Raw genomic sequence first — 72,089 nt, 5'->3', positions numbered from 1 at the left:
AGAAATAATTTTAAAAAAGTGTAAAGATCAAAACTCTTAAGACAGCCATTGGGACCTTTGAATGATGAGACTATGTCATAATAATACAAACATAACAGACTAACGTCGGGCCAATTGCTCTCTAACGACGGGCTGGCTTCGTCAGTAGCTAGCCACGTTTGAGCGAGGCTAGCTTTACCGAAATTGAAGGGGCGTGAAGTGAGCGCAGCGGTGGATGCACGGGGGAGGGGGATTGTGGGAAGGGATTTTATGGGTCAAACTCAAAGCACCACCCTTCACACCATAAGTATAAGCCTCCAAAACAATTTCTTTGAAGCGCATACTTGGAGACTAGTGAGCTGAAAGACTCGAAGAGAACTTAATGCCCGCTGGGCGCTACCTGTTTATCATGTTTCTGAGGACGAAAAGTCAAATGGTTCAGACGAAAAATCGGTCAAGCGAAAAATTGAATAAAAAAGACCAACAGAACTAATATTATTGCTATATTGCTATAAACTTTGTTTGAGAGCAATTTAAAAGTGCAACAGATGGAGGCAAAAACTCAAAAATTCACTAAACATTTACGAGAACACAGCGTCGTAGCATTAAAAATCATGAGCTATTCCCTGAAAACAAAGTATATTTTCATTTCGGCTCATTTGGACGGCCATAGGATTTGTTATTATTGGATCCCAAATCTGAAGATGACTTGTCTATGATTGACACGCAAGAAAAACTATAATTTTGAAAATATTTAAAAACAGCGCTCCAATAGAATGAATCTTTTTGATCGCAAAACTGCCCGATGAGATAAAAAATGGGCTCTTACATTGCAGCTCGTCTATATGGAACATTTAATTGTCCCATATATATCATTTTGAAACAACAATTTGATACGATAAAATCTTAAATTGAACAAAAATGGCACTAAAAGTGAGCAAAATCACGTCAAATATCAAATGTTCACAAATATTTAAAACCTAGATAACTCCTCAAAAAACGGTTAAAAAATCGTTTGAATGTCAAATTTTACGCTTTAAGGGCTTTCTAATGATAAAACGAACAACTCTCTACAAAGAATAGATCGGTCGGCCACAATTCACTGAAGAAAAAAACAGTTGAGCATATAGTTCCTCCCCGACTAAGGGGTCGGCACAAAAATACTCACTTACAAAATACAAAACTACAAAATTCCAAAACCAATTCCCAGGGCGGAACTCATAGGAATCTATAACTCTATAATGGCCCTGCCATTGCTTTTCGGGAACACAACGAAGATAGTTTCTTCAGGGCTATCTGGTGGAATTCACACTTATACATTTTTACCATTTTCTTTTGTGAGATGAACGCCATAATTGAAGCAGGATGTAGCAAAACCAAAATCACAGCCTTTCTTTTCCCAATGCATGCCGTTCCACTTGGACATGGGATCATCTTTGGCTGGAAAATCAGAGCCATGCTTGGATAACATCTTTGCAAGCCGATGACAGCTGAAATGAATTGACGCCACTGTTTAGTTTATTTTGCCGATAGGAGCTAACTTTCTCGATGGTGCTATCAAATATTTCCCCTTGACTCATTTGCGCTCGCAAAATTGTGATACAAAACAATCACTTGTAAGAGTTAAAACCTAGTGGAAAAAATCAAGTTAAATCTTAGCTTTTTTGGTAAATTGTCGAGACAATTAAACTATTTGGTCAAACGTCATACCTATGTCCATATTTGCGTTCTTCGCAGTTTTCCTTAAGCAAGCCGAATGCCGTTTTGTAATCATCCTTCACTGAACTGTAGAAAGTACCCAGACCATCACAGGCAAACGCATCTTTCTCATACAGACAATTGTACTGGTACTCCATGAAGAGGATCTCAAGGGACGCCTTCACATCCTCTTCTGTGTTGTAGATACCGGGTGGCATTGCATCAGTCAAGAGAGACAAAACAAATTAATCAACGTTGATCATTACAACTGGAAAATTTTTTAACTTTTACAACACACCGGGGCTACTAAACTTATATGGTTAGGATCCCCATCTTTTTTAAAAAGCGTAGTTGTTAATAATTAAGTTGAAAATGAGCGAAACGGCCAATTACTTGTTCAATAAAGCTCCAATATGAAAGAATATACAATTTTCACACAAAACTTTTGTTTAATTAGAACTTTTGGCATTAAAATAGACAACACAGATGGCTGACGATCCAATAGGGTTCGCATAATTAACCACAAGGAGTGCTGTCAATTCTACAGGGTCACAAAAATCATCAAAACTTTCAATCAAAACATTTCCTCAAAGCCTCAGCTATTTGTTATTATTGCTTCATTTTATATCAAATTCATCTAATACCACGTTCTTACTTGCGCTCTTTAAAATCGAAGGCAAGTATTTAGCAGACAAGAAGCAGCGTTTCATGCTTTGCGCAAGAAGCCAAAAATACAACAATTGCTCCAACGCTGGCTTCTTTACTTATAGGCACCGCCCAGACTATACCGATTTTGCCAAATCGTTTTCAGATCACCCATTAATCTCCACATACTTAGCTGAAACCAAACTGATGTTCAAAAAATTGGATTGGTCACGTTCCGTATTTTTTTAAAAAGAAATGCTGGATGAAAAAACGTTCCGTAGAAAATACCGATAAAGGAATCTTGAATAACTAAAGTAAAAAGGTTTTAGTGAGAAAAAGGAAATACTCACTAGAAATATTCACCTAATGATACAAAAAAAATCAAAGTACAGCAAATCTAATTAAAACAACAGCACATTTAAAGCCAGTGAGTTCTCTCATTAAATAATGACTAGGAAAACTAAAACATACCCGGCAGATTGCCGGAAAATAGCCGCCGTTGATTCCAATTAGCATGATTGAAATTGAAAGAATAGAAGATATCGAAAAAAAAAGATTTTTGTACAAAAACATTTTTTAACTCCGATTTATTTTGATGGCATTTCGTAGTTGAACAAACTTCTGTTTCTTAGAGAGAGGCTAGAGGGGCTACTATCAGTACCAATAAGCATAAGAGAATGTAACTAAGACTTATAGGAACGACGTTCAAATAGCGGAAATCTAAAATTGGGCTTTATGGGTTTATCCCGTTTCTATTTCTGACTTCAATTTTTTATTCTGACTCTGTTCATTTTGAAGTGCTTCGCTGAGCAACTGATGTTCAAATTCACTTTTAGCAGAATGAGAGAAGAGAAGCTAGCCTAAAGAAGTAAAAAAGATTTCACGAAAAATGCTGAAAAAGCGGCAAAATGGTAAAGCGAAAAGTTCGACGAAGTAAAAAAACATAGCAGGACAAGTCCTGACGTACAATTCAAAGAATTTTCATTGACTAAACAGAATAATTAGACCAAGAGTGGTCTATGAGTGAATTGAAAAAATCATTTTAAAAAAATCAGATAAAAAAAATAAAAAAACAGAAAATCAATGTCAAAATGCCGCATGCGAACAAAAAAAACCACTAGCCAGAAATGAAAATTTAATTCAAACAAAAAACTAGGCCCAGAATGAGCTGTGAATGGATTGGGAAAACCATTTAGAAAAAAATCCGATCCAAAAAATCGAAAAAACAGTAAAAATCAGAGTGAAATTGCCGCATGTGAACAAAAAACCACTACCGAGAAACCGAATTTTTGTTCAAACACCGTTTTCTCACTCTAATTTAAAATTAGAGCGAAAAAAATTCACGCCGCAAAACCACTCGCTTTTTCGCTCCATTTCCTGTTTCGGCGTGACCAAAATCACTACTCCAATTTGACTTCAAAAATCATGAAAATGTGTGAACAGATCTTAAAAAAAAGACAGCGCCCCAATACAATTCAAATTCTTTGAATTGTAAAAAAAATAGGAGCGCTATAATAGCCGGCTGAGAAGATGAGGGCGGCTATTAAACACTGAAGGAGAACAATTCCAGAAAAAAATGAACCTTCCATGAAAACAAATTCAAAAAATATCTTATTTCAGAGTGGCTATCGGTTTATAAAATTTTTTCTAAACCACTTCTTAAATGTCAAACAGATTTGGTAACATCCGCATCAATTTGCAAAAATCGACTGATTTCTATGCATTCCAAAGGGTTTAAAAAAATCGCCTCGCCAAACTTTCATTGTGATACAAGCATATCTGTTCAATGTGATGCATAATAATAAACCTATGAAGAACCACAAAAAATTGCAAGAACTATTCAATTTGCCGCATCCGTCAGGAAATAAACAAAAAAAACCATGACACACATTTTCAACAAAGAAATTAAAACGGATTAATTAGTGATAGACTTTTTTTTCAAAATTAAGCACGGAGATAATGAAAAAAAAATCTTTGAAACAGAAATAATGAAAAAAAAACCGTTTAAATAGCTTTATAACGGTCTTTCAAGAAAATTAGGATTTCATTTGTTTAAAAAGGCAACTTGTGCAAGTTTTCATCATCGTACCAAATCATCAGTCGGATTAAAGCAAAAGAAAAAATAGAGGAGAGAAGATATGAGACCCATAAACTATTCAAAAACAACAAAAAAAAACAACAATGGCCAAAGAAGCTGCATAATGTTGGCGTAACTACGTTTAAAATTAGGGGATAATGATAAAAACAGGTTTTGATTAAACTTTAAAAAATTATCTTTTACATTTTGGAAAAGTTCGAGTGCTCTGAATTTTGACAAAATGGTACACTTCAAGAAGCATATTTATAACATTCGATCAAACGACTACCAATTTCTAAAATTGTTCCTTAATGAGAATTAATTTTTGCATTTGAAAAATTCAACTCAAACAAAAATGCTGATAAGGCTAGTGCTCTTCTCCGATTGGTCAAAATAATATCTTGAGTGGCACTGAATAATAAATTAAAACTCCTTAATATTCAATTTTAAATGTACGGAGAATCAGTCAACAAAATAATTTGAGCAGAGTGAAAATCAGGCAATGCTTTTTCCTCTATTTTCTTGTATTTATGAAGACCGTGTACAGCCAAGATTTCAATTTTCATTTCAAAATATCAGTTTTGTGACTACCTAAATAAAAGAAACATATTTGTCGGAACAGTATGATGCAAAGGCGTGCTGAGCTCATAAATCACAGGTGCATATCTTGACAGAATATAAAATTCGGTCCACTATGCTTTTCATTGCGATTTCTTACAAATTGCCACGGATATATCAAAAAAGACCAAGTTACAAAATTTGCGCCATAGAAGGCAGTGCTCTGAAACTAAATTTTATAAAAAATCAAAAATCAATTGTGTACAGACAATTTTCAATTGACCAAAAAAACACTAAAATGACAAAGATTTCAGAGAAAAGAGATTACAGATTTATTAAACCTTTTAAACTTCTCATTTATGAAAGTAGTTCACCATGGCATAACTGATTTTTTAAGTAACTTTCAATGGTAATGCTGTAGAGGAGGTTATCATTAGATGTAATTATATCTCTTTGTTGCAAACAATCTAATACAGACCTGATTGGTTGAAGGAATGATTATCATAGTATAGATTCTGTTAACGGTGGCTTCATATTATAGAAACAAAAAAATAGCTCATATTCATATTCTTAAATTTTATGCAGATATCAACTACATAAGATAAAATCAGAAAAAAAGTTGGAGAAAGACATTGATAATGACAACTTTTTGAGAAAACACAAGCTCACATAGCTAATTCTGCGCAAAACAATTCAACGCATACATAACATAAATCTCGCAGTTGGTGAATTGATACAATACTTAAATCTCGCTATTTTACCGTCGAAAACCTAAACCTCCGATTTCTTTAGATGGATCATAGCAAAACTTCAATAGGTTAATACTTCATCCTACTTTAAGTATCATTACTTTACACGACCAATGCTTCTGAAAAATGAATTGCAGTTAAAATACGAAAACCATCAAAAATCAGACCTTTCAAGAATAGAAGAGATGTGAGAAAAAAAACGATTTAAAAACAACAAAAAAACTACAATGGCCAAAAAAACTGCAACAAGTTGACGTAACTACGGTTTAAATAAGCGGATAAAAAAACAGTTTTTGATGTGACTTTAAACATTATCTAGTAGAAAAATTCAATTGCTCTGAATTTTGAAATAATGGTAAACTTCAAGAGACATATTTATAACAGTCAGGCCAAACGACTACAAATTTTATAAAATTGTTCGTTAACGAAAAACATTTTTTTGCATTTGAAAATTTCAACTTAAACAAAAATGCTAATACGGCTAGTTTTCTTCTCCGATTGGTCAAAAATTATATCTTGAGTGGCACTGAATATGAATTCAATCCTCCAAACTACCCAATAGTTATTGTACGGAGAGTATCATTCGACACTTAAATTTGAGCAGAATGAAAATCAGGCAAGGGAACAAATGCGTTTTTCTCTATTTTCAGAGGAAAATTGTATCTATGAAGACTGTGTAGAGCCAAGATTTTAATTTCCATCTTAACTAAAATATCAGTATTGTGACTACATAAAAGAAACAATTTTGTCGGAACAGTATGATGCAAAGTCGTGCAGAGCTCATTAATAACAGGTGCATATCTTGACAGAATATAAAATTCGGTCCAGTATGCTTTTCATTGCGATCTCTTACAAATTGCCACAGAATACATCAAATAAGATCAAGTCACAAAATTTGCGCAATAGAAGGCAGTGCTGTAAAACTAAATTTTGTAAAAACTCAAAAATCAATTGTGTACAGACAATTTTCAATTGACCAAAACAACACTAAAATGACAAAGATTTCAAAGAAAAGAGATTACAGATTTATTAAACGTTTTTAAACTTCTCATTTATGAAAGTAGTTCAACATGGCATAACTGATTTTTTAAGTAACTTTCAATGGTAATGCTGTAGAGGAGGTTATCATTAGATGTAATTATATCTCTTTGTTGCAAACAATCTAATACAGACCTGATTGGTTGAAGGAATGATTATCATAGTATAGATTCTGTTAACGATGGCTTCATATTATAGAAACAAAAAAATAGCTCATATTCATATTCTTAAATTTTATGCAGATATCAACTACATAAGATAAAATCAGAAAAAAAGTTGGAGAAAGACATTGATAATGACAACTTTTTGAGAAAACACAAGCTCACATAGCTAATTCTGCGCAAAACAATTCAACGGATACATAACATAAATCTCGCAGTTGGTGAATTGATACAATACTTAAATCTCGCTATTTTACCGTCGAAAACCTAAACCTCCGATTTCTTTAGATGGATCATAGCAAAACTTCAATAGGTTAATACTTCATCCTACTTTAAGTATCATTACTTTACACGACCAATGCTTCTGAAAAATGAATTGCAGTTAAAATACGAAAACCATCAAAAATCAGACCTTTCAAGAATAGAAGAGATGTGAGAAAAAAAACGATTTAAAAACAACAAAAAAACTACAATGGCCAAAAAAACTGCAACAAGTTGACGTAACTACGGTTTAAATAAGCGGATAAAAATAAAACAGTTTTTCATGTAACTTTAAACATTATCTAGTAGAAAAATTCAATTGCTCTGAATTTTGAAATAATGGTAAACTTCAAGAGACATATTTATAACAGTCAGGCCAAACGACTACAAATTTTATAAAATTGTTCGTTAACGAAAAACATTTTTTTGCATTTGAAAATTTCAACTTAAACAAAAATGCTAATACGGCTAGTTTTCTTCTCCGATTGGTCAAAAATTATATCTTGAGTGGCACTGAATATGAATTCAATCCTCCAAACTACCCAATAGTTATTGTACGGAGAGTATCATTCGACACTTAAATTTGAGCAGAATGAAAATCAGGCAAGGGAACAAATGCGTTTTTCTCTATTTTCAGAGGAAAATTGTATCTATGAAGACTGTGTAGAGCCAAGATTTTAATTTCCATCTTAACTAAAATATCAGTATTGTGACTACATAAAAGAAACAATTTTGTCGGAACAGTATGATGCAAAGTCGTGCAGAGCTCATTAATAACAGGTGCATATCTTGACAGAATATAAAATTCGGTCCAGTATGCTTTTCATTGCGATCTCTTACAAATTGCCACAGAATACATCAAAAAAGATCAAGTCACAAAATTTGCGCAATAGAAGGCAGTGCTGTAAAACTAAATTTTGTAAAAACTCAAAAATCAATTGTGTACAGACAATTTTCAATTGACCAAAACAACACTAAAATGACAAAGATTTCAAAGAAAAGAGATTACAGATTTATTAAACGTTTTTAAACTTCTCATTTATGAAAGTAGTTCAACATGGCATAACTGATTTTTTAAGTAACTTTCAATGGTAATGCTGTAGAGGAGGTTATCATTAGATGTAATTAAATCTCTTTGTTGCAAACAATCTAATACAGACCTGATTGGTTGAAGGAATGATTATCATAGTATAGATTCTTTTAACGATGGCTTCATATTATAGAAAAAAATAGCTCATATTCATATTCTTAAATTACATGCAGATATCAACTACATAAGATAAAATCAGAAAAAAGTTGGAGAAAGACATTGATAATGAAAATTTTTTGAGAAAACACAAGCTCACAATGCTGATTCTGCGCAAAACAATTCAACGGATACATAACTTTAATCTCGCAGTTGGTGAATTGATACAATACTTAAATCTCGCTATTTTACCGTCGAAAACCTAAACCTCCGATTTCTTTAGATGGATCATAGCAAAACTTCAATAAGTTAATACTTCATCCTACTTGAAGTATCATTACTTTGCACAACCAATGCTTCTGAAAAATGAATTGAAGTTAAAATACGAAAATCATCAAAAATCACACCTTTCAAGAATAGAAGAGAGATATGAGAAAAAAAAAAACGATTTAAAAACAACAAAAAAAGTACAATGGCCAAAAAACTGCAACAAGTTGACTTAACTAAGGTTTAAATAAGGGGATAAAAAAACAGTTTTTGATGTGACCTTAAACATTATCTAGTAGAAAAATTCAATTGCTCTGAATTTTGAAATAATGGTAAACTTCAAGAGACATATTTATAACAGTGAGGTCAAACGACTACAAATTTTATAAAATTGTTCGTTAACGAAAACATTTTTTGCATTTGAAAATTTCAACTTAAACAAAAATGCTAATAAGGCTAATGTTCTTCTCCGATTGGTCAAAAATTATATCTTGAGTGGCACTGAACATGAATTCAATCCTCCAAACTACCCAATAGTTATTGTACGGAGAGTATCATTCGACACTTAAATTTGAGCAGAATGAAAATCAGGCAAGGGAACAAATGCGTGTTTCTCTATTTTCAGAGGAAAATTGTATCTATGAAGACTGTGTAGAGCCAAGATTTTAATTTCCATCTTAACTAAAATATCAGTATTGTGACTACATAAAAGAAACAATTTTGTCGGAACAGTATGATGCAAAGTCGTGCAGAGCTCATAAATAACAGGTTGATATCCTGACAGAAAAAAAAACTCGGTGCAATATGCTTTTCATTGCGATGTCTTACATATTGCCACAGATATATCAATAAAGATCAAGTTACAAAATTTGCGCCATAGAAGGCAGTGCTGTGAAACTAATTTTGTAAAATATCTAAAATCAATCGTGTAGAGACAATTTTCGAATGACCAAAAAATCCATAAAAATGAGATTTCACAGAAAAAAGATTACAGCATTATTAAACGTTCAAGCTTCTCATTTATAAAAGTAGTTTAACAGCACATAACTGATTTTTAAGCAAATTTCAATAGAAATGCTGTAGACGAGGTTATCAAAAGATGTAATTAAATCTCCTTTTGTTGCAAAAAATTAATAAAAAGACCTGATTGTTTACAGAAATTAATATAGTATAATATCTGTTGAAGATGCCTTATTATTAAAAAAAAACAAAAGAATTCAGCTAACACAATGTTCCTTTTTATTAAAAAAGTAGAAAAAGTTAAGATTACAGGCGTTTTTGACATTTCCACACTCAATTATGATATATTGAAATCTGAATGCAAATTCTTATCCACAAGTTAGATGCAGATAACAAACTACATATGTATAGGATCAAAAGAAGTTGAATGAGAAAGACATTGACAACAACAAGTCTTTGAAAAAACACGAGCTCACATTGCTGATTCTGCGCAAACCAATTCAGTGGATACTTCAATCTCGCAATTGGTGAATTGATACAAAACTTAAATCTCGCTATTTTCCCGTCGAAAACCTAAACCTACCATCTCTTTAGATGCATCAAAGCAAAACTTCAATAAGTTAATACTTCATCCTACCTTCAGTATCGCTTACTTTACACGATCAATGCTTCTGAAAAAGGAATTGAAGTTGAAAAACGAAAAATCATCAAAAATCACACCTTTATTTTCCATAAAATAGTTGAAGAAAAGCTGTAGCTTCATGTATTTGAAGGCCATTTGCAGAGGAAAAGATTGATTTTCCAAGTTACAGATAATAATAATAATAATAATAATAATAATAATAATAATAATAATAATAATAATAATAATAATAATAATAATAATAATAATAATAATGAATTTAACTAAACTTGGTTGCACCAAGCTTAGTACGTCCCTAACGGGGCTTGAATTTGGTTTCCCTCAAACACTGTCCATCCATATGGGTACAATTTGTAATTAAAATTCTTCTTAGCTAAATCAAATAGATATTCTTTGACTTCTTTTTTGAATTTGTGAGGACTTGAATATGGGTTATAGTTGGGAAAATCACGCGCCAGTGACATCGAATTGTTGAAGTTTGTAACTCGTTGGAAAAAATTTGATCGGCAACGCTGGCGATTACATTCTTTTGAGTATAAAAATATTTTCTCGTTTGATCGTGTTTTCGGATGTCCATTCCTTATTTGCCAAAATTGCTCTGCCTCAAGTGGAAGTTTTCTTGTCAAAATTCTGTTCAAAACTACGAGATCCAAAAAGACAAGTTGATATGTGATCGGAAGTAAATTTACTGATCGAAGACAATCATTGTATTCTTTATCAGTAAAATGACTGTTTGATTGTATCCATTTTAAACTTTTTCTCTGAAGCCTTTCCATTTGCCTGACGATAGTTTTACTGGCATACCAAACATTTGATCCATATAACAAGATTGATATAATGTAAGTTTTGACTAGGTTGCATTTACCTGACAATTTTGTTTCACTTGGAATTGATCTCTTTAGATAAGCAAGCTTCTGATTGGCTTTTCGTAGAACAAAACTTAAATGATAGTCCCATGACAAATTTTCGGAAAAATATATGCCCAGGTCTTTGAAGTGTATTTCCTGTGGGATGTTTCTATGGCTGGGAAGACGCAAAATTTGCTTGTTTTGATTTTTACGTAAGGAAAATTGCACGTTTTTAAATTTATCGAAATTGAAGTTTAACCGATTCTCCTTGCTCCACACAATAGCATTTTCAATATCTTTTTCCAGCTGCATTTTATTGTCTACAGTGCTGACGATTTTTGTGTCATCCGCGTATAAAAAGCACTCATTGACAATTATTTCGGGTAGGTCATTTATATAAACGGAAAAAAGAAACACAGTGAAAATTGACCCTTGAGGCCCACCGCTGGTGATCGGTCGAAAGTCCGATTTTCCGCAAGATATTACAACTCTCTGTTGTCGATCTGTTAAATATGACGCAAAAAACCTCAAGAAAGCACTATCAAATCCCATTCGACATAATTTTACAAGTATGATGTTATAATTGACGGTGTCAAAGGCTTTTGCTATGTCTAGATACACTGTCATTGGCATTTTGTTGGCTTCAAGTAACTCATACAACCTGTTGCAGTAGACAAGTAATTGAGTGATGGTTGAACGATTTTTCCTAAAACCATGTTGCTCTACGCAAAGCTTTTGTTGCAGAAAGATTGAGAACTGTTTATACACCATACGCTCAAATAGTAGTGACAAGGAGCTAAGCATGGCAATCGGTCGGTAGTTTTTGATATCTAATTTGCTACCACTTTTGAAATGGGGTCGTACATGCACTTTTTTCCACAAACTGGGAAACTCACATTTGCTAACACAGCAACTGAAGATAAACAAAAGTTGATTCGAAATGTACGGTAAAGCAGATTTCAGAAATTTTGGGCTGATTCCATCAGAAGAGTTAGTACCACTACGTATATTTTTGACTTCCTCGCTCATAGCCGCTTTGCTAAACTGAATGTCATCAAGAAATATTTCTGGACTTTGATTAAATGGAATAACAACTTCAGTATCGTCTTGAACAAAAACAGAAGCGAAATAATTGTTAAAACAATCTGCAATGCTCTTGTACCCAAAGACTTCTTTTTCCATGTACACCATTTTCTCTGGAAGAGCTGGTTGTTTTGTTATTTGTCTCATCAATTTATATGCATCGTTTGTTGACCAGACCTTGCTTTTTTCAACGAAATTTTTCTTGTCATTATTTAGAGAAATGGATAATTCTTCTCTAAGTCGTGAAATTTTCTCTGCGTTTTGTGTATTTTTTAAAGCTGTTCTGAGTTTATTTTCTAAATGGATACTGTTAGAGGACATGTAAAAAGGTGCATTCGTTCTTCTAGATGTTTTGAGTGGAATTGCAATAGAAGACGCTACTTCTAATTTATGGTAAAAGGAGTCGACAATATTATCAACTGAGTCAAATGAAGTCATTGGAAAATTAAAATTGATCGTAAATTCGTTCCAATTAGCTTTGCCAATATTTAAACGTTTCATTTTAGGCAAGGGTTCTTGCTCAGCATATTCAATCGAAATTTCAGCTAACAAATACTTGTGATCTGAGAACGATTTCTCCTCTAATATTTCGCTACACAAATTAGCATTGTTACTCAGAAAAATGTCCAGCGAGCTTGCATGAGATTGCAGTGATGACATATTTAGTTTTTTGAATTCGTTCAAAACTGCTTTTTCGTATGAACAATTACTACTTAAAGTGAGCCAATCTGTGTGAGTGAAGTTAATATCACCATTCAAAAAGAAAGTAAAGGATTCCATCGACCTTTGATATTCTTGGACATCTCTGACAATCTCTTGAATGGTTTTGCAGAACAAATTTGCACTGATTCTATATTTGCTGTCAGCTGGGGGATTATAAATGGTGATAATAACGATTGTAACCTCCTTGAAAATGTATAAGCAACAACAAATGAAATCTGAATTTGTTCGCAAAACCTCCATCTTGCATGATAAGGTGTTTCGGTGTGCTATTAAGACTCCCCCGTGAGGTCCAAGTTTTCTATCTGATCGCAACTGGACTGAATAAGATTGACTAATTAAGACTTCTTGGTTTTCAATAATTGGGTTTAACCAGGTTTCTGTGAGGCAAACAATATCGGGATTAATAGTTTTTAGGAGGATATCCAACATCACTCGTCTATCCATATTTAATAATGAACGACAATTCAATGATAGTACACGCAAAATTTTACTTGATTGTAGTCAACTGAAATCAGGAGAGTTCGTTAGTAGGCGACTATTTTCTTCTATAGATAAGTTAGTGTCAATCATTTTGTTCCTGAAAAACAGCCTAGCTGATCTAATTTTAATGTCTGAACGGTTGGTATTCATGTTTTGAGCAAGTTTAAATCGATACTCTAGAGCTTGTTTTTCTTTTTCCCACTCATTTTTCGATAAAAACGGTTTGATAAATACATTGTCGGCCTTCAATTTTGAATTTGACATCATCATGATTCTGCAATTCCAAGTGTTTGAAAATTTTACGACCAGCGGTCGCGGACGAGTTTGGGTTGAGCTAAATTTACCCAGACGAAAAATATCTTCAATATTTAATGTCTGGATTCCAACTTTTAGAGCAAGTTCTTCAACTGATTTTTTGTCATGACTGATTCTGTCCAATACGGTCACTAATGTATCGTTTGTTTTTTCTGGTACTCCGAAAGCTATGATTTTATTTTCTCGCTCTGATTGACTAGTTAGATCAGCATTCACTCTTAACTTCTCAGTAATCTTTTGAGGTTCATTCTCGTATCGTGAATTTTTAAGCGTCAATTTAATTTCTTCTATGTTGTTGAGCATTTCACTTTTAAATTCAGTAATCTCTTTTTGCAAGTCGTCTCTTATTCCAGCAACGCTCTGTTGGAAATTATGCAAACTTTCTGTTTCATTGTTTTGGTGATCTATGACCTTTGCTCTACAGGCCACGCAGGCCCAAAAAGCACCATTTATCTTGTCCAATGCCACGAAGTTTTCATGCGACAAATCTGTACATGCAACGTGAAACCATAAATTGCATTTAAAGCAGTTAATGCAGTAATTTTTGCAATTCAATTTGCAGGAGCCGCAAGGAAAATTTTCAGAGGCGTTGTTACTTGTTTTAGTGCCTTTCTGTTTTCCCATTTCTGACTGGTGCATAAAAAATAGGCGTGGGAGAATAGTTTTCGATTGTTTTCACAGGCAAACCGCCCCAGAAAACTTGGGGGGGGGACAGACTGAGCCTTCACAGGTAGACCACCCTGGAAAATTGAACACAGAATAGGTACGATCTCACCGGGGGACTGATATTGAGCACTTCGGCTAGCCTCCGTAGACCCAATTAAATAAACTGCACTCCACAAAAAAAACAGATTGTAGTTAAGTTGTGTAAGTTTTTCAATAAGAATGTTCAATTTTCAAGTTCTAGATTCCATTAACTCAGTAACTCAATTTCATAAGCACGTGCACTCAATTCCTTATTTAATATTCCAAAATTCAGGAATATTTGAGGAATAATTGTTAAACGAGAACTTTGTCATAAAAATAGCTCTCTCAGCTAATAATCATCGCTTCCATTAATGGAATGATTGAAATTTTAGATTTCCATAAAAGGAAGTAGAATAAACTCTTTTGGATTTTAAGTAGGATTAAAAACATCTCAGTTGCATCTGTTGCCTAATTGTCCGGATTGTTTTTTATAGTTCACATAATTCATACAACAGAACGCATTGATGTTCTTTTATTTGTCAAGAATCACTTCTCAGTGTATCACATTATATTCAACCAGAATTCAGCACATTTCTAGAGAAGCCTTTGAAGTAAATGTTAGTGATCTACAAATTCATTAGATTTACTTCGAGATTCATAAGGCTCTGTATTTTTAGAAGTCTGCTACAATCTAGAATATAATGGATCAATTGAGACATGCCTGTTGACAAATAAAAGAAAAGCAATGCGTTCTCTTGTATGTAAAATGTGATCGATAATATATATCCTTACAATTAGACAACAGATGCAAATGAGATCAATTTAAGCCCAATTAGGCTCCAAATAGTTTATTATTCTTCATTTTATGGGAATCTAGAAATTGTTCAATCATCATCCCATTAATGGAAGTGATGATTTAATATCTGCGCTATTTTTGCAAAAACTCATTTAGGCTAGACTCAAATTAAAGTTATCTCATCTGAAAATTGGAAAAAACGAATCTTGTCCTCGCAAAACAATTTACAGATATCTGCAGCTACATCGGCTTTTTCTCTACCTATTCTAAAGAAAAGAAAGGTATATTGTCACGCCCCTATTTCGTCCCTCATAGTTACGTGATTATTCTCCCTTAAATATCCATATATAAGTGCTTTAGTCTAGTTCATATTCATTTAGTTTCAAGGCCATATATAGCTAGTATTTCCATCTAGGCCTGTAACCCCTAATTTGTTTATGTTTATGAAAAACAACCGCAGATTGACAGTTTACTGATAAACATATCAAGTGCCTAAAAGCCTCAATATTTACTTTTTTGAGTTTCTCTAAGATAAATTCGCATAATTAGTAAATATCTTCATGAGAGATTATGTACTTGGTGAAGTAATTATTCTGATAAAGTAGGTGCTAATACGGAAATTGTATATGTACTTAACAAACATCAAGAGACGTACAAAAGCCGGAAATTGCCCAACTTGTAGATCAGTAAATATTTGCGAAGGACCAATACAACTGGAGGCACAGTCCTGCGGAACCTACGATCACCAGAACACCGGAGAACCAGCCTGAAAATCAGTTGTTTTACATATCTTAAAACTTGACAGAACTTGAGAAACTTCTTATTAATAGTTGTTGAATAATTCTCGTTGAAATAAATACAGATTGAACTGGAAATTCTCTTGAAAACTTCTAAGTTTGACAGACTTAGTTAGAGTAGAAATTGAGACTAACAAAACTCTAAAATACAAGGCAAACTAGTGGATATATCATGCATCCGAACCGCTCAGTAAAAGGCTGTTACTAGCTAATTTCATTCAAAAAATATCCGCTAAAAATCGCACTGTGAAACATCAAAATAAGCCCTTGAAAATGACAATAATTATTCCAAGTTATCTCTCAAATTTACCTCAATAACACTGAAGATTCATTCTTTTAAAAATCAGTGCGTAACATGGTGACAAGAGTTATTAACTGTTTTCCAGTTTAACGTACCGAAACCAGACAGACGTCTTCAATGTTGATTGGCTTTACTCAAAGATTCTAAACGAAACAATCGAAGCCGAAATTGAAGTCTTTAAACTACGCAATGAGACTGAAAAACTCCTCACCAGAGTCGAAGAGGAACCCCGAAACAGACAGAAAAGAGCCGCCCCGCTTGCTATAGCAGCCGCAGTCGCTGGAATTGGACTCTTCGGTCCAGGAATAGCAATGAGCAGCGGAGGATGCGGTGGAATCACAGGAATTTTCGGCTCATGCCAACGAACGTCTCAAAACGCTAAAAATATCGATCGATTAGCAAACAGTTTTAATAGCCTCAACAACTATGTCAAGGAAATCGGCGCACAAACAGATGAGAAATTCTTTCTAGTTGCTGACGAACTTGAAAAGGTTTATAAATGTCAAAACGAAATGCAAGAAAACCAAAACAGAAACTGGAAACTCGTTAAGGAACAATTCGCAATTGTAGACCACAATCTGAACGCAATAGCAATATGCATGGAAATTCAAGCAACACAACAACAATTGAACTTTAACTTTGACACAGCAGCATCATTACTTCTTACTCTTTATGCAGATATTAAAAGTTATCGAGCAGCCTTATATTCTTTCCGAATTAATGTTATAAATGCTATTCCTACTTTACTCGATAAACGTCTTCCAATCTCTTTAGTTCCGCGAAAATCTTTGATAAAGATCCTGGATGCAGTCCATGATAGCCAAAAGAACGCCCCAGATCGTCCAACTTTGGCAATACCCATGACTGACATACTTTCGTACTACGATGCGAAATTAGTACAGGAGATTTCGACAGTTGAAGACGGACTTTTACTGACATTAGCCATTCCCCTAGCCTCTAGCCAGACAGTGTTTGAAGTTTATCGTGCAAATGTAATCCCTATGCCCCAAAAGGACTCTGTAGACGCCTTTCAATGGGTGATAGAGGGAGAGTACTTAGCAATCTCAGAAGGACAGACGGAAACTACAGTACTGACGAGAGCTCAGTATGACAACTGTCTTGGATCGCCACGATACCGAATCTGTCACGAGACAATGGAAACCCACCTTGGATACTCCTCGTGCTTAGCAACCCTCAAGTTTCATCATGCCATTACAGCATTGAAAGTATGTGACACAGAGAAGGTTGTGTTACCCAACCCCGAAATTCAATGCCAGCAACCTCTTCCTTGTCCCTTAAAACACTTGATCGATTCAACACAGAAGACGAACTGGACAACCAAGCTCAACCCCGAGACGAGAGTATGCTTTAAATTCTTGAAAGTCTTATATAGTTCGACAAGTATTAATCTTTTAACTGATTAAGTATCCCTTCACTCATTAAGTTTCTATCACAAGTGCTTTAAATCATCACACCAGTGCTTCAATCCCAAAAATTAACCAGTGCTTTAAACCATTCATTCAACCAGTATCCTTCTCCTACCCATTCTCAAAAGTGTAGAGCCATTATTGTGAAATAACCATAATTATTTCCAGTGCTAATTCCCGTTATTCTCTTAACCTTAATTTTAACTTATGTTCCCACTATTTATTCAGCATTAGCGCATTTTCAACTCTCAAATGTTCCTTCAAATCCTTTAATCTTGTCTTAACCTTCTCCATTTTAATTCTCTTTATCTCAATTTGTCTTAACTTAAATTTTCTTCCTCTTAACTTCCTTAATAGTCTTTAACTTAAATGCTTTCGTTCAAAAACTCTTTTCTAAGAAAACATAAATTGGGTGGCTCCAACAAAAACATATGTTTACTCTTATACTCGTGCAGATTATATGTTTTATAGAAAAATTGTAAAACCCAGTTCTTTCCCTGAAATTTTCATGGAAAATTTTCAAAGTCCGGTAGTGTCACGCCCCTATTTCGTCCCTCATAGTTACGTGATTATTTTCCTTTAAATATCCATATATAAGTGCTTTAATCTAGTTCATATTCATTTAGTTTCAAGGCCATATATAGCTAGTATTTCCATCTAGGCCTGTAACCCCTAATTTGTTTATGTTTATGAAAAACAACCGCAGATTGACAGTTTACTGATGAACATATCAAGTGCCTAAAAGCCTCAATATTTACTTTTTTGAGTTTCTTGAAGATAAATTCGCATAATTAGTAAATAACTTTATGAGAGATTATGTACTTGGTGAAGTAATTATTCTGATAAAGTAGGTGCTAATACGGAACTTGTATATGTACTTAACAAACATCAAGAGACGCACAAAAGCCGGAAATTGCACAACTTGTAGATCAGTAAATATTTGCGAAGGACCAATACAACTCAAGGCACAGTCCTGCGGAACCTACGATCACCAGAACACCGGAGAACCAGCCTGACAATCAGTTGCTTTACATATCTTAAAACTTGACAGAACTTGAGAAACTTCTTATTAATAGTTGTTGAATAATTCTCGTTGAAATAAATAAAGATTGAACTGGAAATTCTCTTGAAAACTTCTAAGTGTGACAGACTTTGTTAGAGTAGAAATTGAGACTAACAAAACTCTAAAATACAAGGCCTTACTAGCTAATTTCATTAAAAATATATCCGCTAAAAATCGCACTGTGAAACATCAAAATAAGCCCTTGAAAATGACAATAATTATTCCAAGTTATCTCTCAAATTTACCTCAATAACACTGAAAATTCATTCTTTCAAAAATCAGTGCGTAACATATATTTGAAAGATTTTTGTTTGTTTCTTTAACTTCAAATATTTAATCAGAAGCAATGATCGTGTAAAACAACAGGATGCTGAAATTAGTATAGTATTTATTTATTGAAATCTTGCTTGGATACATCTAAAATAATGGAATCTTTGAATTTTCGACGGCAATAATTGTTTTTTCACAGATTGAGCAATTTTTGTGAGCTCGTTTGTTCCTCAAAGACTTGTTTTCGAAGCCTTCCTCCAGATAATTTTATCATAAGTTGATATCTGTATGTAATTTTAGAATCAAAATGTCACCGAATAAGATTTCCGTATAACGGAATTGATTTTGAAAACGTTAAAAAAGCTGATGATATTAACTATTTTTTCTTATCGATATCAGATATTCTAGTAGCCTACGTTTCTGTTTTGATTATAATAGAGCATCTATAAGAGAATTTATACTATGATATTAAAGTCTAAAACTAACAGATCAGGTAACCGTATTAAGCTTTTTTCCAGCAAACCAAAGGAAAAAAGCAAATCTGGAAATAAATGTGTATCATAAGACGCATTCGTGTTGAAAATTTCCTAGAAACCAGTTATGCGTTGTTGAGAACAAAAATACAGCGACCTGAATCTTATCTACTTATTTTTATTCTTCGTAGCTGAAAAGAAAAAAAGGTCAGCCAGAGCTAGTTCAATATATCAACCTCTGAATCATGAGCTCAGCGCGCTGCCTTTGCATCATCGTGTTCATACAAATTTACTTCTTTTTGATGTCACAAAACTGATATTTGAGTTGAGTTGGAATTGGAACCATCGATATCGATGAGCACTTAGTTGATGAATAATCTATCCCTCTGTAAACATAGTTACATGCAATTTGTTATCAGAAGTGTGCTTTTCTTCCTCGATTGATTGACCATTTTGGATATTGATAGACAAAAAAACATCTTTTTCCCTGTTTCATTCGAATGAACTGAAGATTTGAAATTGGGAATATCTCAGTCAAATGCTGTGGAATTAGCAATTGAAAAACCATCACACTGAATAGATATACTTGAATCACAAAAAAATTTTGGTGAAGCATTTTTTTTACATTTTAGAATGTAAAGAAATTAGTCTTGAAATTACGTGCCCTTGCAAATTGACGCAGATGGTACCAATTCTGTTTGACTAATTCTATTACGAAGTGGATTAAACAAAAAAATTATAAATCGATAGCCAATCATGGTAATATTGGATTTGTGTTCTGTTGTTTTCAGAAGATTTACTGTAAATTATTTTTTGTATAATTGGAAATTTTATGTAAAAATTGTTGAGTTATTTTTTTAGCTGGTATAGTCATTCAGCCATGAGATGCAAATTCTTGGTTAATTTCGTAATAACGCAGAAGTATTAACAGATTTGACACAGCTGTTTTAGTACAGATCAGCCAAACAGATAAGATTCCAATCTCCAATTTATTGAACGAATGATGTTTTTGAACAAGTAGTTTTTGAAATCTTGGTTTTTTCCATACAACTTATTAATTAAATTTCTTGCAAGTTCACAGCTACTTGTGCAGGAAGGAGCTAATTTTTTCGGCAATTTGCGAAGTTTTTTTGCTGATATTTAGAGTTCTTTATTAGTCGAATAGAATAGATAGCAATTGCCATCCAATGTTCTTAACCAGGGTATCTCAACCATTCTTCTGAGTCTTATTTAATTCAGTATAATTTTCCCTTCTTATTAACTATTATTTGCACCTTCCGTTTGATACAAATTTGCTTTACTAAAAAAGAATGAAGATGGTAAATACCTAAAAATATCATAATTAGTCAGAATTCAACAAAACCGATATCAAACACAACTGTCATATCTTCATTAGTTTCTGAGACCTGAGGGTGATCGATTTTGATTGCTATTTGGCTAACAATACCTATATGTTTAGCTAAAATTATAGTATTTTTGGCGAAAAGAGCCGATTTCTAATTCGAAACTTTCTTTTAATTTTCGGTCAATTTTTTCACTTTCTGTTGTCTGAAACAAAATTTTGTCCAGTCTTTTTGTCCAATCACGTATCATTATTAACAATATTCTCAAAGAAGTAATTTTTTAAAAAAACTAGATTCTGGCGCGCAATGAGTATTCTTCCTAATATCTAACTATTTCGGTTTGTTACTAGCGCAAATTGAATTTTAACTAAATTTAGAAGTTTAAGTGGGTAACAATTGGATTCATTAGAGCGTTTATTAAATTGTAGTAGGTTGTGTAACTTGAGATAATTTCGCTGAAATTTCCGTGAAAAATATGAAAATAGCAAAAATATTTCGGAGGAAGTCTAATAAAGTCGATACTAATTTTTCCCTAAAATCCAAAATTCTTCATTAGTTACTCAAACCTTTTGTCGAGTTTATTAAGCACTCGGCTAAAAGCACCTTGGCACTTTTTCATACAATTATATTGTAAACATATGACTAGATTTGTATTCTGATTCGCATGCTTTTATACATTTTTTATTTTGTAAATTTAAATTTTTTTTTCAAAAATTAGCCTTACATTTTCAACCAATCCGAATCAACGTCCAATAAAACTGAGAAAAAGGACCAAAAACTATAAAAATGTTCACAAAAATCCTAATAACAGCTTAACTTAAATTTGAACCAGGTAAATACATATCACTATTTACTAATGACTGCTTAATTAAAATAATTCTGAAAACTCCAAATGGTAAGTGAAAAATTAAAATACGCTATTATAGTTAATAATTATAAGATTAGAAAAACAACCAAAAAAACAGAACTAACAAACGTCGAACGAATTACTCTCTATAGTTGAAAGGGGTTATCTATATTTAAATGACGTTATCTAAATCGCAATAACGTATTTAGAGGTAATTATAGAACGCTAAGAAGATAAAGAGAAACAAGGCGGCTCGGTAATGTGCGATGGCACATAAGGTTCCGACCCCGCCTATCCACAATTTTGGCATAAGTGTCTACCAAATGAGGAACAGATAGAAAAATACAAAAATCATTTTTTGGGAATCCCAAAAAACCCAAAAAAGCCCAAGTTTTTTTTTCAAAAAACTGTGTATGAACGATAAGATAGCCTCCAAAGCAAATAACTCAGTGGAGTAAAAATTGAAGCATTAGATTGCTGTGATATGCCAATATTAAGAAAGCGAGAAAAGACAAACAGCAAAATCAAACAACAACAACAAACATTAATTACATCAAAAAGTTTATGTCCGTTTTAAAAAACAAAATTTAATAAAAAAGTCAACAAACCATCAGATAAACCTAAAACTAAACAAAATAACATATAAATCACCAGAAAAGATACGGACCAGTCCATAAAAAGGTTTGGTAACAATTAGACAAAAAAAAAAACAAAAAAAGTTAAGTTAAAAAATTCGCTTTTTTTTTAAAATTAACTTCAAAGTAATGAAAACCATTAGAAATCAAGTAAAATATCCCAAAAGTTAACGATTACTAATGCTTCTATACAAGAGCATTAGGACCTGTCCTTATCCATTTTTTTAAGCGGCTAAAAAGAACATTAAAAAAACAACAAACAAAAATTCAATTGAAACTTGCCAGAAAACGCTGTCAAAACCTTCAAGCCATATTTTGGCCCTCAAAGTATTTTCGATTGCGCCTTCTGCAAACACAGATTATGTAGTTTGTTGCCATTTATTAGCGAGACTAGGTAACACGTAGACAAAAAAGAGAAAAGGGCAAAAGTATGTATTAGTTTTGATTTTTTTCGAAACAAAATTTTATCCAAAGTCATGAAAGACATTAATTACAAAATGAAATATTAAAATAGGATCGTTAATTCATCAAAAGAAAGCCTTTGAGACATGCAATTATCCAGAATATGTCTTGCGTCTACAAAATGAACGTCAAATATGACAAAAATCAAAATAATTTACATTTTTTTGTGAAAAACCGGTGTCGAGGTCAGTAAGGTCATAACACATTCTTTAAAAAAATAGATTTTGGGACATCAATCCCTTTTGACAACTTCCCTTGACACCCATCAAGTCATATTTGACTTGTAATTAACGAGATTAGGTAACAAAAAGAAAAACAAAAGAACAAACTTGCGAAGTTAAAAAGTTTCTTTTCTTTAGTTTTGGAAAACGATTGTCATGAAAGCCATCAGCTATCTACTTATATCAAAATACCGTCTCATTTATTCTTTCATGAAAAACCACTGAAACCAATCACTATAACGGAAATTTTATACGACCAAAAAGATAAAGTAAAAATGACAGTTAAAGACAAAATTAAAAAATTCAATTAATTTCTTCAAGAAAGAAGTGTCGAGGCCGTTAAAAAGATAATCTATATCTTTCAGGATTTTAATATGTTCAATTGTGTTTTATTTTGAACGCTAATAGTGTGATCTGAGAACTGTCAATAATGTGATAATGTGAATAGAAAACGTGAAAAACTGGCAAATATCTTAAAAAAAACAATCTGAAACCTGGTAGTATCAAAGCCAGAAAACAATAACTTCCGGCTTAAACCGCAATCGAGACTAATTTTTTAAATCAGTAGAATGAAAAGCATTCATTCTTTGCTGACACTAAACTACAAGTTGACCAAATGAAGAAAAAATTAGAGGAAAAGTTCATTAAGCTATTATTTATTTAAAAATCAATTATTTTTAAAAGCCGAAACGATCATAAACTTTCAAGTAAAAAACTAAATTCATTAGCTTAGAGCTTCTTAGGAAGCCAATTGGACCTATCACTCCTGAGCTTTGATTTGATATGTTCTGTTCTTTATTATGAAAAAAAGGTATTTTTTCAAAAAAAGACCGACTGATTACAATCCGAATTCTTTTATTGTAACAGTCCAAGACTGGCCCAAAACTAGCCCTGCTAATGCTTAATGTCCGTTAGGAACAACTGATTTTTCGAGTGTTGTAGATATAGATAATTTGTTAGTTGAAAACTCAAAAATAAATTCTGCATTTTTGATAATCAACGTGGTAAGTTAGCAAAAAACGGCAAAGTTTTATTTACAGAGCACTCTCAGCGGAAGTTGAAGTAGGAATAGCCCCTTCTGAATCTACAAAGAATGCATTAGTGTTGTTTGGGGTTGTACTGCCGGCAAATTTAATCAAAGTGGACTAAAGTAGCTTATTTCAAGCTATTTTTGATGAAAAATGCTAATTTTGAAATATTTATCCAGAGTTTTTGACTTTTTGACCAAAAAAAATTGAATCAGAAAAATCAACAATGCTTGTTTGTCTTTAAAAATAAAATCAAAGACACTATTCTTAAAAATTTTGACAAATTTTAGCAAAATTGACGAAAATTTAGGCAAAAATTTCGGAAAATGTGAATAAAAACAACGTGAATTCACTCTACTTTTCTCAGAAGTTTAAACCTCGATAACTCCCTGTAGGAAACGAAAATTAAAACAATATTTTTAATTCCATATTCTACGCTGGACGAGCTTTCTAATGATACCAGTCTCAACTCTCTACGATGAATAAATCGATCGGCGAAAATTGACTGAACAAAAAAAACCCATTTGAGTATATAGTTCCTCCCCCCTCAAGAGGGGTCGGAACAAAAAGAAATTCGGCGCAGCTTTTAGGCAACTTTTTGTTAACTGCCACCAATTGAATTGTAGCTTAAAATCAAGAATGATATAACAATTTATATCACACAAAGCTCAAGATCGTAGACGTAAATCAAAAAACAAGCAAAAACTAAACATAGACAGGACCAAAACATGCCTCAAACTTCAAAATTCATGAATAAACTATGCAGATAGCTCAATGATTCAATATTTCTGTTGAACAAACCTTTCTCAATGCGTCATAATCAACTCAAAATGACAAGAACGACAACAGCTTAATTTGAGACCTTTTTTATTGTACGGAATAATATGCGTATTTCTTTTCGTTAGTGTGCACTCCAAGTTTTGGTTAGTTGTAGTCCAGTGAAAAAGCACCTCGAGATTTTCAAATCAAGTTTATGAATCTCAGGTTTAACAGCAAAACTCGCAGCGACTACCATCGGACGAATTGCTCTCGAACGACTGACGGGTGCTTAAAGTATTTGTAGTTGCGTCATAGTGTGATATTAGCTTGATTAAATTTACTAACGCGTTTTATATCCATGGTGTTTTCAAAGCTTATAAAATGATATAAAACAAAATGATCGAAAAGAATTTTAGATCACCGCCAAAAATTAGAACAACATAGCCGGCAGATTGCCGGAATAGCAGCGAAACAATAGACCTGCGTGCCATATAATAGAGATAGAAAGATACAGATCTAAATTGAAAAAAAATCGAAGCCGTTCAAAGAACTAGGCTAAAAAACATTCAGCGATAAATTAATAAATCTTGTTAAAATTCATTCCACAGAAGCCTCTTATTAGGGACCTTTACTGCACATATGAGTTCCTTTGACCTTAAACAAATTCAATTTAAACTAAAGTTTTAAAGTGCAAAAGTCATTTTATTGAGTGAGGTAAGTCACGCATGATCAAAATCTAATCACGCAAATAACCTAAAAAAAACTTTCGCTAAAGCGAGTGAGAAATGACGTCACGCGCGCAAATGCCGTTAGTGAGAGGAAGAAGTCATTCAGAAATTTTGACTTTTTCAGCTTTGCTGTGTGAACAAATGAAAAACGAAAAAAGAGTGTCAGACGACGAAACAAAAAAACATAGCAGGACAAGTCCTGACGTACCATTCAGAATTTTCATTGACTAAACAGAAAACTAAACCTAGAACGGACTATTAATGGATTGGGAAAACCATTAAGAAAAAAATCCGATCCAAATAATCGAAAAAATTGTAAAAATCAAAGTGAAATTGCCGCATGTGAACAAAAAACCACTAGCGAGAAAGCGAATTTTTGTTCAGCTCCGTTTTCTCACTCTACTTTAAAATTGGAGCGAAGAAATTTCACGCCGCAAAACAACTCGCTTTTTCGCTCCTTTTCCTGTTTCGGCGTGACCAAAATCACTACTCCAATTTGACTTCAAAAGTCATTAAAATGTGTGAACAGATCTTAAAAAAAGACAGCGCCTCAATACAATTCAAAAATTCAGCGCCTCAATACAATACAATTAAAAAAAACCAAGAGCACCGCAATATAGCTACGCTCAGCTTACAGCTTCGCAGCTATAAAAAACAAATTTCTGTGCATTCTTTTTTTGACTTTTGTATTGATTTGTAAACAATTGAGCTCAGCTGCTCAATTGTTTTAAAAAATGAGAGAACAACTAATATTACGCAAAACTCAAGATTACCCAAATCAATCGAAAAGTCAAAAACGGACATGCGAAAACGCAATTACCAACTCTAACAATCGAACACTTTATAAATATTGAAAGGCACCAATGCGTTCAGAGAGTGAAAAAAACATGAAAATTGAGCACCTATCTTTCCTGAAGATGAAAATCTTTCTTCGATCGATTCTGTTACAAAGCATTGCAATGAATCCACACGGCAGTAATGAATATATTACTTACAAGAACTCGAATTATGTAGAATTCAATTTCGGTTCAAGTATGACTCGAATGGACACCGATTGAATAAAACAGTATTGAAATAGATCATGCAGACCTTTCAATGGTAGCTACGTACCACAGTGCTGTTAATTTGAAAAAATTGGAAAATGGTCACACTTTGCTAAAAAAAACTATTTTCCCGATGTTTGCCTTCAAAATGACACAACCGACTAACGTCAGGCAAACTTATGTTTAAACGACGTGTGGTGGAGGGTAAATCTATCTCTATTCTGAGCTGATACTTCAATACGCATGCCAAAAAAAAATTACGTCACACAAATTTAATTTTCGGATCTAAATTTTCTAATTAGCATAATTAAAGCGACTATAACTTAAGGCACGGTTGAGGCATCTTTGATTGATCACCACTTTGCTTGTATATCGTACGATTTCAAGACTGCTTTCACTATTCGGTCATACAGTTTTCTATTTCGGTAGAAGGGGCAATTTACTGCACAGTTAGATGGATCCAAATCCCAAAAGGAATCTCCGCACAAACACAATGGAGGAATCGTCAACTTCTTTGCCGCCACCTCTTCTTTAGTTGACCTTCTCAGAGCATTATTGAACCTCAATTTATCTTTCGAATTGTAAGACTGAGGCTGTCTGCGTTCATAATTGTCTTCACTACTTTCTCGTATTGTCACTTGATCAGCTTCCCTATCTCTGCTATCTTCAACTGAATTGACAACGTAAGTATTGGCAGTTCTGGCAGTTAGTATGTGTTGCGTCAGTTGATCATCTTCACTTGAAAGTGTTTCTTCACAACTGAGCTCCAGCTGCAGATTAAAACTTTCATGCTCTATAAAATATCACAATTACAGACTCAGTTAATGGCTTAAATCAATCTAAAATAACTCCTGACATCGACGACACGCAACAAGCACTTATTGGATAGCAAGGCCTGAACGAAGTAATCAGAACGTTCAGAGTAAATAGGACAACAATGTTAAATTTCATGCTTATCCTGTGCATTATTCTCAAATACCATTAAGTAACTTGATTAAGTAGCTTTACGTCAGGTCTTCAGATATTGGTCTTGTACTCCAAAAAACAAGTTATTTCAACATTTCTTTGCTCCTTCAACTATTTCAACAATTTATTTCCACCTATAAAAAAATCTTCTAAGAATGGTGAGTTGTCCTCTACGATAACAATCCTTGGATAACAATTTAAATTTTTCTATCAATCAAATGAAATTACAATTAATTCTGATAGAATTAACTTTAGATCCAAAAAGGATTAGACATAACTGTTCAGGCGAATATAGTAGTATATCGTGAGCAAGACAGGCGGGGGTAAAAGGAAGTACCTATGTATTAAGATTAGGTATAGCCCATTTTCGCTCAAATTCCAAGGAAGTACCTCACAGCATGATACCCAAGCTGTTCACACGAGGGGGATTAGCAAGTTAATCCCTTAATATTAAATTAGGTCATTTACTCATTCCCAAATTGCACTTTAATAATGTAAATTTTCAAAGACGTACCTCACAGCATGACACCCAAGCTGTTCTCTCAAAGGGGATTAGTTAGGTAATGTTTTAATATTAAATTAGATAGGGTGACTCATTTACACTTACGTACGGTTTACGTGATTTTCAAAAGTGTACCTCACAGCATGATACCCAAGCTGTTCACACGAAGGGGATTAGCAAGATAGAGCCTTAACAACAAATTAATAAGGTCATTGACCCCCTACCATATTGCACTTTACTAATGTCAATTTTCAAAAGTGTACCTCACAGCATGACACCCAAGCTGTTCTCTCAAAGGGGATTAGTTAGGTAATGTTTTAATATTAAATTAGATAGGGTGACTCATTTACACTTACGTACGGTTTACGTGATTTTCAAAAGTGTACCTCACAGCATGATACCCAAGCTGTTCACACGAAGGGGATTAGCAAGATAGAGCCTTAACAACAAATTAATAAGGTCATTGACCCCCTACCATATTGCACTTTACTAATGTCAATTTTCAAAAGTGTACCTCACAGCATGACACCCAAGCTGTTCACATGAAGGGGATTAGCAAGATAGAACCTTACAACAAATTAATAAGGTCATTGACCCCCTACCATATTGCACTTTACTAATGTCAATTTTCAAAAGTGTACCTCACAGCATGACTCCCAAGCTGTTCAGACTAAAGGGATTAGCGAGACAGTGTCTTAACAACAAATCAGTAAGGTCATTGACCCCCTACCATATTGCACTTTAATAATGTAAATTTTCAAAAGTGTACCTCACAGCATGACAACCAAGCTGTTCACACTAAAGGGATTAGCAAGATAGTGCCTTAACAACAAATCAGTAAGGTCATTGACCCCCTACCATTTTACACTTTAATAATGTAAATTTCCAAAAACGTACCTCACAGCATAATACCCACGCTGTTCGAACGAAGGGGATTAGCTATAAAATGTTTAATTATTAAACTAGATATGATGACTCACAGATATGTACGACTTAAGTGATTTTCAAAAATGTACCGCACAGCATGATACCCAAGCTGTTCACACGAAAGGGATTAGCAAGATAATCCCTCAATAACAAATTAGTTTGGCTTGCTCATATATTAGCCACTACTATTCATTATTTCATTCAACTTCTAAAAATCAGTTGGTCAAAATTCTCGTATAATTTATCATTTTTTCAGATAGTCTTTGTTTCTTTCTCCTTGCAGCAAGAAGAGTTTCAAGTTGAACACTTGCAGTGTTGAAGCGGGTAAGCAAACAATTTCAGCTAATAGAAATTTTCCTTTGTTCCTGTATTTAAACTGGATCATTTTAACCAGCCAAAATATCCCCAAATAGTAGATATTGCAACACTTCACTTCGCTTCCAAGTCCAAAAACAAACTGGTAAGTTTGCTTTTATTAAGCCACTACTCCTATTGCCAAGCCACTACTCCCATTCATTATTTCAAACAACTTCTAAAAATCAGTTGATCACAACTATATTTAAATTTATATTTTTTTCAGATAGTCTTTGTTTCTTTCTCCTTGTTGCCAGTTTCAAGTTGAACACTTGCAGTGTTGAAGCGGGTAAGCAAATAAATTCATTTAATAGAAATCTTCCGTTGTTCCTGTATTTAAACTGGACCATTTTAGCCAGCCAAAACCTCCCCTTATAGTAGATAATACAACACTTCACTTCACCTTTAAATCCAAAAAAGAAACTGGTAAGTTTACTTTTTATTAAAAATGTTTTTGAGGTAGGAATATATACCCAATTATTGAATTAAAAAAACCATTGAAAATCATAAAATTCTCAGGTGATTAGACAATTAGTCACTATTTTATAGTCAATATTAATCATAACATCACAATAACATCATAGCACGTCACAATTAGGTCATAGTGTTGTCATAATTACCTCATAATGACATCATATTTACGTCACTTTGTCGTCACAATTACGTCATTATGTCGTCACAATTACGTCATTATGTCGTCACAATTACGTCATTATGTATTCATAGTTACGTCTTTTTGTCATCACAATTACGTCATTATGTCGTCATAATTACGTCATATTTGATAAAGGACATTTCATTTCCGTTTTATTTTCATTTTTCTGATTTACAGAATTGAGTGCAGTGGAGTACAATAATCATTCCAACTTCTGACAAATTTTTATTCCATCGCAACTTTCATTTTAACAATTGTTTTTACTCCTCCTTTCTCACTTCCAATCTAACATTATTTTTTATTTTCAGCGAAAATGCCCAGAAATTCTAACCCAAAGGAACAGTGTTCGTCATGCAATAAGCTTATTATGAAATCCAATATGAGCAGACATCAGAAGCTTCACGCAAAAAGATGTTCACAATGCTCACAGTCATTTCCTGACCAAGATAAATTGCAGAAACACATTGCCTCTAAACATGCTCCATCTCTGATTATCAAGAGAAAGTTTTCTTGTAGGGGCTGTCCCTTATCCTTCTCCACTTATTATCAACTTCTACATCACAAACGAAACAGTCACCAACATTCAACTCCTAGCACCTACGAGGAAGTTGACTTATCTATCTATGGAGACTCTCCCGCTCTTCATAGTGAACTTCGAACGGTTCAACACTTTCTGAGAGACTCGGTTCTTGAATTGTCCAGAAAGAAAGTTCACAACTTCAAGATAATGGAGATCAACCATGAAACGGTGATCGACAAATTGGATTGTGTTTACAACGAGTTACCCAGTTCCGCTAAAATCAATATTTCGTTTGGATTCGTGCTGCAGAGTGTGCAAAATCCTGACGAATTTCGCTACTACTACGCAGCAGATAACAACCCCGTATTCCTAAATCCCATGGTTCTCTCTGATGACTCAGATCTCAATTATGTTAAATCAATGCTGAGACAAGATGAATTTTTACCAAATCTAATTAATCAACGTCCAGACACAAAGTGGAAGTTTTATTGTGTTACAAATGTCACTTTCTTTGTATTTCTCCTTAGTGGTGTTCCGCTAGGATGCATAGAACAACCTATTCCATCAGCCTTAGTCAAGAATCCAATAGTTAAATGTTTTGTATCTGACTGCGAAAACAAACCTTACCAAGACAATTTGTGTATGTTCCGTGCACTGGCCTATGAATTACATGGCAGCGATGAGCTACAGCAAAATACGTTGAAATTGATGCAGAATTTCCTCTCAGCGACAAGGAGAGATGACGAAACCTTTCCAGGAATACATGAAGACGATATTCCTGTTCTTGAGGCTCTAGTTGACAGAAATATTCAAGTTTACTCAATATTTTTTGACGAAGAATCGGAAATGTTTGCTGAACTTACTCGTCGCTCCTCGATGAAACGTTCAAAGACAACTTCATTACTGAGATATGAAAATCACATTTGTTGGACAGCAGACATCAACAAGTTCCTCAAAAAATTCCGATGCTACGTATGCGATCAGTTTTTCGACAGATCCTTCAACCTATTGCGGCACATGCAAAACTGCTCAGAAAACACGCAACACAAATATCCAACAGGAGCCTATCAGTTATCTGAAACTATTTTTGAACGTTTGGAAGATGTAAATATTATTGTTCCGCAAGAGCTGAGATTGTTTTCTCATCTTATCGTATTCGATTTTGAGTCAATAACAGTCCCCGACAGTACACTCAAAAACACAGATTTGACTTCATGGATTGGAAAACATGTTCCCATCAGCGTGTCGATAGCTTCCAACCTACTTGATGACCCCATATTCATTTGCAACGAAGATCCCAATCAACTAATTCGTGATTTTGTGTCCAACTTAAAACATATAGCGGAAAAGAGCACGCTTCTAATGAGGGAGAAACTCAATGATTTCGTACTGGTATTGGAAGAAAAATATTGGGCTCTTCGACAACTGGTTCCATTGAAAGACAAGCAGGTACCCACCGGAGCGGAAGACTCATTTGAGAACGAAGCTGAACCCGAGGTGGAGGAAGACGAAGATCTTGAAATTAGGAGACTGAGAAGCGAGCTCAGGGTGATATCAAAATTGAGACAAGATTTTGAAAATTATTTCAGTACCATACCTGTTTTCGGATTCAACAGCTCTCGGTATGATTTAAACCTAATAAAAGAGTATCTTCTGCATCACCTCTTAATAGAAAAAAACGTTATTCCTAAAGTGATTCGAATGGGGAATAAATATATTGGCATGAATTTTCTTGGTCTACAGTTTTTGGACATTTTAAACTTCCTGGGAGGAGCGACAACTTTGGATAATTTCCTAAAAGCCTATGGAGCGAGTGAAGAGAAAGGTTTCTTCCCCTATGAATGGTTCGACAGTATTGAGAAGTTGAATGTATCCCAACTGCCACCAATTGACAGCTTTTGGAGCAAGTTGAAGAATCACAACGTTCTTTCAGTCGATTACGATAAGTTTGTGGAATTGAAAAACGGTGGAATGGAGCAGGATGAAATTTTGAAGAAGTTGAGACTCAAGAAAGTTCCACAAAATGCCGAAGAAAATTACTTGGAGCTCCAAAATATATGGGAAAGAAAAGGTATGCAGACGTTTCGTGACTTCCTCATGTGGTACAATAACAAAGATGTCGAACCTACACTTGAGGCTATGAAGAAAATGATCAGTTTTTACCACTCAAGACAAGTAGACATGTTCAAGTTGGGCTACACTCTTCCCAACTTGGCAAACCGGTTCCTTCATTCGTCAACAGATGCAGCTTTTTTCCCTTTTGTGGGAAGGATAAAGAATATGATAATTACATTCGAAAGTGGCTAACAGGGGGACCCTCAATTATCTTTACAAGGTATGCGAAAGTTGGTGAAACAAAAATTCGAGAGTCAGAAAACGTTTGCAAGTCCATCGTCGGAATAGATGCCAGTCAGTTGTACCCTTTTTCCATGACAAAAGAGATGCCAACAGGACCCTATACAAAGTGGGAGTACAATGAAGAGACTGAAAAATTTCATCCAAACAGGAACTGGAGAAGCTACTTTGAACAGCAGGTCATGGACTACTTCCAACAGGTTCACCCCAATTGTAAAATACAAACCCAGTTCACACACAAGAAACAAAAGAAGCTCGGTCCTTATTTAGTTGATGGGTTTTGTAACCATTGCAACACGGTTTTTGAAGCGATGGGTTGCTTCTTTCATTTTTGTCCGTGTCAAGAGGAAAAACCGCTTCTCTTCGAGGACATAGAAAGCGGATTGAAGCGAAGAGAACGTGACAATGATAGAAGAGAGTACCTGAAGGGATTGGGGTTGAATGTTGAAGAGATCTGGGAGTGTCAATGGAAGAAATGGCGGACATACAACACAAATGGGGTTAAAGACTTTCTCAAGTCAAATTATCCCTTCCAACCATCGATGAACAAAAACTCGCTCATTGAGAAAATTAAACGTGGAGAACTGTTTGGTGTCGTCGATTGTAGTCTAGAGGTTCCAGAGGAAATGTATCCGTACTTTGAAGACTTTCCTCCAATTTTCAAGAATTGTGAAGTTGGACGAGACGACATTGGGGACCATATGAAAGAGTTTGCAGAACGCAACAAATTACTACCCAGACCCAGAAAAATGCTCATTTCCAGTTTCAAGCTTGAACGAGGACCAGTTATTACACCACTTTTGTTATTTTATCTAGAAAAAGGTGTGATCCTAAAAGACGTCTTTTGGTTTCTCCAATACACTCCCCGGCGCTGCTTTGAGACATTTGTTCAGAATGTTGTCGATGCCCGCCGCGAAGGAGACCAGAATAAGGAGTCAACAGTCGTTGCGGAGACAATGAAGCTGATTGGAAACAGTTCGTATGGATATCAGATCATGGACCGTAGTCGACATACGAACACCAAGTACGTGAAAGGCTCACAGGTGGACAAATTTATTAACAATAGATTTTTCAAGACTATGAATGAGCTACCAGAGCAGATATATGAGGTAGAAATGAGCAAGACACGCATCGAGCATAAGGAACCAATAATAGTAGGATTCTTCATCCTCCAGTACGCCAAACTCACCATGTTACAACTTAAATACAACTTCTTCTCCCCTTTCTGTGATAAGAACAAGTACGAACTCATTGAAATGGATACCGACAGTCTCTACATGGCCCTTAGTGAGGAAAAAATTGATGAAATCATTCGACCGGAAATGCGATCAGTGTGGTACTGGATGAGACAGAGCGACTGCAATGATAACTTTGCAGCAAACTCCAGCAGCAATTTCTTCCCACGAGAATGTTGCAAAAAACATGCTGCCTACGACAAGAGAACTCCTGGACTTTATAAGGAAGAATTTAGATGCTCTGAAATGATTGCTCTTTGTTCAAAGACGTATTGCTGTTACGATGAGGAAACAGACACAGTTAAACTATCAAGTAAAGGACTTAACAAGAGCAACATTGAGGAGCCCCTAAACAAGTACAGAAAAGTTCTGTTCAATGAGGAGCGAGTTTATTCAACAAATCGTGGCTTCAGAGTTGTTGACAACAAGAAAGTTTGTACCTATGAACTAAAGAAAGTGGGACTGTCATATTTTTATCCCAAGCGTAAAGTCTGTGAAGATGGTATTCACACTACTCCTTTAGATTTATAACTCGTTTTCTTTAGTCTTATATTTATATCGCCTCTGTTTTTAATTCACAGTTTACCTACCAATATCTCTTTTTAACAAAAGCCATTTTTTTTGAAATAAATGAATTAGATACAAATACACATACAAATAATTAAATACAAAATTACAAAACCTCAATAGAAAGTTTTGAAAACCATTTGCATCATTTTAGGAATTATTTTTTAAACATTTAAAGATTTTGGTTTTCAAAACTTACAAAACATCAGCAAAGAACTTCAATATATGAAAATCATTTAAATATTTAGACGAAACTTTAGAGAATAGCACATGTGCAAAATAAATAGCATATAAACCACACAATTCTGAATCTTGGAGTTTCTCCTGTACTAATGAACCAAAGTTTAATTTTGTCTTGATACCATAATTTTGCAACATTTCTCCCATAGAATCTCCGTAGAACAACTTTCCATTCTTATTCGCAAGCAAAATCCAGTGGGAGCCCGGTTGAGTAGATGGATCTGTGTTGATTATACAAAACGTGTTTGTAGGTAAATATCTTGGTCGAAGATCTGCAGGGAAGGAACCGAGGTATTTGAACTTTAGGTGTGGGAACCTGTTGACAACATGTAAGAGTTGTTGATTATCCATTTTTGGTGACTGATCCCTCCTTATCAATTGCAATTGAACTTATACGTTCACCACTAACGAATAATTCTACAGTATTGGTCAAATTGTTAGCAAAGTAGAGCTCTAAACGAATTCCTGCTCCAACTACATCAGGAAAATGCATTTCGACATTGGCCTCCTGTGTTGAAGTAAGATCGAAAAATAAATGAAAATGGTTTTCAAAATCCTTGTATTGAATGTTAGGACCGTCATCATCAAACTTGAGTGCTTTCATTGTTTCAGCATAAGCTCTCACGTGATTTTCTGTTTTCAAGTTGACTATAGTTTGATTCCCACGCACAATTTTAACTTGCCGAAGACCAAATTTACGAAAATGGAACGGATTCGTGTTGTATGTTCCACTGAACTCATTATTTAGATTCATAGCAATATCAATCATTCGAATTGGTTTGTTTGAAAATATATTTTCTTGTATAAACTGGTTCTGTCCTGCGGGAATAATAAACGTCTTTGGAAGTTCTTCATTATAATAAAATATGGCAGGTTCTCGAAGCAGTCTGCTTTTGAAACTCCTCATCCAGTTATCTGAGATTGCTACCTGTCTAGTAAAAAGGCAAGCTTCCAAAATTAAGGCCTCAGAGTTCAGTCCACCAGTATCGATCATATAGAACGCTGGAGAAGACCGGATCAATTTCAGTCTGAGGTTGACATTTGGGAGAAGTAAAGTTTCACAAGCAAATAGGCCTATTGCCAACGGACCGTAAAAAGTAAACTCATCTTTATCTTTTTGAAAAACAACATCTGTAAATGGTCTTTTAGCAAAATCGTTTGGCTCAATCTCGTATCGATATCCTTGACATTGAGACAAGCTTTCCTTCGTTCCTTTTGTACCTGAAAACTCAGCAGAAACAAAAGCTTGATGAGCATAAAGAGAATTGGCACTGTGAACTTGTTCATTGTTTAGATAGACTTCGCAATTAGAAAAAAGTGAATGAAGAGCATTGTTTACCAATAATGTTTCTTCGGCATTATCCAAACGTGTTCGATCGCCTTTAATAACCCTTCCTCTGATGAATAATCGAGTAGATCGCAAGTCAGTGAAAATATTACGATCAGTTTCCAATTGAAATTCGATTGTTGACTCGTTTAAGGAATTTGTTGGAAATATTTGTTGTTCATTGGACCAAAGAATTGGGTCTAAAATTGGAACTTTCCCAAAAAAGTCGAGCATAGAGTGAGATAAGGAATTCATTTTAGCCGACCGTTTTTTATAATGATAATTGAGGAAATGATCAAGATTTTTTCTGGAATAATAAAGTAAGTTGAACTTGACCAATAGGGAAGAATGGAACAAGGTGTCCAGCAGCGTTTCTTAATTCTACATGGATACTGTGGAAGTTCGATTTGATTACTTTATGGAATCTCAAGTGTTCGAAACTGCGATAACTCAGAACTTGCGATCTCTTAATCTCATCATTATGGAACTCTCGGTGTTTGAATGGAAAGGAGCGTAGAAGAGGACATTTCACATCACCGACTGAATTGGGTTCAACTATATCCAAGTAGAGTAAAACTGTATGTGTTCCAGTAATATCAAAAGGGAGATCTGCCGTTGCCCAGGACTTGGTGTTGTATGATCTTTTCGAATAAGGCATAACAGGTTTGTCAGCTTCAACGCCCAAGTTAGCAGCCAAACTTTTGCTGAATGATACATTTTGAGATTCTCTATTGCAAAAAGTTAGTCTTCGACTTTTTTTGTCGATGTTGATGGAAAATTGAGGATCTAAGTTTTTGGGATGTCGTGCTTTTTTGGGAATATCTGTAAGACTCTTTACAAATTCATCCATAGAGTTAAAAACTGCTGGTGGAATGGCAAAGACATGCTTAAATTTCTCATCATAGTGAAAGGTCATCAATCCTCCTTCAACGTTATAACATATACCGGGATATGATACTTCGACTAAAGCTACTTCCCAAGATCCATCCAGTTCAATTTTGTCGGGAAGAAAATTAGTGAATGAAGCCATTGTATTTTGAGGATAAACTTGAGAGGAAGCGTTGGATACTAATTCAAGATAAAACGAATTCATGATGTTTGACTGTACTCTGTGACGATTGTTTGGGAAAATGATTAGTCAAGGTTCTTCAGAAAGTCTTTCCGAATTTTTTGCCGAACGATACTTTGTCTCGTGTTTTTCCTCTTTTTCATACCACCACCAACTTGTTTTCGTATTGTTGATTTCGCAGTCTTCTTTACTGCTCTTTTAATTGAAGTCTGTCCTGATAAAACACCTCCAATTTCGGGAATGGCTGACTCGATTACATCTCGTCCAATTTTTTTTGCAGCAGGTAAAACGTATTTCTTGAGAATTGGAAGAGTTGTTCTAGCTACTGTTCTAGCCAAGGCTCCAAAGCCACGCCCTCTCTGACGAGGAACTCCTTTAAAATAAGGCAGATTGTAACCGTCCATTTTCTAGCGCGACTAATTGAAAAATGATTATTTAACTTTTGACAATTCTTGCTCGTAAAAGATTCCATCAATGTTTTCTCCTTTCTGATCAACAACAAAGTAAGTCGGGAAAGGAGCCAAAGTGTTTATTTTTCGAATTAGGAAAATTTCATGTGTATAGTGAGGCTTATATCCTTTTTGAAAATTGTGCCCTGCTAATACCAACCGAACTTTATCACCTACTTTAAAATTAGGCTTCTTGTTTTTTCGTAGTTTCATCCGCTTGTACATGACAGTCAAAAAGTCAGCATTTACTACATTTTTGGGTGCCAAACCGATACTTCGGTTTATTCTAGAGTTGATGATGTCAACAAACATTTGCAGGTCTTTGATGTAAGATAATGTGTCCTTTTCCTCCAGGTAGCGGTAAATTAAGTTTTTCAGGGTTCGTATAGCTCTCTCGCCAAAAGCTACTTTTGTTTCACTATAAGTGTGATAATATTTGACTCCCACATCCTCGCAGAAATTGGACATATCTCCGAAAAACTCTTTTCCTTGATCTAGCCATAATTTTTTCGGGAAATTGAGTTCGTTCTTTTTCGAACACATTTTGATAAAAGCTGCTTTCACACCCTCTGCTCTTTTGCTTCGTAATGCTTCTACTCGCAAGAATCGAGAAAAAACATCGACAGTAACGAGTAAAAAGTTGATACCTCGGTTCCATTGTGATAGTTTATCCATTTGTGCAAGATCCAAGCACCAAATCTCATCAATATAGCGAGCATGCGCATTTAGCCGGGGAAATTTTCTTCTGATCCCTTTGTACTTCGTATAAGAGTATTTTGATTGTAAAAAATCTGTAACTTTCTCGCGACTTATTCCACTTGATTTTGTTAGGTTGTTGATAGAACCGAAAGCTGTTGGTCCCTTCCCTTTATACAACTTCTGCAATTTGATTCTATCTGAAACTGTAATTGAACCAGTCTGAACCATACTGTGTCCTCAAAATGTTGTTTTTAACCAGATATGGTCTCAGATTTAGAACTTTAAGAATTAGGAAATAGTTTGGATCAACTGGAGCGTTTTTCAATTTGATTGAATGAAGGAATGTTTTTATATCAACTCCAGTGTCAACGTTGTCAACAATAATTGTATTGGAAAGTGAAACTTTCAACCGTTTGTTTTCGTAAATTTCCTTCAAAGTTTTCAATGTCTCGGGACTGTTCTTATAGTGAAATTCCAGATCTGTCTTAAGTTCTTTAGGTGGACGATCGGTTTTTTCGGAACTAATTTCTTCTTTCGCTTTTTTGATAACTGGAAAAACAGTTTCTTCCTTTTTATAGATCTCGCAGGAGGGTTCCGGTAATTTCCCTTTTCTGGACTCCCACAGTTCTTTTGGAACAAGAACAAACTTTTTGACCTCACTCATTGAAGAAAGTTGAAAATTTGTTCATACAAGGTTGATATATGTAACCTAATATTGTTATTCCAGCTTTCGAGCCCAATATAAGTCTTCTGGAATTGAGGGTTGTTGATTTTGACGTGAGCTTTCTAAGTTGTTTTTGGAAGCGAACAAACTGATTTTTTCTTACTCCTGTGAGGTTTCCTTCAATCAAGTTTACAATACACTCACAGAGAAATCTGATGAACTCTTTAGCACAATTTAGAAGGAAAGCTGGTTGAAATTTCTTGCTGAGGTTCCGAAAGAGCTTCAGAGTATAATAGTTCTGTGCGTTTATCATTAATATCAGTAATACGAGCACGACTGTTCGGTACGAAGAATTCTGAGGGAAATGATGTTACATTTGAACAGTATCTCAACAAATCAGGTGTAGATGGTCTCAAATCAATCATAAGATGACCATATGGTTCTTGTGTTGCATCATCATACCACTGTTTTAGTTGTCTTCCGAGACCTAGCTGTCTCCCCAAGATATCAATCTGCTGCACATCTCTCGGTGATTTGAACAAAACAATGTGAGTAGTCTGCAGCTCGGCATCACCTCCAGTTTTGTTTTTGTGGAAGAGATTATGCTTGATATATACACAATTTAGGTTTCGATGTCTACCGGCTGTCGCAATTCCGTTGAACTTTTCCGACTTGGAAAGAATGTCCAATGAATCATCGAATATAAGTAAATATTTACTGCCGTCAGCGGGTAAGTTATCGATTAAATCAAAGTCAACTCCCTGAATGAATTCTATGTCTGCAATTGATTGCATCATTGTGTCGTAAATTGGCTGAAAGTGCTTATAAAAGTATAAAATTCGATCAAATGATGGCTGAAAAGTTTTCATTCGTAGCATATCACTGATAAAAACAGTTTTTCCAGATCCGGAAGGACCAACAAGATACATCAAAATTCGTTCGTTTGTTGAAATGATTTTGTTCATTTTATGTTCGGGGATTAGGAAGTATATAACCAACGGCACTTGAAAGAATAGCAATCCAAACTGTTCGTTCGTCACAAGTTCTAGCAAAAATAAGATTAATAATTGAAAACAGAAGCAGTACTAATACAACTAAGCACTGAAATATTGACAAAAAAGCTGTTCGAGAGCAAGTGCGACCACAGATTTTCCAAGGAGGTCTTTCCTGATTGTTATTATCAAAAATAAAGTCAGATGCGTGATTGAGATGATCTGTCATTAGAGAGCAACTGATTTTTGTTCGTCTTTAGGAAATAATGATTCACACTTTGATTAATTGGAATCTTGATGACATTTTCAAAAAACAACAATATGCAAGACCTGTTATATGTCCCAAGAAACAAAAATTCAATATAGAATTAAAAAATGGAACAACGTAACAATATCCAGGGCCAATATTTAGATTTGTTTTCAGGTGTCCTGCGGCATCATGAAATGTAGCATGTAATCGAAAAATTTTTGACCAATTGAGAAGTTTTTCTAACTTTGAGTCGCCAACTCCTATTAGTCCCCCAAACGGAGCTTCTCTGTTGATTTTATCCAGATCTACATTTTTGTTCAAGCTTCGACAGACAGCCAAAAAAAATTTTTTGCGTTTTGTATTTCCAACAAAAAGTTTACTGATTTCTTTCTCTAACGCTACAATTTCCTCAATGTTCATATCAAGCAACTGTACTGGAACATTAAATTTTAAAAAGTGATTAAATACAAACATCACAACATACAATATAAAAATTTTCAATTACTTTTATGCACTTTGCGATCTTTTTTGGTTTTTGACTTTGTTCAGCACTGAAATAATTCCATCACTCATTCTGTGTAGTTTCTCCATCTCGCCAATTCTGACCGAAAGAAAGCATTTCCTTCTAAAACTGTCCTTTTCAGTCCCTCGTGTGAACAGCTTGATTGTGAAATAACATCGATTCGGATCATCTTGGAAAAATATTCTTGTCACACACACCTTCCGTCGAGCAGTCTCACTCACCTCCCAGAACACATCAAATTTTGCTTTTTCCTCAACATCAGTTGGTTGGAACACAGTTTCGTCAATCACCAGCTTCGCAGTACCTACAGTAGGTTCGAACAGTAGTGCTTCTTTTATCATCTCAGGTATCTTTTCAATAACAAGCTTCAATTCACTGGCCGATAGCATCAGAAATTGATGCAGAACATATTCACTTTCCACATTTTCGCGAAATACTTTCAAGTGAGTCCAGTTAGAGTTTGTGTTGTTTCCTCTGGGATGCTGATTTGAAACTTCCGGTTACCGTATTCCTGAAAGGACCAACAGTTGTTTCTTCCATCGTGTTCCTCATTTGGTTTTGAGTCGGTGTTGTCTTTTTTATCGTTGTTGTCTTTAAATAGAGAAAACATGCTCTCATTGTGGTATTCCAATTGTGGTGAGGGAACAACTGGTTTTCCTTTGTAATCTCGTTTGCGGATGAGAAAGGAGAATGGTTTTTTGGAGTTAGGAGAGACAGAGCTTTGATCCATCTGTGAAATGAGAATTGAAGTATGTAAAGTTTTTAAAGCAGAAAATTTGGGTCTACAAGGGTAACTGAATATTGAAATCGCAAAGAAACAAATGAATAAATTGTCTTCAAGAAAGTGCTTGATATCTTGAGCCAATGAAATTTAAGAAAGAACGAGAACAGTAGCGAAAAATAAACTTCGTATCCAATGAGATCTTATAAAATAATTCGTAACCAATGAAAATAGAGCGTGCGTCATGACGTAATAGTTATGTCACTTCTATTTTTAGTAACATCACGTGATGTCAAAGATGAGTTTTCTATATTTAGTCACGTGAGGGAAATTTTAGCATCGAACACAAGCGAGTTATCTCTCTATTCTATTGGAGAACACCTATAGTTCGAGAAAGGAATATTTTGATGAGATGATTGACTCTCATCATTGTCATTTTCCTGGATCGGAGGAAGAATAAGGTCTTTGAAATCGGGCAGATTGAAGGCTTCTGGTTTATTAGAAAATGAGTCAGCATGCTTGGAGAACATGTCTTCTAACCACCAAACACCGTAGTGATTTATGTCACGAGAGTACGGGAACATAATTCCTTTGCTGTCTTTCAACGGGTGAAACCCTTGTTCTTTTCGAATTCTTTCAATGGTTTGAAAATAAGTTTGGAGAGAAAGCAATGAATTGTTGACTTTTTCTTCGGCTAGGTGGAGGTAATGATGTCTAGCTGCCTCTAAAGTTCTCCACAAATCCTTCGGAAGTGTCAAGCTAGTTGTCTGAGTTTTAATTGTTACTCTAGTGCAATCCACCTCAAAAGATAATTCCAAATTGTTATCGGTTACTACCGTTTTAAATATTGATGCTTCCGTGATGGGAACGTAATCTAAATCTGAATGCAGTGTAGAGAGAAAAGATGTCGAAGGAAGTAAAGGAAGAATTGGAGTATTTTGCATTTTTCTTTAGGCTACTTATTTTCAACCAAGACAAAAGACAAAATGAATCGATAATGTTTTTCAGCATCAACATTCCAAAATCAGATCTGACAGATTATTTGATTGGCTGAAAAAATAAGAAATGTACATTTTCTAAACAATAATACAATTTTTTCTGAAATCGGAAAATTGGAACTTCAGTTTAAAACGACACAGTAAAACACTATTTTAAACAAAAAAATTGATTTAAAAATTGTAAAAAATCTGTAAAAATCAAAAATTAAAAAATTGTACTGTTTTTTGTTAACATGGGAATGGGTGGGTAAATGACCTTACTAGTTTGTTGTTAAGACACTATCTTACTAATCCCGTTAGTGTGAACAGCTTGGGTATCATACTGTGAGGTACATTTTTGAAAAGTCGTACGTAACTTTAAATGAGTCATCCTAAATTATTATTCAAGGATTATCTTGCTAATCCCCTTTGTGTGAACAGCTTGGTTGTCATGCTGTGAGGTACATTTTTGAAAAGTCGTACGTAACTGTAAATGAGTCATCCTAAATTATTATTGAAGGATTATCTTGCTAATCCCCTTCGTGTGAACAGCTTGGGTATCATGCTGTGAGGAGGTACATCTTTGGAAATTGGAGGGTAGGAGGCTATACCTAATGTTAATACATAGGTACTTCCTTTTACCCCCCCCCAGCTTTGCTCGCATATTACTACTGAATACTTATCAAAATTTAATTTTTAAACGGTAGTGTTGACCGATTAACTTAACGACAAATTGACGTCGGTCAAAAGTACAATTAACTCACCTAAACCTGATTTCTTGATATTTTGAGATTGTTTTAGTTTTCGTCTCTGCATCATCTGACCCCTTTCATGTGCCTTTTCACGCTCAATTGTCATAATTGCTTTCCTTGTTAGATTTCGACTTATCGCGAAGTCTTTAGTCCCCCTTTTAGCCATGTCAGGTTTTGCTAAGCATGTTGGCCTGTAAAAATAAACCCAAATTGAAGACTAAAACTGCGCACTTTCCTATAACAAACATCATGGATTACATAAACCCGCCTCTCATATTACATGTCATCTTTAAAATGCTCAGGTGGCTGATAGGTGCAAAAAAACTGCAAGTCAATTGACACTGCTTATCCGAAAATTATACTCACTTGGAAGTGTATCGTGGGGTGGACAGATCAGGATTTAACTCAGATGTCTCTAAATAATCACAATCAACCACAGTAACGGATGCAGAATCCATACCGCTGTCAATAGCAGTTCTGCTTTCACAACCCGTTATTAATTTTGACTTGGCACTTTTAACTGAAATTGTACTTCGAATTTCTGGATATCCTTGAGCTACAGGAAATTGGTCGAAGGAATCGGTTCGCTTCTCTGCATTATGTGTCTTTGGAGCAAAGATATTGCGACATTTCAGTTTGATTTCTGCAACAGAGGTAGCTTCTCTTGCCCTCCTCTGATTAGCTTCATCTACTTCTTTAGACTTCTTGGCAGCAACTCTAAAAATACAATCAGCTTTTACACTTGTATAAAACTATCGCAGTTTAAATCATAAATACCTGTTCACCGGTTTCAATGCCCTAATCGATTATCATGTGAAAATAATATTAAAATGTCGTATAGCAATTCAATCTTTGAGTTTTCTGTTCAGACCTTTTAATTTTAAGTTAACTTTCGGTTCACTAAACTGGCCAATTAGGCGAGGACGGTATAACAGATGACGTAATTAATCAATCGGCGGATCAAAATGCTGGACCGCTTCTGCCTGCGTCAAAACAGCATTGAATAGTTCCCGACCCCGTTTAACTGGAAAATTATTCTCCCACTATCGCTGTACAAAGGCAACGGCTATCGGGATCAAATTGACAATTACTGAGGCATAGCACTTATCCCATGTTTTTCTAAGCTCTTTTATATAGAACTCCTACAAGCCCACTCATCAAAATGGGAAGCAACCACCAATATTCAACCAGACTCGCAATACGGATTCGAATGGGCACATTACAGGTAATTCAGCATCTGAAAACTAAAATTGATCATGAGCATGAAACAATCTTCCGATAATTTTGCGTGTTCATTGAATTCCAAAAAACCTTTGAGTCTGAATAGAGCGGGGCTCCTACAGAAGCTGTACATGTACTAAGCACCACAAAAATAGGGACCATGATTACGTTTATCCTGGCCGGCACAAAAGTACAATTTACTCAAAATTAGGCTGTCAAAGGAAACTTCGGACGTGCACGCTCATTAGAAGTGTCGGCTGCCACGTCTATGACGCCATGGCAATCCGTTCGAGTCCTTTACAATTCACAAATTGCAATAAACAGGCTCTATGATTGATGTAGTAAGAGACTCTTAAAGTCCATGATGAAAAACCACCTGCATAAAATTTAGAAAGGGCCTCTAGCCAAATGCAAAAATGATTTTACAGCAATGCTGCAATCGAATGCGTCAAAAAGTTTACGTACTTGGGAATGAAGCTGATAACCAAACCCTCGAAAACCCACCATTTTATCTTAAACTTACCCACCAAATCTCTGCTTATTGCTGACCAGGCCCGCCAAAATGACGCCGGAAATCTCAACATCCTCCCGCTTCCTTGAGCTGGTATCAAGAACGTCTACGACTTCCTACCCCCGAAGGACAGGTTTGAGCTCATCATCCTCTTCGTCGGAGGTAACGACTTATACGACGGCTTTCAACCATCCTCGAACGATATCATTGAAATTGCAAACTTTGTGTCCGAGCGTGCAAAGAAAGTATTCGTACTTGGCATACCCCAACGTGACGAAAATAAGCTCAGGTCCAAAGCTGTTGCTGACATATTGGAAGCTACTGCTGCACGTAAGCCCAGGGAGAAACCCAAGTCGCATGGAAATTCAGAAGTGTGAGTACATACGTCTCAGGACAGGGATACAATGTCTTACAAGGACAACAAGACAAATGAAGATAGCCAAAAGTGCAAATACTTTAACGATTTCTTCTCCAGTGTTTTCCTCAAAAGTAATACAATTAAAATGAAGAACTCTTACGAAAAACGAAAATTTAACAAAGTAAATATTCGCCAGCTTTATTTAATGTGAGTCAAAATCATTTTTTATAGAGGTGTATTGGATTTCGTTCTTAACATTCTTTTCGTTGAAATCTTAATTGTTCAAGTAGATGCTTGATGACTGTTTAAGTAAATGATAGATAAAGTTCTTTGTATTTGATGCGTAGAGAGCGTTCATTTGCTTCCATTCGATGTACAACAGTTGGTTATCATATCTGGACGATTAAATAAAACAAGTTGACCGGGGGGATGGGGAGTAAACTGCTGGTTGAAATTTCCGTTCTTCATATTCTCAAAACTGTCTAAAGGCTATAAAGCAAATTACAGCGTCGCTTTCCCTCCTGAAAAAGTTAAATGATTGATTTATTGATCAATTCTCTCTGTTTCCAGGCCATTATCATTTCCTTATTTCGGCAATTATCCGCAACCCACTCACCTTGCAACCAAGTTCTTCTGGAACTCTTTCAACCGGTCTTCCTTTAACTGTGCCGCATTTTTTGTAATGAGCTCTTCGAAGTAAGCAGCTTCAATTGCATTCAGCGGAGCCATTTATTAAACACTAGAAATCATTTTTCAAACTGAAAATCAGAACTTGAACACCTTTCTAGCGCAATTTCACAAGCTTATCAAGAAATCTGAGAGCAAATTCTTTAACATGCCAAAATTAGAGCGCCAAAATTTAGAATGCATGAAGTTTATAAATAGGGCCAGAAGTTGACTTGTAATTAACTTTCGAACGTGCGGCTCTCGATAAACGCCAGGAGTTCTCAGCGCCTTAGGATTAAAAGATCCCTCTATGACATCAAGCAGAGTCTCGTCGCTTAAATTTAACTCGGGTCTCTAAACGGACCATTATTATTAATATTATGGCAAAACATTCAGTTAACTCGGTGAGTTGCGATGGCAATCGCATAAGCAGATGTACGTCCAAGTGGATGTCATATTCGTAAAAGTAATTCATGATTTTGTGCGGAATATTTTTTAGTAAGCAAATAAGATCGATAAGCTGTCCTGTGGAAATAAATCGAGCGCTGATTGTAAATGAAACAACGTTAATGTATCTTTAATTGGATCTTTTCCGTTTGTGCTCCCCAGCTTAGTGGCTGCATATTATTTGCACCCTCAGACGCACGTGCCATTTTTTAAATGATGATTTAATATGTAATGTCACGTGCTATGTAACGGAGGGAGAATAACGTACTGGGGGGGGGCACAAACCGATCCCTTTAATCAAAGAAAAGCACCGTAGGTGGGAAGCACTGCGCTCCTAGAGTAGCAATCCCCCCTTCTTCACAATGGTTTCAATAGATACGTCGACGATCTCTCGTCTCCTCTGCGTGCAAGATGCGCGGCTGCATAATTGTATCTTCTGATGCATAATTATCCATTTAAAAAATGGTCTGATCCACCTGATGGACGGAAGAGTGAACCCCCACTATGAAAAATTACAGCGGCGCATTTAAATTAACAGCACAAACGCATTTTATCTTAAACCTACCCACCAAATCTCTGCTTATTGCTGACTACCAGGCCGGCCAAATTGACGCCGGAAATCTCAACATCCTCTCGCTTCCTTGAGCTGGTATCAAGAACGTCTACGACTTCCTACCCCCGAAGGACAGGTTTGAGCTCATCATCCTCTTCGTCGGAGGTAACGACTTATACGACGGCTTTCAACCATCCTCGAACGATATCATTGAAATTGCAAACTTTGTGTCCGAGCGTGCAAAGAAAGTATTCGTACTTGGCATACCCCAACGTGACGAAAATAAGCTCAGGTCCAAAGCTGTTGCTGACATATTGGAAGCTACTGCTGCACGTAAGCCCAGGGAGAAACCCAAGTCGCATGGAAATTCAGAAGTGTGAGTACATACGTCTCAGGACAGGGATACAATGTCTTACAAGGACAACAAGACAAATGAAGATAGCCAAAAGTGCAAATACTTTAACGATTTCTTCTCCAGTGTTTTCCTCAAAAGTAATACAATTAAAATGAAGAACTCTTACGAAAAACGAAAATTTAACAAAGTAAATATTCGCCAGCTTTATTTAATGTGAGTCAAAATCATTTTTTATAGAGGTGTATTGGATTTCGTTCTTAACATTCTTTTCGTTGAAATCTTAATTGTTCAAGTAGATGCTTGATGACTGTTTAAGTAAATGATAGATAAAGTTCTTTGTATTTGATGCGTAGAGAGCGTTCATTTGCTTCCATTCGATGTACAACAGTTGGTTATCATATCTGGACGATTAAATAAAACAAGTTGACCGGGGGGATGGGGAGTAAACTGCTGGTTGAAATTTCCGTTCTTCATATTCTCAAAACTGTCTAAAGGCTATAAAGCAAATTACAGCGTCGCTTTCCCTCCTGAAAAAGTTAAATGATTGATTTATTGATCAATTCTCTCTGTTTCCAGGCCATTATCATTTCCTTATTTCGGCAATTATCCGCAACCCACTCACCTTGCAGCCAAGTTCTTCTGGAACTCTTTCAACCGGTCTTCCTTTAACTGTGCCGCATTTTTTGTAATGAGCTCTTCGAAGTAAGCAGCTTCAATTGCATTCAGCGGAGCCATTTATTAAACACTAGAAATCATTTTTCAAACTGAAATTCAGAACTTGAACACCTTTCTAGCGCAATTTCACAAGCTTATCAAGAAATCTGAGAGCAAATTCTTTAACATGCCAAAATTAGAGCGCCAAAATTTAGAATGCATGAAGTTTATAAATAGGGCCAGAAGTTGACTTGTAATTAACTTTCGAACGTGCCGCTCTCGATAAACGCCAGGAGTTCTCAGCGCCTTAGGATTAAAAGATCCCTCTATGACATCAAGCAGAGTCTCGTCGCTTAAATTTAACTCGGGTCTCTAAACGGACTATTATTATTAATATTATGGCAAAACATTCAGTTAACTCGGTGAGTTGCGATGGCAATCGCATAAGCAGATGTACGTCCAAGTGGATGTCATATTCGTAAAAGTAATTCATGATTTTGTGCGGAATATTTTTTAGTAAGCAAATAAGATCGATAAGCTGTCCTGTGGAAATAAATCGAGCGCTGATTGTAAATGAAACAACGTTAATGTATCTTTAATTGGATCTTTTCCGTTTGTGCTCCCCAGCTTAGTGGCTGCATATTATTTGCACCCTCAGACGCACGTGCCATTTTTCAAATGATGATTTAATATGTAATGTCACGTGCTCTGTAACGGAGGGAGAATAACGTACTGGGGGGGGGGGGCACAAACCGATCCCTTTAATCAAAGAAAAGCACCGTAGGTGGGAAGCACTGCGCTCCTAGAGTAGCAATCCCCCCTTCTTCACAATGGTTTCAATAGATACGTCGACGATCGCTCGTCTCCTCTGCGCGCAAGATGCGCGGCTGCATAATTGTATCTTCTGATGCATAATTATCCATTTAAAAAAATGGTCTGATCCACCTGATGGACGGAAGAGTGAACCCCCACTATGAAAAATTACAGCGGCGCATTTAAATTAACAGCACAAACGCATTTTATCTTAAACCTACCCACCAAATCTCTGCTTATTGCTGACTACCAGGCCCGCCAAATTGACGCCGGAAATCTCAACATCCTCTCGCTTCCTTGAGCTGGTATCAAGAACGTCTACGACTTCCTACCCCCGAAGGACAGGTTTGAGCTCATCATCCTCTTCGTCGGAGGTATCGACTTATACGACGGCTTTCAACCATCCTCCACCCCGCCTCCAAAGTAGCGAAAGATATCATTGAAATTGCAATCTTTTTGTCCGAGCGTGCAAAGAAAGTATTCGTACTTGGCATACCCCAACGTGACGAAAATAAGCTCAGGTCCAAAGCTAATGCTGACATATTGGAAGCTACTGCTGCACGTAAGCCCAGGGAGAAACCCAAGTCGCTTGGAAATTCAGAAGTGTGAGTACAATCGTCTCAGGACAGCTAAAATGAAGAACTCTTACGAAAAACGAAAATTTAACAAAGTAAACATTGACGAAAGAAAAATCAAGGAGATGCTAACCAAGCTTCAGACAAATAAAGCTTTTGGACCTGATAATGTTGGAAACACAATCCTGAAAAACCTGCCAACCCTCTCAAAATCATTGCAGATAGTTTTCCAAGCCGCTTTAAATAAAGGGTGTTTTCCAGCATACTGGAAAACAAGTAAAATTATCCCAATTTTTAAAGATGAAAACAGAGCAATAATAGAGCAATACAGACCGATCAGCTTACTTTGCAATGTCTTAGAAAAGTTGATTTTCAATGAAATTTACGAAATAGTCAAACCACATCTGGATAACTGTCAACATAGATTTAGGAGACATAGGTCTGTGGTTACACAACTACTGCTCTTTCTAGATCTTCTGTACAAAGAACTTGATGACAGAGAAAGTGAATTGTATGTGCTGTAATTAGATTTTAAAAAGCATTCGACAGCGTACCACATGACAGGTTACTAGAAAAAGTTGAAGAGTTACAAATCGGTGGAAATTTCTTGAAAATCAGTGCAAGTTACCTCACTGAAAGAAAACAATATGTAACAGTTAATGAATGCAAATCTGAAATTTTTCCAGTTACTAGCGGATTCCCGCGGGGGTCACTCTTAGGTCCTCTCCTATTTATTATATACGTGAACGATCAACCAATTAGAGTCAAATTATGTGACGCTTTTGGGTATGCTGATGATTTCAAGTTAGTATCAACTCAGCCAGCTGATATCCGAACAGATCTAGAAGCCATAGAAAGCTGGTGCGAAGTGAACAAAATTAAGCTGAATGAAAACAAATGTTACGTCTTACCAGTAGAACAACAGCAAAACAACGAATACTAATTCCAGCTAAATTCTAAATTCCTAGAGAGCAAGTTTGAACAAAAAGATCTTGGTGTCGTTATATCTGCAAAACTCTCTTGGAGAGCAAATAGTATAAAACGATGTAGAAAAGCTTCGAAAGCTTTCTATTCTCTCAAGCGAAACGTATAGGTTTTAGCAATGACTAGAACAAGACTTAATGCTTACGTGGGATATGTCATACCAGTAATAAGGTATGCCTCAATGGTTTGGTTTGTTAACAAAACAGATTGCAAAGAAGTAGAACGTATCCAAAAGAAAGCCACGGCGTGGATTCTCAGTAGTTGGGAAATGAATTATAAAAGTTAAATGGCAAAACTCAAGCTTCTGTCGCTATCATACTACTTCGAACTCCATGATTTACTAAGGCTTTTAACTTTGGTGGGAGGCCATTACAACATCAATTTGCCAATAAAATTAAACGAATGTGCAGTAAATACACGACAAAACGAGCTCATAGCAACTGAAAAAACTTGTACCAAAAAAGCGGAAAAGAATTTTTGGATTAGATCCAGCAAGCTACTGAATATCATTATTAAAACCGCTAACATTGAAATAAAGCAGATTGACAAATAATATCTGTCACGCCCATATTTCGTCCCTCATAGTTACGTGATTATTTTCCTTTAAATATCCATAAATAAGTGCTTTAATCTAGTTCATATTCAGATAGATCTCAAGGCCTTATATAGCTAGTATTTCAATCTAGGCCTGTAACCCCTAATTTGTTTATGTTTATGAAAAACAACCGCAGATTGACAGTTTACTGGTAAACATATCAAGTACCTAAAAGCCTCATTATTTACTTTTTTGAGTTTTCTGAAGATAAATTCGCATAACTAGTAAATAACTTCATGAGAGATTATGTACTTGGTGAAGTAATTATCTTGATAAAGTAGTTGCTAATACGGAACTTGTATATGTACTCTACAAACATCAAGAGATGTACAAAAGCCGGAAATCGCCCAACTTGTAGATCTGTAAATAGTTGCGAAGGACCAATACAACTCAAGGTACAGCCCTGCGGAACCTACGATCACCAGAACACCGGGGAAACAGCGAGTCTATCAGTTGCTTTTCGAACTCAACAATAATCTTGAAAATTCTTATTCAGTCTCTGAAAACTTGGTTATAATTTATGTTAAAATAATTAAAGATTGAACTGGAAATTTTTAATGAAATAACTAAGTTAGAACAGGCTTCATTTGCGTTATATTGTAGCTAAATAAAGCTCCAAAACCCAAGGCAACTAGTGGATTTTTCGCGCATCCGAGCCGCTCAATAAAAGGCTATTACTAGCTAAGTTTATCCAAAAATATCCGCTAAAAACCGCACTGTGAAACATCAAAATAAGTCCTTGTAAAAAGACAATTATTCACATTATTTACTGCTAATATTAACCTCCGAAAACACCATGAGGAACATTCAAAAAATCAGTGCGTAACATGGTGAGAGGAGTTACTAAATGTTTCCCAGTTTAACGGACCGAAATTCCGAATAATTCTTTGATTAATTTGACATTTGCTTCTTTTTGACAAACTCGTTATCTTCTTCTTCTTTTTTTAAGAACCTTTAATCAGCTTCCGACACTTCTTTTCCGAGCAAGACGATAATACAGAAAGAGGTAAAAAAGGAAAGAATGGGTGGAAACTGTGTTTGTGTCTTTCTGGACTAAGTGCAACAATAATTCAAAAGTGCTTGAGTGAATAACAACTGGAACAAACTCAACCACAGCCGCCACTACGGACAAAAACAACACAGGGTGTTTGCAAACGAGGATATTGTGAGTAAATGAATTTGTAAAATTACTTTCTGGTGCTTTATTTATGTCAATTTATAAAGAACAATTTCTCCCCGCTATTAATATTTGCCTGACGCGCTTCCCCCAATTTTGTTGAACATTTTGAAGGAAATAACATTAACTACACTCAAAATAGTAACAAAACGCAAGCTCAGATAGCAACTGTTTTCTCCTCTTCACTTCATAAATCCATCGTAATTTATGTGCTGGATAAAGATGACAAACTTGTTGCAGTTTATTGGAGAGCAAAAAAATTAAATCAAAAAGTTCGCAAATTGGGCCTTATTCGTAACAAACTTCAATCAGATAGAGATACTAACCTTGACAACATCATTAATGATTATCAGAAAATATCAGAATAAACTAAATTACCGAAACCATCACTTAAATATTAACTAAAAGAGGGCAAAACCTAAATTTAAACTGAAAAATAAAACAAATATGTTTAATTTCCCCACCCAGCTCCGGAGATTAATGAATCAAACAGTGACTTCGGCCATTAATCTGTTTCCTATCTGAGTGCAGCTTCCACGAGGCCTGTGCGGTCGTGGTCCCCACGAATTTTCCTAGACTAAGGGGCACACTTTAATGATGAGACTTCGGCGGCCCATACGGATTCAACGATATAAGTCTGACGATTCGACCGGAGCTTTAGCTATAGGTTCATAAGCAGCCGGCCCATCTTTATTATTTTCTGACCAAATGGTTTCAGTAGTTTCTTTTTCTGATCTCTTGTGCTACTCATTTAACTTCTTTATCTCTAAAAACCAATTAATCTCTCCCATTAAGTTAAATTAAGTGTGCTATTTAGTATTTTAGAACAAAAATAAGACTGATTGAACAATACGTATATAATCTAAACGGGTGAAAAGAAAAATGGCACATGCGCAAATCAACATCACACTCTTCTCTAAATCAGAAACGGACAATTTCAACGAATTTGAACACTTAATAACAGGTGAAATCGGAGTTGCAGCAATCGCAGCCGCGCAACAAGCGATTTTTCTGCAATTACATATATAAAAGGAGATGCTTTAAGATACTTCTTAACCCTACAAGAGGCTACCAGACTAGTTTTTGCGGATAGTATAACAATTCTAAGAATCAGATTCATACAAGACGACTTGAGAGAGATCAGAATAATAAAGTTGGAGAACTAAAAGTTTAATCCAAAAACAGGCACAGTGAAAAATTTCTTATTAAATTTAAGAATTGAAGCAAATAAAGCATATCCAACACGCGAAATAGTAGTAGCGGCAGCAGAAGGAGGTGATACTGAGGCTGTTAGATTTGAAAGAGAAACAGCAGCAAGGTAATCTGCCCTTGAAATGTCAGAAAACAGGAAAAACGAACCGATAAAGCGCTTCTTCATTAAGTCTATGCCAAATTGGTTTAAGCCTAAGCTGTTAGAAAGGCCAGATACTGATACAATCGATCAATTATGAACCTTAGCTAGCCAACGAATTGCAATTAGGGAGATATGTAACAGAGAAGAGTACTTTGACGACGGATTTAACGAAATAACTGAATCAAATACTGATAAAATGTTGAAAGCAATTACTGCTATCTCTAATAATCAGAAAAAACTTGAGCAGAATCTTTAACAGAAAGTAGAACCTAAGAATGAGCCATCAGAACAAGGCCCAGTAAACATTTTCACACCACATTACCCACAACAAGTCTACCAACAAAGTTATAGGCAAAATTTCCGCCCCCAGTATTAAAATTATCGGCCAAATTATCGTCAATATCAGCCCAATTATCGCCAATTTCAGCAAAACTATCAGCCCCAGCAACAGTATGCTCCCCATGCTATTAATTATCGAGAGTTTAGACCACAATTTAACGCCCCTAGACCAATTTATCGTAATGAACAGCCACAAACTCGGAATTATTGGACTTAACCTTCAAATAGCCCCCCATTTGTTCATCCAGCTTAAGTTAGTAGACCAGTTTATCGATTCCCAACAAAAAATATCCCTGCAAATCTTCTTCGACAGGGAATAGTTTATGATAGCCCAGCGCCAGCACAAAACCGATATGGTAGTCAACAAGCAAATCAGTTTAATCGTGCAAGTATTCCTCAAAATGGAAATATGAGAGGTATGAATTATCCATTTAATCAACAAAAAAACTAATTAAGCCACCCAACTTTAAAAACAAAATAAAAATTATAGAAACTTAGTTTATTATTATAACGAAAGCACGTCTAGTCCTAGTTCAGATAAAGTAATAGAACCAGTTTATAATGAAAGTAACAAAAAGCGTAGAAAACGCAAAAGAAAAAGTAATAAAAATAAAGTGAATAAATCTGTGCAACTCCCAACACAAATACCTCAGTCCGTACCAAAGCCAGTAGCACATGTACAACAATTATTAAGCATTGTCCCACTTTTAGGCAGAACATTATCCTATGTTAGTGTTAAATTTAATGGAGATTTAGAAAGACGCGTACTAATTGATACAGTTACACCAATTGATAGTTAAAATTGACAAAGCAATTAAAGTTACATTTAAATTGGGCACACAAACATTCACTGAAGACTTCCTTGTTTTAATTGTCACAACTCCTGTAATATTAGGCAACCCATTCTTTGTTAAACATAAAGTTAACATTGCCCAGGACAAAGCTACATTGAATTGCCTGATCAAACTCTGCAAATAAATGAAATAAAGCCAGAAAAGCAACCCAGAAATGTAGTAAGGCGTAAAAAATTTGGAGTTTATACACAGAAAAAGCAAGTATTACAACCAAATCAACAATCAGTACTAGAATGCAAGCTTCAGGACAAACTAGAATCATTCGCTGATCTTTGTGGGGTAATAATTCCAAATGAAATCCTTGAAAAAGATAGCGAAATAATATTAACGTCCTCTTTAAGTAAAGTTGCTGAAAATAACATTTTTTACATCTACGTTCTGAACATTACTGAACACCCAGTCACTATAAATAAAGGTGAAGAAATAGCCAAATTCTTGTTCTTAGCGTCTGATCAAGCTGAAAAATTGTTAGAAGTAGACCCACAGTTAATAAATGTCGCACCAATGAGTGAAAATTATTTAACAGTAATAAATCAACTAATTCAAGTCACAGATACTCCAAAAAGAAAAGTCCAATCAGCAAAGCCAGCTCCAGAATGTGAAAATTGTGGTTTCCAACGCCTAAAATGTGCCCTGATCCGACGAATTTGTCGCCCTTGCAGAGAGAAAACTTTGAGCAATTGCTGAAACTGCAAGAAGTGGAAAAACTAGACACAAAGGGTAATCATTAGGATAAAATCACTTTCATGAGCAAATTCCCGGGGGAAAGATCGGCCCTTAATGATGAGCAAAATACTGTAGTAGGTGAATTATTAGTTGAATTCAGTGATATCATTGCGAAACACAGATTTGACGTTGGATATAATACAGATTTAAAAATAAAGTTAACTCCAGAAAGAAGTATACAAATTTATGAGCAAGGCCCTCCAACGCCTGTCCATCTGAGAAATGAGTTGCAAGTAGAACTAGCATTAATGCATTACTACGGACTAATAACAACTTTGTCTCAAACAAGATATAGTAGTCCCCTTTTTGCACAGCGAAAGAACTCAGGAAGACTTAGACTGTTAATTGACTTGAGAAAAGTAAACCGTTTGTTTAAAAACGATTATGTGAAAAAGAATTTCCCAATCTCGAATATGAGCGACGCAATGAATTATTTCGCTGGGAAAAAAAATTTTGCGAAACTTGATTGTTCTCAAGCATACCACTGTGTGCAAATGGCAGGCGATGTATCAGTTCAACTGCTAGAATTTAACTTTGCTTCGAGAACTTATGCTTATAAATGTCTTGCACAAGGTTTGAATAGGTCGGTAACCGGATTTAGCTCATTCATTAGACATTACTTGGACCCATGCTTAGCCTCAGGATATTGTACCCAGTTTATGGATGATATTGGAAATGCAGTAACAAATTTTGAACAATTGGTACCCCCTTTACGATTTATATTTATCTGTATACTTCAATCCGGACTGAAATTGTCACCTGAAAACTGTGAAATAGCAACAGATACAATAAAATTTCTTGGAAATAACATCAGTGCAGAAGGAATATCACCTGAAAAGTCAAAAATAACTAAATTTCTCGATAAATTCAAAAAGCCGAAAACAACAAAGCAAGTAAAGCGATTAATCGGCTTCACGCATTTCTTCCGAAATTACATCCCTAATTTAGGTGCAAAACTAATGTCATTTTACAAGCTCCTGATGAAGGATGCAGTAATAGAAACCACAGAAGAACATGTAAAAGCATTAGAAGTAAAAAAGAAGGATTTAATGGAAGCAACAAATGTAACATTGCGATTTCCAAAACCAGGCTTGCAGTATGTAATTCTTTTTGACGCTGGTTACCACGGTGTAGGTTTTGTACTAATGGATGAAGACTATGTAAACGAAACTCGAAAGAAAGAAAAGAAAACATACGCTCACGTATCGTTTGGATCGCACTTGTTTAACGCAACTCAATTAAAGATTTCAATCTATTACAAAGAGTTCCCAGCTTTGCACTACGCGCTGGACTACTTTCCGCACTACATTTGTGGATCAAGTAAACAAGTAATTATACTAACTGACAACAAAAGCCTCACACAATTCTTTCAATCAAAAGTAATACCGCCATTACTCTAGAATTGTTTAGAACGAATACTTGCCTTTAACATAGTAATTATTCACATTCCTGGACGCACTAATTACGAAGCAGATTTACTCTCTCGAAAGGAGAATGATAAAACAGCAACAATGTCTTTGAAATTAAAAGATAGAATTCCAGTTAGAAAAATAGAAATTGATGCAGAATCACAAAACCCCGATGTTGAACTGACCGTGTTATTTGATACTGAAAATCTCTGTGACGAAATAAATAATGATGAAGTAAACTTCCTCAAAAAACATGGACTCTACGATGAATACAGAAAACGACACAATAATTTCCCAATTACAGAAATTCAAGGACTATTAAAACTAAAAAGAAAACAAGAAATAAATTCAATTGAGTATCCAAATCCATTAGATGAGTTCCCAGATCTTACAGATAACTTATTTTGCCTCAATTTAGCAGACGAGCAGAAAAAAGATGCAGACATTAGAATAGTAATAAGCTGGACTCAACACAACAATCAACAACCAGACTTAAAGTACGCTTCAACAAACTTAAAAAAGTGTCACAATCATTTAAATGGATTAATTCTTGAAGGGAATGTCTTATACCGGAATTTTTATAATGATACTGGAAAAGTACTTCATAAACAATTCTGTGTACCTAAGCATTTGTGGAAAGAGACTATATAGAGACTAAAGAGGCTCCATAATCCGCAAACAGCAGGTCATTTAGGCACCAAAGCAACAATTTAAGAAATTAGAAAGCGATTCTATTACCCAGGTTTCACTGAACACTTCATTAATTTCATTAAAAAACTGCTTCACTTGTCTCCAATTAAACAGAGTTCCCAAAAAGCCACATCACACCTAAGTTGCAACCAGTCAGTTCATTACAATCATATCCAGGCGATATGCTTCAAATCGATTTAGTAGGCCCCCTAAAGTCCTCGCAATTTAAGTATGTTTTGAGTGGAACAGATGTTTTCACAAAGTATCTATTTGCAGTCCGATTAGCAAGTGGATATGCTGACACAGTAGCCCGAGAAATAATAAAGGTGTTCTTTCAACACAGCTACAATCCTCAAACAATACTTAGTGACTTAGGAACAAACTTTACTTCAGAATTAATGTCAAAATTAGCTAGTTTATTAGAAATAAAGCTGAAGCATGCCTCACTAAAGCAGCCTCAGACCATTGGAGTAGTAGAGCGATCTCATGGACCACTGAAACAAATATTGAAGCTCAATAGTGAAGAACAATGGAAAGAATGGCAAAAATATGTTCCTCTGGCAAGTTCATTCATAATACTTCATATCATTAGCAACGAATTGTTGTCCTGCAACTTTATTCCATTGCAGAGAACCAATAAAACCCCTTGATACTGGATTCTCCAGAAAAGTAATGGATGCAGCAGCAGTAAATTCAGGTTTTGTAAAAGAACTGCAAGACGCCATGATGCTATTGTCACGCCCCTATCTCGTCCCTCATAGTTACGTGATTATTTTCCTTTAAATATCCATAAATTAGTGCTTTAATCTAGTTCATATTCAGATAGATCTCAAGATCATATATAGATAGTATTTCTATCTAGACCTGTAACCCCTAATTTGTTTATGTTTATGAAAAACAACCGCGGATTGACAGTTTACTGATAAACATATCAAGTACCTAAAAGCCTCATAATTTACTTTTTGAGTTTTCTGAAGATAAATTCGCATAACAAGTAAAAACTTCATGAGAGATTATGTACTTGGTGAAGTAATTATTCTGATAAAGTAGTTGCTAATACGGAACTTGTATATGTAATTAACAAACATCAAGAGACGTACAAAAGCCGGAAATCGCCCAACTTGTAGATCAGTAAATATTTGCGAAGGACCAATACAACTCAAGGTACATCCCTGCGGAACCTACGATCACCAGAACACCGGAGAAACAGCGAGACTATCAGTTGCTATTCGAACTCAACAATAATCTTGAAACTTCTTATTCAATCTCTGAAAACTTGGTTATAATTTATGTTAAAATAATTAAAGATTGAACTGGAAATTCTTAATGAAATAACTAAGTAAGAACAGGCTTCATTAGCGTTATATTGTGGCTAAATAAAGCTCTAAAACCCAAGGCAACTAGCGCATCCGGACCGCTCAATAAAAGGCTATTAATAGCTAAGTTTATTCAAAATATATCCCCTAAAAACCGCACTGTGAAACATCAAAATAAGTCTTGTAAAATGACAATTATTCACATTATTTACTGCTAATAGTAACCTCCGAAAACACCATGAGGAACATTCATAAAATCAGTGCGTAACAATATCTAACAAAATTTACTGGAATTACTTCGAAAATTGTTTATCTGAAGTCAACTCCTGTTCTTGGACCTTGCTCTGCAATTGTGGCAGCTGTAACTCAATTCAGAAAGTAGTCAACTCTATCCCTCATTGATGGGTGCAAAAAACCCTTGTGGACACTACACTGAAGCCTAAAATCTCTCTCTCTCTCTCATAGTTCAGAAAGAACAAAATACCTCTCAACGACGACGGTTTAAATAACATCAAAAATCTGATCAAAGAGAAGGTCTTGTAAAATCAGTACAAACGTGAACTAGATCCTGCAGGCAACACTGAAGTCTTCACCAGCAACACGAAATCCTTCGTCTGCCCCTCTGCAAGACGCCATGATGCTAGTGTCACGCCCCTATTTCGTCCCTCATAGTTACCTGATTTTTTTCCTTTAAATATCCATAAATAAGTGCTTTAACCTAGTTCATATTCAGAGAGATCTCAAGGCCATATATAGCTAGTATTTTTATCTAGGCTTGTAACCCCTATAACCCCTAATTTGTTTATGTTTATGAAAAACAACCGCAGATTGACAGTTTACTGATAAACATATCAAGTGCCTAAAAGCCTCAATATTAACTTTTTGAGTTTCCTGAAGATAAATTCGCATGATTAGTAAATAACTTCATGAGAGATTATGTACTTGGTGCAAAAAATTATTGTGATAAAGTAGGTGCTAATACGGAACTTGTATATGTTCTTAACAAACGTCAAGAGACATACAAAAGCCGGAAATCGCCCAACTTGTAGATCAGAAATTATTTGCGAAGGACCAATACAACTCAAGTTACAGCCATGCGGAACCTACGATCACCAGGACACCGGAGAAACAACCTGACTATCAGTTGCTATTCGAACTCAACAATAATCTTGAAACTTCTAATTCAATCTCTGAAAACTTGGTTATAATTTATGTTAAAATAATTAAAGATTGAACTGGAAATTCTTCATGAAATAACTAAGTTAGAACAGGCTTCATTAGCGTTATATTCTGGCTAAATAAAGCTCTAAGACCAAAGGCAACTAGCGCATCCGGACCGCTCAATAAAGGGCTATTAATAGCTAAGTTTATTCAAAATATATCCGCTAAAAACCGCACTGTGAAACATCAAAATAAGTCTTCTAAAATGACAATTATTCACATTATTTACTGCTAATATTAACCTCAAAAAACACCATGACGAACATTCATAAAATCAGTGCGTAACAATATCTAACAAAATTTACTGGAATTACTTCGAAAATTGTTAATCTGAAGTCAACTCCTGTTCTTGGACCTTGCTCTGCAATTGTGTCAGCTGTAACACAATTCAGAAAGTAGTCAGCTCTACCCCTCAATGATGGGTGCAAAAAACCCTTTTGCACACTACAAAGAAGCCTAAAATCTCTTTTTCTCTCATAGTTCAGAAAGGACAAAATACATCTCAACGACGACGGTTTAAATAACATCAAAAACCTGATCAAAGAGAAGGTCTTGTAAAATCAGGTCAAACGTGAACTACATCCTGCAGGCAACACTGAAGTCTTCACCAGCAACACAAAATCTTTCGTCTGCCACTCTGCAGGACGCCATGATGCTAGTGTCACGCCCCTATTTCGTCCCTCATAATTACGTGATTATTTTCCTCTAAATATCCATAAATAAGTGCTTTAATCTAGTTCATATTCAGATAGATCTCAAGGCCATGAATAGCTAGTTTTTCCATCTAGGCCTGTAACCCCTAATTTGTTTATGTTTATGAAAAACAACCGCAGATTGACAGTTTACTGATAAACATATCAAGTGCCTAAAAGCCTCAATATTTACTTTTTTGAGTTTCCTGAAGATAAATTCGCATGATTAGTAAATAACTTCATGAGAGATTATGTACTTGGTGAAAAAATTATTCTGATAAAGTAGGTGCTAATACGGAATTTGTATATTTTCTTAACAAACTTCAAGAGACGTACAAAAGCCGGAAATCGCCCAACTTGTAGATCAGTAAATACTTGCGAAGGACCAATACAACTCAAGTTACAGCCCTGCGGAACCTACGATCACCAGAACACCGGAGAAACAACCTGACTATCAGTCGCTATTCGAACTCAACAATAATCTTGAAACTTCTAATTCAATCTCTGAAAACGTGGTTATAATTTATGTTAAAATAAAAAAAGATTGAATTGGAAATTCTTCATAAAATATAATTCTTGGACCTTACTCTGCAATTGTGGCAGCTGTAACACAATTCAGAAAGTGGTGAACTCTACCCCTCAATGATGAGTGCAAACCCTTGTGCACACTACACAGAAGCCTAAAATCTCTCTCTCTCATAGTTCAGAAAGGACAAAACACATCTCAACGACGACGGTTTAAATAACATCAAAAACCTGATCAAAGAGAAGGTCTTGTAAAATCAGTACAAACGTGAACTACATCCTGCAGGCAACACTGAAGTCTTCACCAGCAACACGAAATCCTTCGTCTGCCCCTCTGCAAGACGCCATGATGCTAGTGCCACGCCCCTATTTCGTCCCTCATAGTTACGTGATTATTTTCCTTTAAATATCCATAAATAAGTGCTTTAATCTAGTTCATATTCAGATAGATCTCAAGGCCATATAAAACTAGTTTTTCTATCTAGGCCTGTAACCCCTAATTTGTTTATGTTTATGAAAAACAACCGCAGATTGACAGTTTACTGATAAACATATCAAGTGCCTAAAAGCCTCAATATTTACTTTTTTGAGTTTCTTGAAGATAAATTCGCATAATTAGTAAATAACTTTATGAGAGATTATGTACTTGGTGAAGTAATTATTCTGATAAAGTAGGTGCTAATACGGAAATTGTATATGTACTTAACAAACATCAAGAGACGTACAAAAGCCGGAAATTGCCCAACTTGTAGATCAGTAAATATTTGCGAAAGACCAATACAACTCAAGGTACAGCCCTGCGGAACCTACGATCACCAGAACACCGGAGAAACAGCGAGACTATCAGTTGCTATTCGAACTCAACAATAATCTTGAAACTTCTTATTCAATCTCTGAAAACTTGGTTATAATTTATGTTAAAATAATTAAAGATTGAACTGGAAATTCTTAATGAAATAACTAAGTAAGAACAGGCTTCATTAGCGTTATATTGTGGCTAAATAAAGCTCTAAAACCCAAGGCAACTAGCGCATCCGGACCGCTCAATAAAAGGCTATTAATAGCTAAGTTTATTCAAAATATATCCGCTAAAAACCGCACTGCGAAAAATCAAAATAAGTCTTGTAAAATGACAATTATTCAAATTATTTACTGCTAATATTAACCTCCGAAAACACCATGAGGAACATTCATAAAATCAGTGCGTAACAATATCTAACAAAATTTACTGGAATTACTTCGAATATTGTTAATCTGAAGTCAACTCCTGTTCTTGGACCTTGCTCTGCAATTGTGGCAGCTGTAACACAATTCAGAAAGTAGTCTACTCTACCCCTCAATGATGGGTGCAAAAAACCCTTGTGCACACTACAAAGAAGCCTAAAATCTCTCTCTCTCATAGTTCAGAAAGGACAAAATACATCTCAACGACGACGGTTTAAATAACATCAAAAACCTGATCAAAGAGAAGGTCTTGTAAAATCAGTTCAAACGTGAACTACATCCTGCAGGAAACACTGAAGTCTTCACCAGCAACACGATATCCTTCGTCTGCCCCTCTGCTTCTTCGAACTCCAGTCACTAGTGGCAGTAGTAATTTCTTTATTAAAAACTCCAGTCGCTTTCTATAAAAGTACCTTAAGATACTTCTCGAGAAAGATACTAGAATAGTTGTCCATCCTACATTTGTAGTTCTCTAAACGTACCTTCAGGTGCACTTGGTGAGAACTATGAGATCCCCCAGGTTTTTGTGATTCTCTAAACGCACTTTCAGGTTGCACTTTGTGAGAAGTAAAAGTGGCTCCCCCTTAAATTTAAACACCGTCAATAAACCTCAAAACTGTTAATGGATAAAAGCGAACTCAAATCTCATTAGACCGGAAACACGCCTTGCGACGACTGTTCCACTTTCAGCAAAAAAATTCAAGGGGCCAAGTTTCTCCTGCTTTTTCTGGAGGAAGATCATGCACCTCATGACTGCCTGCACTGAGTTCGTTTAAAAAAGCATCGAAGTCGTCGCCAAACTATATAATAACCATCTCCACATCTGCAACAGTTGCACCGGAACGAAAATTTACTTTCTGAAAACCATCATCAAAAAGGGACTCAAAGATTGACTCTCAATTGCAAGCCCTACAACAACAAACGGCATCACTCACGCAGAGAAATGAGGACTCTAACAATCGGGTATCTGATGTTAAGAAAAAAAAGCGCGCGCTTAAAGAAGCTCAGAGCACTAGCTTCCTCAAAGTACCTGGAAATGTCACTCCTGGAAGGAGTGTGTCCGTTCCCGGGAAAGTTGACAAATCAACACTCGGAGTCTTTATTCGAGGTATTCCTGAAGAACAGTGAAAACCATTGACCAATTTAACACCGACCCTGCTAGGGTCGATGCAATTCTGAGTCTTCGCAAAATCGAAGATCGAACGCTCACTTCGAAAATTCAGCTGGGAAAATACTCCCTGGTTTGCAAAAAATTGTCCCCTGTTGGTAAAATGTGCCTCTGACATCAGCAAAAACCTGATACTGAAATCTGCTAACAAATTAAAGCACTTCAGTACTGATAACGCCCCTGTCTGCATCAGTACTCAACTGAATAGTGAGGACACAAAAAAGCATAACGAGTGCCCGAAAACTCGCCGTGAACTTCTGGACGACCTTAACAACTCCCTTACCGCGAAAGACCTACGTATTCGAATCCTGAGCCTTGATGTTCTCGAAAACTCCATCTGGTCACCTCTCGACAAAACACGGTATTCCAAAAGTACACAGAGCAGCGAAACAGATGAACAGAGTGAGGAATGACTATCAACATTGTCAATCCTAACCCTTAACGTAAGAAGTCTTCTAGAGCTTAAGCGCCGAATGCAATTTTCAAACTGTACAACTTCCGTCAGCCCAAAAGCATTGTGCATTACTTGAACCTGGCTCACTTCCGACATTCCAAATTCAGTACTCTTCTTTTCATCATATCATAGCTACAGAAGTGGTCGTCCATGTGGTGTCTATTACAAGAAAAAACAGTGTGGTGTGCTAATAGCAGTACAATCCAGGGCATACCACAAAATTATGGAAACATATATCGGGAATCCCGACCATTGCGTGCTCAAATTATTGTCACCAAATCAATCCGCCTTAGTCTGTTGTACTTATAATTCTCCAAGTATCTATCAATGGTAAGAAACTGAATCTTTTTCTCTGCTTCAGAAACTCCATTTGTTAGCCAAAACTCTCTTTTGTGACAGCATAGTAATTACTGGCAATCTCATTTTCTCTAATACCAATTGATTCAATTTGTCCTCTGAAAACGTTTATGAAAGCAACTTCTTGGGAAAACTTATCAAACTTAACCTGTCTAGTTTCAGTAGTACTCAACTTCTACTCTACAACAATCCCGACTTCGTAATAAACTCAAGTGTCGATCTCAACTTCTACCACAAATATCAACTAAAGAACAAGCCCGACTCAGATCACAAGCCGATCTTAACACACATTCATTTTGCTACGAACAAATGCAATACAATTTCATCTGTGAGATATGCCTTTAAAGGAGAGCCGACAGGAACTACCTAATTCGGACATCAGAGAAAACCCCTTCAATCCTTTTTGTTACAGTAATGTTGACCAACTGGTGAAACACTGTTACCAATGGTTGTGGCAAATTTGTCAAAATTATACCTGGGGTCACCTCCCATCGGGCTCTTTTACATCCTTGGACTAGTAGTTCAACAACCTCATACAAAAGACTGAAAACATTGAAGTTCAAAGCTGTAAACAACCTTCAGACAGCCTTGAAAACCATGAAGTTAGATAAACAAATTTGCAAAGCAATAAACAACGATCTAACCACATCTGAAAGTTGTGTCTTCAACAACCAAAATTTTAGTGAATTCCAAAAGTTTGTGAAATCTACAAGAAAAACTCCGTCGATCCTTCCTAATATAAAATTGAATGGTTGTGTTGCAACCGAAGATGTTGCTAAAGCCGAGCTGTTCAGTAAATACTTTACAAGCATGTTCGGTTGAAGACACTCAACCACAACTGAAATCGACGACTCTCTACTTAATTCCCTAAAGTGCACACCACAAAAGTAAGCCTAACACTGAGAAAAATTAACCCAAAGAAATCAACTGGCCCCGACAATATTGGAAACAACATTTTGAAAATGTGTCATGAAACCCTGGGCAAATCTCTGGCACTAATATTCCAAACTTGTTTAAAAAAACTCACCCCAATTGTCCAATTGTTGGAAAATGTCTCAAATTACTCCCTTTTTCAAAGAGTGGAACAAAGCCGACGTCAGCAACTACCGGCCAATTAGTCTGCTCTGTTGTTGCTCGAAAGTCTTCGAGAAGGTCATCTTTGATGTAGTATACGAACATGTCAGAAAAGCACTTCATGGAAATCAATTTGGCTTCAGAAGAGGATATCTGCTACCTTACAGCTCCTCTTTTTTCTTGACAATATCTACAAAGACAATGATGTAATAGCGACTGATCACTTGGCTGTCTTGTATCTAGACTTTGCTAATATGTTCGATAATGTCCCCATGCCCAATTCATAAATAAACTTGCAACCCTCGGTATTGGTGGCAAACTTCTGAAACTCATAGAATCTTACTTCTCCGCACGGCACCAGTTTGTCAAAATCAATAAGCCCTTATCGGGCACGCGCGCAGTTGCAAGTGGTGTTGTTCAGGGCTCCATACTAGGCCCGCTGCTGTTTCTGCTCTTCATTAACATTTTTCCCGTGTTATGCAGGACATACTGAGCTTTGGATATGCTGACGAGTTTGGAACAGTCGTCTCCAATAAAAAAAAATTGAACATCGTAACAACAGAAATGGTAAAGTGGCTAAATGAAAATCAAATTAAACCTAACATTAAGAAAACACACTCGCTCAACATCAAAAGCGAATTAAGTGCCAGTCTTCTCGATAATTGCATTGAACCTTGGAAACAGCAAATAGAACCTGGTTTGATAGTAAATTTGAACTTAACCTGGAATTCCAACTGTCATTAATGATGACCAAAAGCCATGAGTACCCTCTTCCAAATTAAGAGAAACCTTGCTGTAAATTGCTCTGTTAAGACGAAACTTGACGCCTACACTGGTTTCATCGTTTAAATTGTTACCTATACCTCTCAAGCGTGGTGCACAACCAAGCAAAATCTTCAAGAAATTGAACATATCAAAAAAGTGGCAAACAAAAGGGTCTTGGCAACACGTGCAGCATACAAAGTCCAAGTCCTAGATTCTAATATACTCCCATTCTGTCTTTACATCGAAATGCAGGACTTACTTTTCTTACTGACGCTCCTCAGAAACCAGTACGACGTAAGAAATTTTTCTGAATCCAATGAATCTGCTAAAACGACAAGACAAGCGCAGAGATGGGAATTCAAAGTTCCGAAAAGTCAACTCCATAAAATTGACTACAAAATACTGTTCAACTACGTCTTGCGAGTGTACAAGGACTACGGAACGATCCTCAACAAAACTACACTGAAAAGAATGTACCATCTTTTCTCTGAAAAACTCTTCAACGTAGACAACAAGTGCAGATGGAAAATCATGTGCAGATGTGGACACTGCAATGCACTCGATAAACTAAAACTAAACTAAATTGGATCTTGTAAATGGGTGCAAATCCTTGAGTTGATTGCTCAAAATCCTTTCCTACTACTATATGCTCGGCTGTAGGAGCCGCATCAAAAGTTTGAAGTATAACCTAACTAATAAGCTGCAGAGAACATTGCAATTACTGATTGTGTAAGACATGGCGCAGTCAGCTTCTCACAATTGGACCCCTTTAGTCATTGAGAACTTTTGGGAAAAGACCAGGTCGGACCCGCTTCTTAAGTAGCAGATTCAGTTACAATTAGCCCTCCTAGCAAAAGGAAGTATTATTTTTGACACACTTGACCCTCCAGCAATACTAGTTCAAATTTCACTGGGACCAATTATGAAGACACCATTCAAGGACAAAAAGCACGCAAGACTTGCCCGAAACGGAAGATTAAAGATGAGTTGGGACCAAACCTTTGTCAACTTCAGTTGGGAATCGAAATAGTGTGCTATGATAAGCCCTGAAATCAAGCGGATCGAAAGACTGTCTCAATAATACAACTTATCATTGGAAATGATTGAAGGTGAATTGTTACCAGCTGTTGGTGAAAACTGCCTCTGATATCAGCAAAAACGTGATACTGAAATCTGATAACAAGTTAAAACACTTCAGTACTGATGACGCCCCTGTCTGCATCAGTCCTGAACTGAATAGGTTCTGAACAAAATCAACAAAGACAATGATGTGATAGCGACTGCTCACTTGGCTGTCTTGTACCTGGACTTTGCTAAAGCTTTTGATACTGTCCCCCATGCCCGACTCATAAATAAACTTGCTACGCTCGGTATTGGTGGCAAACTTCTGAAACTCATAGACTCTTACTTTTCCGCACGACACCAGTTTTTCAAAATCAATAACTCCTTATCGGGCACTCGCGCAGTTGAAAGTGGTGTTCTTCAGGGCTCCATACTAGGCCCGCTGCTGTTTCTGCTCTTCATTTACATTTTTCCCGTGTTACTGCAGGACATACTGAGCTTTGGATATGCTGACGAGTTTGGAACAGTCGTCTCCAATCAAAAAGAACTGATCATCGTAACAACGGAAATGGTAAAGTGGCTCAATGAAAATCAAATTAAACCTAACATTAAGAAAACACACTCGCTCAACATCAAAAGCGAATTAAGTGCCAGTGTTCTCGATAATTGCATTGAACCTTGCAAAGAGCAAATAGACCTTGGTTTGATAGTAAATTGGAATCTAACCTGGAATTCAAACTGTCATTAATGATGACCAAAAGCCATGAGTACCCTCTTCCAAATTAAGAGAAACCTCGCTGTAAATTGCTCTGTTAAGACGAAACTTGACGCATACACTGGTTTCATCGTTTCAATTGTTACCTATGCCTCTCATGCGTGGTGCCTAAACAGGTAATATATTTAGGAAATTTTACATATCCAAAAGGATCATGGCAACAAGTGCAGCATACAGAGTCCTAGAGCTTAATTTACTCCCCCTCTGTCTTTACATCGAAATGTACCATTTACTTTTCTTACTGGCTCTCCTCAGAAACCAGTATGACGTAAGATTTTTTTTCTGAATCTGATGAATCTGCTGAAACGACAGGACAAGCACAGAGATGGGAATTAAAAGTTCCGAAAATTCATCTCCGTAGAAATGACGACAAAATACGTGTGTAAAAGGACTACGGAACGATCCTGATCAAAACTACGCTGAAAAGAATCTACCATCGGTTCTTTGAAAAAATCTTCAATGTAGACAACAAGTGCAGGTGGAAAATCATGTGCAGATGTGGACACTGCAATGCACTCGAAAAACTAAAACTAGATTTTATTGCATCCTGTAAATCGGTGCAAATCCTTGAGCTGATTGCTCAAAACATTTTTCTACTACTATATGCTCGGCTCTAGGAGCCGCGTCAAAAGTTTGAAATATAACTAAACTAATTAGCTGCAGAGAAGCATAAATTAGTAATTGTGTAAGACATGGCGCAGTCAACTTCTCAAAATCGGACCCCTTTAGTCATCGAGCCCCTTTGGGAAATGCCCAGTTCGGACCCGCCTCTTAAGTGGCAGATTCAGTTAAAGATAGCCCTCCTAGCAAAAGGAAGTAAAATTTTTGACACACTACTTGACCCTCCAGCAGTACTAGCTCAAATTTCACTGGAACCAATTTTGAGGACACCATTCAAGGACAAAAATTACGCAAGATTTGCCCGAAACTGAAGATTAAAGATGAATTGGGACAAAACCGTTGTCAACGCCCATTGGGAATCGAAATAGTGTGCTGTGATAAGCCCTGAAATCAAGAGGATCGAAAGACTGTCTCAATAATACAACTTAGCGTTGGAAATGATTGAAGGAGAACTGTTACCAGCCGCAACCCGCATCTCAAAATGGATATCCTACTTACAATTAAACTTTGCCACATCATAGACGAGGCTTTCATTAGACCAAGAAACATTACGTTCGGTCAGTATATATTACTAACAAAAAAACACAAAAGGATAGTCGATTGAGAATTTCATTGGAAAAATGATAGAATTGTCAGAAAAATGTGATCTGAGCAACCAAGAAGATAATCATAAAAGAGATCGTTTCATAGCTAACTTGCAAAATTCTGAATATTAGCAAGATTTACTAAAAGAGACAGTTAATCACTTTCCGGCACTACCTTTGGTGATCAACTTGGACCGTGGTCACCGAAATCATCTTCAAGTTTCGAATAGTAATTGAACATGTAACACACAAAAAACATAAGTAAAGGCTATTTCACCTGAACTTCAATTTCCCAAGACCCTTTCTCGACGCAGTTTTGAACCTAAAATCTGACCCACCAGTCATTTCTGTCAAAATTGTGCCCTATTTTGGTCGCTAAACCACCAAGAGAAATTTAATGAAAAGGGTGAGACTTGCAGACTAGAACAATTTTGGTCTAGAAAGCCAATTTGCTCGTGCGTGCTGTAAGGCGAAATCTAACCCTTGTGAAACTCCTCGCCCAAACGTAAATTCGATCGATTCAGCTACATCAGATGACTCAGCTAACGCTATTTGTAGTCTGAATTCAAAACCAAAATACGACTCCGACTATGAGAGTTCAGATGATCATATTGTAGCAAGCTTTGCAAGAACTACTCTTATAATTAAACCCAAAAATACAACACTCCGAATTGGAAACACAAATGTGGTAGTCTTAATTGATTCTGGAAGTTCCATTACCCACGTGAATAAATCACAGGCTACAAAAGTAAACAACAAATCATCTCATACAAATTGGTTAAAAACCACAACCGCAAGGGATATGAAATCCTTTGCCAATGGGCCTTTTCCGGCTATCATTATGAAGCAAACCCGTGTAGAAAGTAAGGGTTGGGGAATCAAGGATGCTAAATATGTGGTGGTTCGCGAAGTCATAAAGCCACTCATTGGCCGCAATTTGTTTGCTGTGTTTGATATATCAGTTACGTGAACTCTAAAACCTATAGAGGGTAGTTTGATCGATAACATCACTACATAAGATCTCTTCAAAGTTAGAATAGCAAAAATGTTCTTTTTTCCTAAATCCGCGAATTGGTCGTTCTAAATTACATATTGTGAAATCAAACGTTCAAAAGTATTTAAACCTAAACACCAAAAAATGAGACAAGACATTGTATAAATTTACACTTAAGATTTAATGATGAATTTAAAAGCTGCTTAGTTAAGGACACATAGAAAAATTAAACAATTGTTAAGATCAATATTTTATTTCACCCATTTTTATCACAGTCAAAAGGGATCAAACTATAAAATTAGCTCTTGATACAAAAGTTTTTAACAAATCCTTCCAAAAAATAAACACCAGTTGCCTAACATTCATACAACCAAAAACATTATTATCAAAGCTTCCTTTTATGGACTCAATGACGTGCCTGCCGAATTCAAAAAAGCCATGGAACATACCGTAATAGGTCTCAGAAACAGAATATGCCTTCTTGACGATAGTTTAATTGTAAGCGAAGATCATCAATTTAAATTAGTTACAGACGTTCTTACAAAATTCGATACAGATAACCTTTGTTTTAACCTGCTTAAATGCTACTTTTATTAATAATCAATTTCATGATTATGTTACAATGTAACGCAGCCAGATAATTCCTTTCTGGAATGAAGACAATCTGCCGTTCTTGCACTCAATTCACATAACACACTTATGAAACTTCGTTCTTTTCTCGGTTTTGTGAACCAATCTCAGCTAAATTTCGTCATCTCTAAACACAATTCGCGAAAAAGGTAAAATTTAATCAGACTTTAGATCATGCCACCCATTTATTAAAATTATCATTGCAAATCACACTGTAGTTTTCACTACAATTCGCAACTCGAAACAAGCGTTAAAAATGATACTTCTCGTTCCGGCCTCAGAGCAGCTCTTGGGCAAATAACAATTGACGGATGGAGACACATATCAATTGCTTTTAGGTTTTTAAACTGTAGTGATGAACGATATAGTATAAAGGAGTCCGAATCACTCGGAGTTGGTTGCTCAATTGAGTATTTTGAAAATTACTTATATGTTAAAAATGTCCACTCATAATGGAATAGAGAGCTCCGTTTTTTATTCTTAGCTAGTTGTCAATACCACAAAGAGCATCCTGACATTCCCATTAGCTTTAATAAAAGTGTTCTGATCCAGCTAATAAACGGAACAGTGAACCCCCACAATGAAAATTTACAGCGGCGTATTTAAATTAACATCACAAACGCTTTTTATCTTAAAATTACAGCAAAATGCTCGTCCGTAGGAGCCGCGTCAAAATGTTCAAATGAAACATAACTACTTGGCAGCAGAGAAGCTTACACATATTGATTGTGTAAGACATGGCGTAGTCAGCTTCTCACAATGACTACTCACTATTAGCTTCTCAGTATTAGTCATCGAGCCCTTTTGAGAGAAGCCTAGTTCGTACCCTCCTCTTAGGTGGCAGATTCAGCTAAAGTTAGCTCTTCTAGTGGAAGAAAGTATAATTTCTGACACACTAATTGACCCTCCAGTAGTACGATTTCAACTTTCACTGGAACCAATTTATGAAGACACCCTTTAAGGATCATAGGCACCCCGTTCATAAAAATGAACCCAAAAATACAACACTACAAATTGGAAACAAAAATGTGGGTATCGTAAATGATTCTGG

At 35.7% G+C, this 72,089-nt stretch overlaps 2 protein-coding genes across 4 annotated transcripts in view; both read right to left on the bottom strand.

Moving 5' to 3' along the window:
• The window catches only part of LOC142335222 (cytochrome c oxidase assembly factor 7B-like), a 6,940-nt gene extending 4,992 nt beyond the window's left edge, over positions 1-1,948 (bottom strand). For both annotated transcript variants that reach the window (XM_075383621.1, XM_075383619.1), the window contains exons 1-2: positions 1,690-1,948; positions 1,306-1,469 (exon numbers count right to left, since the gene is read on the bottom strand). In XM_075383621.1, the coding sequence (XP_075239736.1) occupies positions 1,306-1,469; positions 1,690-1,895 (370 nt within the window). In that variant the 5' untranslated portion in view covers positions 1,896-1,948. The remainder of the gene's footprint in view (positions 1-1,305; positions 1,470-1,689) is intronic.
• A 24,860-nt stretch (positions 1,949-26,808) lies between these two features.
• LOC142335221 (uncharacterized) lies at positions 26,809-48,172 on the bottom strand. Of its 2 annotated transcripts, none has more exons than XM_075383617.1 (4): positions 48,029-48,172; positions 43,662-44,012; positions 43,308-43,486; positions 26,809-27,344 (listed from the first exon to the last, which is right to left on the bottom strand). In XM_075383617.1, exons 1-4 carry the CDS (start codon positions 48,139-48,141, stop codon positions 26,905-26,907), a joined length of 1,083 nt encoding a protein of 360 aa, XP_075239732.1. In that variant the 5' UTR covers positions 48,142-48,172; the 3' UTR covers positions 26,809-26,904. The 2 variants fall into 2 exon arrangements, with proteins under 2 accessions (XP_075239732.1, XP_075239733.1); XM_075383618.1 differs by lacking the exon at positions 48,029-48,172 and adding an exon at positions 46,002-46,139.
• Positions 48,173-72,089: the final 23,917 nt, after the last annotated feature.

The sequence above is a fragment of the Convolutriloba macropyga genome, chromosome 2 (assembly GCF_964194025.1).
Source record: "Convolutriloba macropyga chromosome 2, txConMacr16.3, whole genome shotgun sequence".
NCBI classification, from domain to species: domain Eukaryota; kingdom Metazoa; phylum Xenacoelomorpha; order Acoela; family Convolutidae; genus Convolutriloba; species Convolutriloba macropyga.
This window is presented reverse-complemented; position numbering and strand designations above follow the sequence as displayed.

Excerpts from the sequence above, each read along its gene's own strand:
- LOC142335221 (XM_075383617.1), bottom strand. The coding sequence starts at position 48,141 with ATGGCTCCGCTGAATGCAATTGAAGCTGCTTACTTCGAAGAGCTCATT. Across the intron at positions 44,013-48,028 it reads CAGAAGAACTTGGCTGCAAG|AGTTGCTGCCAAGAAGTCTA; the intron begins GTGAGTGGGTTG and ends TTGTATTTTTAG. Across the intron at positions 27,345-43,307 it reads TATCAAGAAATCAGGTTTAG|AGCATGAAAGTTTTAATCTG; the intron begins GTGAGTTAATTG and ends GATATTTTATAG.